Source organism: Platichthys flesus, chromosome 14 (assembly GCF_949316205.1).
Source record: "Platichthys flesus chromosome 14, fPlaFle2.1, whole genome shotgun sequence".
Classification (NCBI taxonomy): domain Eukaryota; kingdom Metazoa; phylum Chordata; class Actinopteri; order Pleuronectiformes; family Pleuronectidae; genus Platichthys; species Platichthys flesus.
In genome coordinates, this window is record NC_084958.1 from 2,115,133 (window position 1) to 2,170,336 (window position 55,204).

Below are 55,204 nucleotides of genomic sequence, written 5' to 3' on the forward strand. Positions count from 1 at the left end.
AAACCAATCACATCAGCTATGATCAATCGAATATATAACATCTTTGAAATCTTTGTTCCACATTTGTAATGTCTTAGAAGCCAGAGATAAACAATGTTAACTGATGTCTGATTGCCTAGGTTTGTTAGTGAAGATTCTTATGAAATATGTTGACTTCACCTGTTTCTCTGCTGTTGGGCACCACAATCTGCGATTTAATTCAGAATGTTTTTTACAGAATTTAGAGTTTTCTGCTAACACATATGTCCACTGCTTCCTGTTGGATCTTAGGAAGGTTCTAACTAGAGCTTCAAAATGCAAAAAGAAGAAATGGCCTGCTCACAACTTTTGGGCTCTTGTTCCCATTTCTTCTTTTTGCATTTTGAAACTCTACTTAGAACCTTCCTAAGATTCAACAGTGAAAAATGCAAATTCATGCAATTTTTTAACTGGTCTTAAGATTTTGATCAGGAGTGTATATATATATATATATATATATGTGTGTGTAATAGTCAAAGAAATGACAGGTTTATAACTAATGCCTAATGAAGTCAGCAATTGTGATCAAATGTACCAACTGAATTTCAATATTGAATAGATCATCTCAGGGGATGACATAATATCAGCATTCTGTCCCTGGCCGGTGCTCCAGGCCTGCTGTGCTGCTCTCTGTCTGCCTGACAACTGCACTGCAGTGCCAGGTTACGTAACTGCCTGTGTGTTCATGTGTCGAGCTTAGATGCAGCGCAACACAAATTATGTTATTTGATGTTCTTTGTGAGCATCATGGCAGCATTTTCCAATCAGATTATATCATTGATCTCTGTAAATATGTCAGATAACACCAAGGCCCGTACCGCTGCCGTCCAGCAGAGTGCACTGTCAAGATTGTAGGGAAAACAGTTTATGAACTTATAATTGAGTCCGTTAACAACTCACCTGTTTTGAATATATGCTTATGAGAATTATTTACTTTACAAAAATAAAATCTATTAGACTGGGGTTGATGGTTTGAGTCCATAGGGAAATGTTTCTCTGTGACCACCAGAGATTTGCCTTTGAGCAGTGCAGCAGGTTGCAGGTTCAGGACAGTGTGTACCTACATGGGCTGCTGGTCACAAGCACTCAACACGGGGTTGAAACTTAAGGCGCTTCTCTCTTCCGCTGCTTCTGGTCCCCCTTTACTCGGGTTATTACGGTAGCAGGCCCCGTTCTGCTGCACGTATCCGCCCCCCTGCTCCGCCACTGCTGATAGCACAGACTGTGCAGGTTCGTCAGTGATCTGTTCTTCTGCTGTGACGGGCCTGACGCACAACTGACAGGTGAACCACACTGACATTACACTGTGTTTGCACTGTGGTGTGTTACGGTCGAGCTGTGGCTGCAGCCCGTGAGCTGTGGGGCGAAGTGACGAGCTGCGTTAGCTCCGGGACTGAAGTTTAGCCGAGTGTTGCAGCCTTCATGTTTTTCACGTTGTGTTCAATAATCCACGTTCACGTCCTGATGTGGTAAAGACTGTCGCGTGTTGAGAACCATTTCAAAACGGGTCGCTCATGTCTCTTTAATGCGGCATGGCTCCGAGGTGAACGTACCTAATGTACCACAGGAAACCATTGATAATAACGTTAGACCCAGTAAAAGCATGGAGATCAGAAGGAGCCACGGTGCTTGACTTTCCTCTGTGCATTTCCAACTTCACGTCACCGCCCACCTCTTGTGTGAGAACCGAGTGTTATCGTGCAGTTCTGAGACCGAAATGAGATGCTAATGTTAAATTGTAAGTGTGCCGAATGATAAAGTAGTCCCCAACAGTTAGATCTGCAGCCAGTCAGTGTTCTGTAGAGAACCCGGTTCTGCTAGTGAGCAAGAATACTTTAAAAAGTCACTCTATTGAATGGGAACCGCTTTTCCGGTTCACTGCATCGCCACTGCAGTCCTCCACCGTCACCTCCATTAAACCCCGCTGTACACTGTGTGTCAGTCGGTGTGGACACTAAGTGCCAGGCAGGGTGAGCATTGGAGGGAGGGGTTTTATAAATAGTGTGACATTAAGGGCCGGATGCCTGACCTTGTCCTGGTCGGACCGAAGCACTGCGCAGACTCATAGAGGGTCAGGGGCTCAGGGGCTCATGGGCTCCCTTCTCTGGATGATCCCACTCCTGTTGCTGTAGGACTGAGCCCAAAACTCCCTCTGAGATGTGAGTGCAGGTGATTGTGCTGATCCTGCTGTGCTCTAAACAAACCTCAAGTTCCCTTCAGCCTCTAGGGGTCCACTGAGCTATAAGTATATTGCTCATGCAGTTTAATTGTACATTCATGTGAGTTTAGCTGGAAATAAAGGCCACTGGTGCAGGGCCTTTTCTAAACCTGCCTGAATGTAAACGGTCTGTTTGCTTGGCCTGTGGTATATCTTGCGCAATGCAAGGTAAGAACTAGTACACACACACGTATGTTACTATAAAGTTAAAATACTGGCACAATGCTTTAAAAGTGCAGCATTCAGAAGTTTTAGAAGTATAAACAGCAGTTTCAAATAGCAAATACACAGTCTCATTATGCTAAATAGTTGCTGTCAGTGTTGTATCATATGTTTCATTTTGTAGTTAGTCAATATACCAAAAGGTATTTGGACCAACTTCCTCATGCTGTGTCACAACAGTTTGCGCAACGCACATCTGTTTAAACTGCTAAAACAACTCTGGTCAATATTTAAACTCTTTTATAAATTAAATAACAACAAAGAAACATACAATTAAATATACAGAAGAACAAATACATCACACACATAAGACACAATCATCAACAAATAGCAAACATTAGCAAATTATTAAGCATAACAATAACAAAATCATGAATCTTGAAGCATTTGAGGAACTTGACATTAAAGGAATCGACCTGTTAGGCTTTTATAAAAAAACAACCTTCTTCCTGACTAAATAATTAAATGAATTCCCCAGCTCAACTGAAACATTTGTCTGAAGCTCGACTCCTGCATCTGACCCAGTGATGTCCACAGTCTTTATGATAATCTATGTAGCCATGTGGTGATGTGCAAAAACTGCCTGGAAGATTTCAGCCTTGACTTATTTATTTGTTACGTACAGACCGAATAATGTCAACATACTGCCAATGCATCACAGTGTGGCAGTGAAGTCACAGAATGCAGACCCTCATCATGGAGAGATATAATAGTCTAGAAGCAAAAAAATAGTGATGATTTTAAAATACCTCTAGTGGATAAATCTCTTTAAAGCATTCTTTTCTCTGTACAGGAAGCCAGGGATCAGTGAACTTCGTGGAGATCTCCACAAGATGTTATCTCAGCACCTGAAGCAGATCAGAGTACTAATGCTCAACGAAAAGGAAAACTCGGAGAGGTCTCTGTTCAGACTTGAACAAGGTGAGGCTTCTTTTAAACATAGCTCAATGACTTAATCTTCGGTATTATTCAAACCAAGAGAACTCTGGTGAAATGGCTAAATGATTTACTACCAACTATTAGATGTTTTACTTCTGACACCATTTGACACCAGCTTGATGAGGATGAGGGAACACACTCTGACTCTGTGTCTGAGAGGGTGGGAAGGTTTCCTTGTTTGTTTTTTTAAAGCAGCAGAACTGTGCCTTAGTATGACTTTTTAAAATATAATAAGTCAAATTTAATTCAATTCAGTTTTATATGTACAGCACCAAATAAACATCATTTTAAATGCAACATACTGTCTGTTTGACTTTTTCTGATTCAGGGTTGTATTAAACAGACCACATACAACACCTCTCATAAGAGGGCTGATGGATACGTTTGGGGCCTAAAAGATAGAACGAGATAAATAATGCAGCTCTTTTTTCTACGTGCATGTGCAGCTCAGTTCTTTGAGTGATTGTGCTGGAAGTTTGAAATTAATAAAAACATTGCAAGTCAGCACTCTGTGAGAAAATATCAACATATGCCTTTGTGCAGTCATCAGCTTCCTGATGGTCTGCAGGACCTTTACCCAAGAAGGTCCATAAGGACTTGGTGGTAACACTACGGCAGTAGACCTCATTTTACAGAGTGGTGAAGAAGTGGGCTGCTCATTTTAAACATAGCAGAGAGAGCCAGGTAGATGACCCCTGTCCTAGAAGGCCACTGTCTGAAGGTCCAAGACACCGACAAAGACCCGTGACCACTGCACTAAATATTGGGGAGAGGACTATAAATAAATGTTCAAGGTTTTCCAAAACTGACGACTTCTACCTCAGGCCAGGAACTGATCAATAAGTCTTTCTGCACTACCTCGATTTAACTTGTGCACTGAGTGAATGCAGTCTCTTATTTCTTCACTGTATGTGTACACACTTCCACCAGTGTTTAACTTTTTTACGTCTTTTTTTAAATGTTGTGATATATTGCATCAATGCCAACATCAACAGCATGTGTGTATGCCTTTGCCACAGTCACAATGTTTTTGTCTCCTCAGGTTTTGAGCTGCAGTTCCGCCTGGGTCCCAGTCTCCAGGGTAGGAGGGTTCAGGTGTACAGCAACTATCCAAACGAAGGAGCTCGGTTTGAACGAACCAAATTCCGTGTTTTGGCATGGAACTACCCAACAGGGAGAGAGGATGACTCCGATAAATTCTGCTCTCTAGACCTCAAGACTGCTGGGTCTTATCAGTACTACTTCGGACATGGGTAAGACCGCCCTGATGAACATCGATTTCTTAGGATATCGGCAAAAACGGAAGAGTGTCATCATGTAGTTCTCCTTCCATACTGAGGAAAGTGCATGTTAGACACTAATAAACTAGGGGTTAGAAACATTGTTTAGTTTTAAGTTGACCAAACTGAGATTTTCCAATTGTTGAAAGTCTGGCTTTGATTATATATACAAATCCTGTTTTTTTTCAATTCAGATTTAATTCCATCTTTACGTTCATACTGTGCTGTTGTTTCAGGTCATTGTTATTGCAATAGAACCGTCTGTCCTTTCAGCTGTCTAAAGCTGACCTGCACCATCTACATTTTTAACCCAGGATCCTAATTTGATATGTATAAGAGGGGAGACTATTAATTTAGGGAAAGCAAGGGGAATATTTTTGACAGTTGGCTTCACTGATGACTCTGAACCCAGTTTGTGTGGTCATCAGAATCAGATTCAGGTTTATGGGCCAAGTAAGTTTTCACAAACAGGGAATTTGACTCGGTAAAGTGGCTCTCAGGTGCTTACACAGAATACACATCACAAAAACAAACATAACAAAACAAAACAATACAAACAGTCCGAACAGTGCGACGGTCTAAGAAAAGAAGTGCAGGTGTGCAGGTGTGGTTAGAAATTAACACACAGAGGCCAAAGGATCTCGTTGGATTGAATTTATAATAGGAACATTTATGGATTCATTGTGGAGCGATACTCAGTGTGGAGGCCTTTCTTAAAGCGTTTACTGTAATGTTGAAGGTTTAGTCTACTTAAACTAAAGGTTAGTGTACACAAGAACTGATTACAGTTGCTGTGTATTGATTTGCACTGTGGGCTCAGGCAGCTCATTTCTGCACAACCCTGTGGCATACTGATGTCTGAACATGGTAAAAACAATTTATTTGATTGGCCCTGATCCAGGTCCCGCTGTTTCTTTTCAGGACGCCCATGATTTCCTCTGCTACAGTCTTTCTATTTATTTGAATTATTTGTTGATGATTTTGTCTACTCTTTGACCCTGTCTTTAATGCAATTACTAGTACCTAGGAGGCACATAAAAGCTATTGTACTCACTAACTTGTACAGTTACCGACGTGACTTTGTCTCTTGCAGAGACACAGAGCAGTCAGGTGGAGGATACGTTGTGGTTGACCCCGTTCTTCGTGTTGGAGCAGATAATAAAATCCTGCCATTGGACTGCATCACCATCCAGACCTACTTGTCCAAATGTCTGGGACACTTAGATGACTGGGCAGATAGACTCAGAGTTGCCAAGGAGTCAGGTGTGTGTATTTAATTAAATTGAATTTTTTCAGAAACAGTTTGGCTCAATTAAAAAAAAGTACTTTTAACTGAACAAGAGCTTTAATTTTGGGGGAATTTATGTGTCCACTATATCGTTATTAGGGCCTGAGTACCAAAAGTTGCTTATATAATGCAATGGAAAATTGTTACTTCTGTTTCTCCACCACTAATTGTATTCTTCAGGGGCTAAACATGTTCGAAAACGAAAAAACTTTGCACATATATCTGTCATGGTGTCAGTTTACAAATTTATTTTTAAATATCAGCATCTACAACATCTAGATGCACCAACATCTGTAAGAAGGAAGTCAGGCATTTATAATGTTGTGGTTCTCTTTCACGTTTTACTGCCATTGTACATCATCTAAGTTAATCAAACAGATTGATGATAAAAAAGTGTTTTAAAAAGAGTGTTTTTCGAAGAGTGTGTGTTTTGTTTAGCCTCAAATTTTTAAGTTTCACATATTTCATAAAATTCCTGAGCCGGAAGACAATATGTACTGTTTTACATAAATTACCCCTTATCAGAATCACAGGGGGTATGGGGTGTTTCCCACCATGAACATTATATTGTGTTTTTTCCCCAGGATACACAATGATCCACCTCACTCCTCTGCAGACTCTTGGAGAGTCCAGGTCCTGTTACTCTTTAGCCGACCAGCTGTCGTTTAGCCCTGAGTTCAGCCCGGAAGGTCAGAGCTACACCTGGGAAGATGTGGGGGCGCTGGTTGAGAAGATCAGGACAGAATGGAACATGCTCTGTATTACAGATGTAGTGTATAATCATACTGGTCAGTATGTTAATGTGTAGTAATGTGTATCTTCTCTTCTCTTTCAACATGTACAGATGCACGTCCGACTATACATAAACAACCAGAAAGGACTTAAGCCTCTTTCAGACATGAACTTCAGAGGATGCAAATTTGTGTCCAGACTTTCTGAGGCTTTTTTCCTTTTACACACACACACACACGCACACAACAAAGCAGGAGATTCTCTGCTCTGACCCGCTCACAATAACACAGTAGACTCTGGAGCATTCAGATGAAGGTAGAGGTAGGAAGTAGTGTAGCACTTAGATGCCGGCATCAGCCCTTATCATCACCAAAAGCTCTACTGACATATTTTCCGGTGTGCCCTTCGTGTATTGCATAACTTTTTATATCTTGAGATAATTATATTATATTGTATTAATATTCTTTTGGTTTCTTTTGGTTTTGTGTCCCATGGCGTGTTAGACACATTATCAACATCTCCTGCTGATTCACATGCATTTCAGAGATGACAGATGTAGTGATTTACTTAAAAATGTTAAAAGATAAATATTTGTGAGATTACAGATTCACATCATTGGGATCTCATGTCTCATTCAGAAATGAGTGTCAGGTTGGGTTCAGTATGTATATGAGAATATAGTTGTAGCAATTGAGTGACAGTAACATGAAGGTGAAGTAAAAGGACAGTGCAGCGCTGTACTGTTCGTTCTTGCCTATATTAGGACTGTACGCTTGGTGTGCACCCATCTGCGCTCACCACCTCCTCCTCCCTGAAAGGTCAACCAGTAAAATGAGCCTGGTTTAAAGGTTAAAGAGAGACTGAGCGCTTTTTTTACACTTGACAACATATCAAAGTATATGTTGATCCTGTACCAGAAAAATGGCATTCTCACAGAGAGTCAAAGTAAATAACTTGTATTTAATATGATAGCCCTTACATAACTATTTAGACAAGACTTGTTCATAATATGTTTCGTGAATTAATGAAATGAAGTCCAGTCCAGGATATGATGACTTCTCTCAGTAATAAATAAAGTTCACTTCATACAATATTTAATCTCTGGCACATTGTCACCATAACTGCCAACAATTTAAAACAATCTGTCCCAGCATCTATCACACATAAACCTGTTTAACAACATGTTGAACGAAAATGATGACATTTTTGGTGATTTTAATTATTTGTTTCTCCTTCTTTGCAGCTGCTAACAGTGTGTGGATAAGAGACCATCCTGAGTGTGGGTACAACCTGGTGAACTCTCCTCACCTGCGTCCAGCCTGGGTCTTAGACAGGGCTCTCTGGCATTTAACCACCCGAGTAGCAGAGGGACGCTACAAGGCTAAAGGCCTCCCTGCTGATATTACCAATGAGAGCCATGTGAATGTGAGCACACACAGCTCAGCCACACACTGCACATGTTGTACAGTCTATGCAAACACACGAGGGGACACAATTCATGACTGGTCTAAGGGGTAGCTAAGGAGGTGGAGCTGGTTGTCACGAACCAGAAGGTCGCTGGTTTGATCCTGGGTCCTCCGCCTTCTGAAGTCCATGTGTGCAAATAGAGAAAGTGCAGCATATGTTAACACTGTATGAATGAGTGGGTGAACGAGGACTGTTAAGCAGTTTGAGTGGTCAATTACATTATAACATTACAAATTACTGTATAAATTAATTTACAGAGCTGTAAGGATAGAAATGTGACAACCAGTGGGATTTGCGTGAGTTGACAACATAATTAATCTTAACATCATGCTGTGCCACGGGGATGTAACAAAAACCCTAATAATACATTATAACCTTTGTCAAAATATAAAATAGATTTTTTTAGGCTGTTTTTACAGGTTAGATGTGAAAAATGACATTTAGATCATTTTTTTTTTGTCTGTGACTTGAAATGTGTATTCCTTCATTAGTAAATTCAGATAGTGACATGAATGAATGACATAAGTAAAGCCTGAGGGGTGTGATGCCTGTACCACATCCTTAGAGAGAAGACAAATCACTATGAGAAACCATATCAGTTCAGTTCAAATGTAATTTAATTCAGCAGCATTTTGTAGGCCTTAACAGTGGTAGTAATAAATATTTATTAAGTAAAAGTGACAATATTTGTGTTGTGTGTATCAGGCCATCCGCGGCGCGCTGTGGGAGGACGTGTATCCTCAAATCAAACTGTGGGAGTTCTTCCAGGTCAAAGTGAGCAATGCTGTGGAGCAGTTCAGAATCCATCTTCAGAACGGTATGTAGATCAGTAAGGATCAGTATGGTATTGTTTAGTATTACGACTGAAAATTGTGACTCCTTACGTAAATGGACCCTTACAGTAGGAACTTTTGTTTTAATGAAATGCCACACCTCTGGCAATATCACTACTCAGAACTCAACAAAATAATTCGGATTCTGCTATATTTATCTGTTGATAAGAAATATTCAGGGTGTTGCTCTGGCCTGACAGACAGTTGTCTGTTGTTGCCATATTACTAAAGGAACTACACATATAAATTAAGTCAACATCAGTACTTGCTGTTTAAGTTCAGTGTGTCCAGTAGCTTATTATCATGGCCAAGCTGCTGGTGTGCTGATTAATTTACTTAAAACACACTTTGTTTAAATATTCTCTGTGTGTGTTTGTGATCAGGCACCAAGCCAGGCCAAGGTAAGACTGGTGGGAAGAAGGGCCTAAAGATCATCCAGGACCCAAAGTACTGTCGTTATGGTAACACAGTGGACATGGACTCTGCTCTGGAGACATTTGTACCTCACAGGTGGGACCCTCAACCACAAGCTTTTGTTGTTAGTGTTGTTTGAGTGCTTTCATGAATTCATGTGTGCTGTGTGGAGTAACCCTTTCTTAACTACGGATGAATATTGATAAGACAAGAATGTTATACACAATGCTTTTGTCAAAAATGACCACTAAATGTAAACTAGTCATAAATTATAACATAGAAAACACTCATACTCATCTTCAGTGAGTCTTCGGATGTTTAGGATCCTTCAACATTGTAAACCCTGTTCTGGGTGTCCCAGCTCAGGCCTCTCCACAAGGGTATACGGCAGAAAGCCAGTTGGGAAAAGTGTGCAGCCAGTCTCACATGCTGTCTATAAAAGCTCCACCCAGCTCGGTCTGATTAGATACACACTTTGGTGGAACTCCTCTCTCCCTCAATACCATGCAATCTAAAGTCTCTGAGTCGAGATGGGGCTTCTATACCCATGCTGCACCCAACCTTCACTGGCAAGACTTGCTCACAGTCACAGTGCACCAGTGTAATTTCTTCAGCAGCACAGCCACTTTCAGTAAAACTGAACTGAAATATTGTCTGTGTACATTTATGTGCAGTATGTAAAAATACATATATGAAGAACTCTGTTGAATGCTTCATGTTCTCTCTCCTTCATAGCTCCTCCCCACAGCACATTGAGGAGTGCTGTGACTGGCTGAAACAGAAGCTGAATCAGCTGAATGAAGAGCAGCACCACATCATGAAGCAACATCAGGAGCAGGTGAGCTGATGTGTAACTTAGCACCAGACAGGACTGTTGCTACTAGCACCTTTGTAAATAATTGGAAGATAGAACAACATCAAAATACTACTGAGCACTATAGGAGGGTCAGACAGCAACTGTAGTGCACATGACAGCCAGCTGGAGTCAAACCTGACACCTGCTGGCTCTTAGTGCAGTCAGGGAGGAGAATCTGAGATGTTGAAATGTGTGTGCCAAAGGGTCAGTATTGATTTTTAAGGGAACCTGTACACTTAGGGCCATCGTTTTTCATCATGTTGTTCTTCTCGCTCACGCCAGGCTGCCAACTGCATTGTGGGAAATGTAGTGTACGAGCGTCTGGCCGACCACGGCCCGAAGCTGGGTCCTGTTAGCAGGAAGAACCCTCTGGTTACCAGGTAATGCATTAAAAGGTGATTTTGGAGAGGAATGGGAAAGAATAAGCTGGAGGGCTGGAAGGAAGAAAGAAAGTCTTCAAGACATTGAGAATAAAGTTTCTTCTTTATTTAAGCTGATGCAATAGAAAGATTTCTTGAAATTTCAGCTCGAGTGAAGAGCTAAAAAAGTCTATAAAAAAACTATTGAGAGTAATTCATGAAAATGTGTTCTGAGTTTTTAATAAACACGATCTTGTGTTAATGGAAAAAAAGGTTGGATATTTTTGGGATCATCATTTTACATATTTTTCTGTAACTTTTCCTCCAGAATTGTATTAGTGTTAATGCAGCCTCTTACCGAGCAGTACCTGCCGTACGTTATTCTCTGAACACCGAAAATGAGCATTTATGCAGCCAGCATGTTTTTACGGTTTTTGTGGTGTTTTTGGCAGGGAATTAGACACTGTTAATAGTGAGAGTTTGCTGAATCTTAGTAGTTTCATCTGTCTGTCGCAGGTATTTCACCTTCCCATATCAGGACATGACTTTGCAGGAGGAGCTGCAGCTGCTGGACCAGCCAGACAAGACCTGTCACTTTCTGGCTCACAATGGTTGGGTGATGTCAGATGATCCACTGCGCAACTTTGCTGAGCCAGGTGAGAATGGGAGCCTGATAATTCTTAAACCTGTAACATGAACCAATTGATACATAAGTTCATGTACAGCTGATTTTTTGCTTCTAACCTGCCATTAAGGACTTGAGACTCTCAGGTACTTAGAGCTAAATTCAGGTTATATTTTGAGCTATCTGCACTTGAAGGTACCATGTGGTTGTCCCAGTACTGACGTGCATCTTTGCTCTGAGCAGGCTCTAATGTGTATCTGCGTCGCGAGCTCGTCTGCTGGGGGGACAGTGTTAAGCTGCGATATGGCAGTGGCCCTGCGGACTGTCCATACCTGTGGGCCCACATGCAGAAATACACTGAAATCACAGCCAAATACTTCCATGGAGTCAGACTGGACAACTGCCACTCAACACCATTACATGTAGCTGAGGTACGGTCAAATATTATATTATCACATGTTTATCTTTAGCTGTTCTTTTGAGTACTTATATTTAATATCTTCTGATGTTTTCACCACGTTTGTTGAGGCCATTATATCTTTGAAAAACAGTTACTGAACCACATGGGATAATTAAGGCAGCGATTAGCAAGAATACACAAAAAACAATTGTTGAGGAATGAAGCATCACACAAGGAAGGACCCATTTGGTTTTGGCTTGTTTCCAGATCAGGGGCAGATTCAGGAAAACTGGAAAATAATTCATGCATTTTGATGAAAAATGCCATTTTATGCTCTGCTGAGGGCTATTCTAGCTGTTGATTTCCATAAACCACGAGGACCTCCTGAAAAATAAGATGCAGCTGCTGAAGGGACTTATTAACAAATACAATTTTGAGATCACAAATGGGTGATTAAATTATTGGTGATCAGATGCAGATGCTGAATCAAAAGTACTAAAGAGTGATGAACCGAGTCTACAGAAATAATTGGCTGAAGAATCAATGGATTGCATTTTTGTTTGCCTGTTGTATATCATGCAGATATTTCTCTTTGGTCAGGTGCACTATATAGGGACACCTGCCTAGTGCACAGGAATTGTATTGGCTACTGTAACCCATTAAAATTACCAAAATGCCACATTTCTTTAAAGTAGAGTCCAGTCTGAGGTTGAGCTTAGTGATATTTACAATGTCTAGATACCAAACAAAACTGATTATTACATGGTGACATTCTTATGACATACCTACAGGAAACAGTAAGCATAAGCCGCAGACTTACCCAATGCCACTGACTGACATGTTCGTGCCAAAGGTGAATTTAAACGCAGAGAGCACACAGCTGCTGTGGTGTCCATATCCTGTGTATTTATTGTACTTTTACAATAGTGGCATTTTGTAGCTTGAGTTAGGATAGAAACAGTCTGAGAAGAAATAGTAAAAATCAGGGAGTTGAAACTGTTTTTTTGTAACTTGATGCATATTGTATGTCAGCATCACCCTTTTGACAGCAGACTCTTCTTCTCTCCCTGTCTGTACTGCCCATGTATTGTCTTGTCCAGGCCATGCTAGATGCAGCCAGAGTTGTCAGACCCAATCTGTATGTGATAGCTGAACTGTTTACAGGAAGCGAGCTCATTGACAATGTGTTTGTAAACCGGCTGGGAATTAGCAGCCTTGTACGAGGTACAAAATACTCTTGCATGAACTAACTTGAAGGTTTTGTCTCTTTCTTCTCTTTTCACTGCATTCATCCCCTCTCTATTCCTCTATCTCTTCACACTCACTCCGTTCTTGGTCTGTATGACTGCACGTTTTTTTTGCTTTGAGCCCTGTCACCAATAACTGGCTGTATCCCCCTCACATTTACTCTCCTCCTCTTTCTCCCTCTTTCCAATCTATTTGTTACTTGCCTTCTCTTCCTCCCTTCCCACCCTCCCAACACTCACCCCTTTGTTTGGGTGTGTTGCCTTGCTGTGGTTGACCAGTACATGCTGGACGTGGCCAGAACCGTGTGTCCTAACCTGTATGTGGTGGCTGAACTGTTCACCGGCAGTGAGGAGCTGGATAATGTCTTCGTTACCAGGCTAGGGATCACATCACTGATACGAGGTACTGTATGTGTTCTAATTTCACACACTAAGTTCACACCTACCATGGCATCGTCTTTAGAAGACGATGCCATGGTAGGTGTTTATGTTGCTTGAGCAGTACATACACACAGGAACAGTCCAAATTACTGTTTGAAACTCTACTGGAGCCATTAACTGCATTCTCCCCCAAAACAGTGCTGTGTTGAGCCTGCCTTCCGTCTTGATATGCAGACACAACATCCATTAATGTAGATATATATAAATAAATGAATGAATGAATGTGGAAATACAAATAAATAAATACACATAGAAATGCATTCTGCGTCGGCTCTCACATGCAAAACACCTTCATCAGCTGCTTGGAATGTGGCGAGAATTACACTAACTCAGTATGTGCTGCAGCAGTGTGTTAACTGCAGTCCTTCCTGTCTCATCATGTCCTGTCCACAGAGGCCATGTCTGCTGGCGATAGCCACGAGGAGGGACGACTCGTCCATCGCTACGGAGGTGAGCCAGTAGGAGCCTTCGTTCAGCCCAGTCTCCGGCCACTCATGCCCTCCATCGCCCATGCCATGTTCCTCGATGTTACCCATGACAACGAGTGTCCCATACAGGTGGGTGTCTGTCAGGATTATTTCAGGAATAGAACAAGACCACTATGAAATGTCATAGTGGTCTTCTTTCTGTTTTGTCTTTGGCTAAAATCTTGGATAAAGAACCAGTTCTGAGGTCACTGTGTTCAGATGTAACAGATGAAACTGCAGGTATATAACTGCTGTGTTTGACTTTGTTTGACAGCTGCGCTCAGCGTTGGACTCTCTGCCCAGTTCTGCTATGGTCTCAATGGCCTGCTGTGCTACTGGCTCCACCAGAGGATATGATGAATTAGTACCACATCAGGTTACTCTAACACAAACACACACACACACTCACACACACGCACACACGCAAAAAGCCATTAAGATATTTACATGATTTTATGTTACTATCTGTTTTCACACTAAACTTTACATGTTTAGTCTAAACCTAATAATTTTCAAATCATCAACCAAAAATATTCGACAGTGAATTATTGAAATTGATGTAATGCACATCTGCCCTTCTGTTTACTCTTCTACAGGAACTAATGAAGAAAAACATAAAAATTATCAGATAATCCGGGTTTGTGTGTGTGTTTGTAGATATCTGTGGTGAAGGAGGAGCGTTTTTACCCCAAGTGGAACCCCTCGGCCTCCCCCACCTCCACTGGTGAGGTTGGATTTCAGAGCGGTATCATAGCTGGGAAAGTGGCTCTCAACAAGCTGCACCAGGAGCTGGCTGCACAGGGATTCATACAGGTGAAGAGCTCCAGTGTGCTGTATGAACACAAAGCAAAGCAAACATCAGCTCACACTTTAAATGTCATTTCACCTTCTCTTCAAGGTTTTGACTTGAGCAGCATGGCCATTAAGTTGATGTTTCCATCTCTGATGCAAAATTTTAATTGTGTTTCTATGCTACATTTCCCACTAAACAGAAATCATGTTGTGTAATATCGACACATCTTCCCCATCAGGTGTATGTAGACCAGGTTGATGCAGACATTGTTGCAGTCACTCGTCACTGTCCCAGCACGCACCAGTCTGTGGTGTCAGTGTGCAGGACAGCCTTCTGGAACCCCAAAACCCACCAGTACGACGCCAACGTCCCGCCCATGTTCATACCTGGTATGACCACAACATCAGCACACTTTTGTCTTCTTTTGTTTCTTTCTCCTAATATATCAACCACTCATCTTGTAAGATATAACTAGGTCAAGTGTTATCCAGGTTCCCAACGCTGACCAATATTTCTCTTCTCCTCTCTGTAGGGAAGATAGAGGAAGTGGTGCTGGAGGCAAGGACAGTGGAAAGGCATGCTGGGAGTTATAAGAGGGATGACTCCTACATCAATGGCATGCCAGAGTATACTGTGGAAATAAAAGAACATATACCGGTAAATATCTCCATGGTTATTTTTAGGATCGAAGCATTATTCAAATAAATGGATGTAGTCATGTTTATTAACTTATCCTTATATGTGTTTAGTTAGAGGAGAGTGAAGTGGTAAAGCAAGCTGAGGTGACATCGAAAGGTCGATCAGAGTTTGTGCAGGAAATCACCTTTCAGAAGTTGACACCTGGCAGTGTCATTGCCTTCAGGTAAAACAAACACACACACCAGACACACACACACACACACACACACACACACACACACACTATAAATTAGCGCATATTTCATCCCTGGTTTATTATGTTTAAAGTAGATGTCTGTCTCATTGAAAATTCCCTCCCTCTCATTCTAACAGGATAAGTTTGGATCCCACCGCCCAGAAGATGGTGGGGTTGCTGAGATTTTATCTGTCCCAGTTCAGCCCAAAGTACAGGAGAGGCAGCGTAGCAGATGAAAACCCACCAGAGGCATTGCAGAAACCTTTGGCACAGTGAGTACATATGTAGCTTCAAGTGTTAACCTTCAAATGTATAATTTGTGAGAAGGAATTGAGCTAATCTCTACTGGAGGCTAGTGGGTCATGGAACGAAGAATTGGGTCCAGAGAGTACCCAGAGTTTGCCTTTTCGCACATGCAGAATCTTTAACAAAAGCAACAAATCCTCCACATTATTCAGGTGAGAGGAGGAGCAGACGGGTGCAGCAAGCAGAGGCAGACTTTATATTAGGATGCCAGGCTGAGAAATTCCCCAGATACTCTGGATCCCCTCACTCTGACATTTGTATTCAGACATGCACCTCCTTAGGAGAAAATACGGAGAGTTGCAGAGCTCAGTGCATGTCTGAAAGCAGTTCAGACATGCACTGAACAAAAATTAAAACATGTGTCCTTTGGATACTGGAAAGTCTCTGATGGCAATGAAAATAAAGTGTGATATAAGTAGAAAGCAGCACCCAAAGTGGTTAAGCTGTAGGTGTGTACTGTCGATGCAATTTCTACAATCCAACCTGCCAACGAGGAAATGAGACACAAATTTCTCTTACAGTATTGTCACCTTCCTTTAATGCTTGAGCATGGTGCATACAACAAAGTTTAGTTTGTAATATGCACCCGGATAGAAAACAGTTTTTATACATTTGGCTAACCCCTCCCATTCTGGTTGGGGTTTGTTTAACAGTCAAAGGTTGAGATCTTCTGATCAAATGAATACAAACAATGTCTAGTTAAGGCAATCAGGCCAATTTCATTCTGTAGTACAGGAAACAGCATAATCAGGTTACTGTGTTTAGACTAATCAGGTTACTGTGTCTAGAGTCATCAGGCAGTAGTACAGGAAACAGCATGATCAAGGTTACATTGTTAGAGATTCAATCATGATCAATCAAAGGGGAAATAAACATGATTATATTATGGTCAACTGTTATATTTCCCTTACAGTACTTTTTATCTTAAAGTCTTGTGTATTTTTCACAGGCTGATGTCCAAGGTTACGTTAGCAGACCTGAATTTCCTGCTGTTTCGCTGTGACGCCGAAGAACAAGAAGATGGTGGAGGCTGTTACAACATCCCAGGATGGGAGACCCTCAAATATGGCGGACTACAAGGTAGATATTGGATAATATATGAAACTGCACTGACACAAACCATTTACAAACAGCATCCACAGCAGCTCAGTATTCAGCCATCTGCAAGAACTATCACTACAAATGAGCCTTGTATACTATACATTACACACCAATGCACACTATGCACACACTTACTACACACTCACACTACACATTACACAAGAGGCTCCTTATCTAGCTTTATTTCACACTGGTATTTCTTCCTGTGTGTGATAGGAGTGTAAATGCAGATGTTGTCTCTTTGCAGGTCTGATATCAGTGTTCGCCGATATCCGTCCCAAAAACGACCTGGGCCATCCTGTGTGTGCTAACCTCAGACAAGGAGACTGGCTGATAGAGTTTGTCTGTAAAAGAGTGATGAAGAGAGAGGGACCACTGGCACAAGTGAGCGTTTTAGGCTTAAAGGGCCATTTCACTCAAATGACAATTTACAGATCATTTTTGTTTTTCACTTTTGATGTAATCACCTCTGAGATTTCTGTCTCCAGCCCAACACAATGGAGGTTAATGAGATTGTCTTTGTGCTCAGCAGTAACATGCTTGTCTTGAAACAATGCTGTGGTTATTCTGCAGATGGGTCAGTGGTTGGGAGCCATGTTTCATTTCCTGAAGCACATCCCACGCTACCTCATTCCCTGTTACTTTGACGCCATCCTGGTATCAACCTATACCACAGCCCTGGATGCAACTTACAAACAGATGTCGAGGTGGGATAGATGATAACAGTTGTGTCATAGACATTTTAAAGGACTGATGTGTCATATCCTGTGACATTTTTAAAAAGTGCATATTCGTGCTGAAAAATGTTTTCCTTCGTGTCCAAATAGTTTTGTCCAGAATGGCTCCAGCTTTGTTCGACACCTTGCACTGGGATCGGTTCAGATGTGTGGAGTTGGACACCTACCCGCCCTCCCTCCTCTTTCTGTGAAAATAGAGGATGTTCCCTATCGCATCAGTCCAATCACAGGCCAGAAGGAACAGTGCTGTGTCTCACTGGCCGCAGGTAGCCAAGCACCAAACACTTATTAATCTAATTTCCAGCTTTTTTTTCAGTTGAGCCTCTGATTTACATTCTACTATTTCTTTGTTTGAAAAACGCATCAACTCTGCCACAGATAATCATGTAACCGTTGCTGATTTGTCAGGGTCCTATCACATGACCCTCCTCAGGAACAAAACAATCAACAATAGCCTCAGCTACCAGTGTAGAAAACGAAATGAATAATCAATTAAAATCATGCCTGACTCAGCTGTCTTTACTAACAGTGGTTGAGCAGTTAAATTCTGTATTGTACAATGATACTACGCCCTACATTTGAATAAAATAAGCTTTTATTTGAGCATCTGCAACAATTCTGCAACTAACAACCAAATGCTTCCTGTGGAAACGGCACTCGCATGTTCAGTGTACGTGCATGGTTACATGCTAAGTGTTTATTGCGTGTAGATAAGGACAGGGATTATTACTGATTCAGAGCTATAAAAACGCTTGTGTGGGTAGAGATAAGTTTAGTTTGAAAACGTTGTTCTCAAAAAAACAATAGTAATGGTTTGGATGTTGCCTAAGTCAGATGTGGAGGTTGTTAAAGCTAACTGTAAAACAAAGTAACTGTTAACTCAAACTAAGTAACACAACGTAATCAATTGGAAATTGAAACGTTTGATTTTTATCCAGAATATTACAGCACGTCTTCGTGACACATCATGGTGGATAATCATCTTCACGAACACAGTCTTGTAAATGTTTTCTTCTCTGTGTATGAACCTGTTAATTGATTTATGTTTGCTGACTAAAATTAACGCTGTGAGGATAACACAAAAAAAGAAAAATCCCAATGCTCAAAAAATTATTTAATATCGTGAATTTGCACTGGTAGTTATTAGTATACAGCAGGACATGAAATGACTAAAATACGACTGTTCTGGGAGAAGAGATGTGATTAGAGCAGACAATAACAACTAGTTAAAACATTGGATACTTCAGCATTCAGATCGTAGTGTGACACATTTTAACAAATTGTTTTATTGATTCTTTTAATTCCCCTCAGGTCTTCCTCATTTCTCCTCTGGGATCTTTCGTTGCTGGGGCAGAGACACTTTCATTGCTCTCAGAGGCCTGATGCTGCTCACTGGGAGACACACTGAGGCTCGGTGTGTGTCTGCATGATCTTAACTCTCTTATTGATAACACACTGAGTGACTGATCAGTGATTGTGGGGTTTTGTCAAATGGAAATTGTTTTATTCTGCTCTTATCTTAAAGGCTTGTGATCTGAATATTAGCGCTATAAATGTTTGATGATCAGTGAGATGAACAAAAACTGTGCAAAAAGAACAAAATGAACCATTTGGTTTCATTGTCTCAATAGTGACATCATCCTGGCCTTTGCGGGGACGTTGCGTCACGGTTTGATTCCCAACCTGCTGGGTGAGGGCCGCTGTGCCAGATACAATTGTCGTGATGCTGTGTGGTGGTGGCTGCAGTGTATCCAGGTAGGCACACTAATGCATACATATCGGCACACGCACACAACACACAATGTAAAAAAAAAAAAAGGGATGTCAATGTCAAAATAGTTTGTTGTTAGTGTGAAATAATTACATGATGTACCAAAAGCACAGTACACTTCAGTCAAACCCTTCCTCAAAAACCACACAACTTCCTGGATCCAGTCCTCCCTCCTCACTTGTCAGCAGCCTTCGGTATGTGAGGAAGCATATTAAGACCTAGTTCGGCCACTCAAACCTGTGTGTATAGGCATAAATGTAAAGCAAGCATGAGCTACAAAGCAGAAGACAACAGGGTTATAAGTCAAAGCCATTTTCCTCCACAACACTTCAGATACAAGACAAATGTTCATGTCAGTGTCTGTCAAGGCTGAACCCTTGACTACAGGGAAGTACATCAATTCATAGAACCTTCAACTGTCTAGAAATCCCTGTGGCAGATCCAACAAACAGTCAGTCCAGGTGCTTTAAAGCTTTTTATTATATGGTCAGTTTGTAGTCAGTGGTCCCCAAACAAACTGCTGAGAATATATGTCCTACATTTTTCATGAAATATGGTCATCACTAACATTTATATCATTTGATTTTGTTGTGGTTTTACTCATGGTAAAGTGGTGGAAGTCCTTTGTTCAAGAGCCCTTATTACAAAATTAAGTCACCGTAAATAAAGGAAAACTGTATTTTCAGTATCTTAATTAATTTGATCACTATGACATCATCGGGAAGTATGTCTTTGTACTTGGTATAATATCATGTTATAGAACTGCATGTTAATGCTGCTGCACTTTGTTCAGGACTACACTACCCACGTTCCCCAGGGACATGAAATTCTCCGTTGCCCAGTGACACGCATGTACCCTACTGATGACTGTGAACCCTGCAAACCTGGAGAGGTGGTATGTACATACACACATGCTTGTTTGGTATTTTGATGCTACCACACAATACCTTCACACACACAAAGACAAAAGTATTGTATTTACATGTTAGTGTATTGGTGTTTGTGGGTAGGAGCAGCCTCTGTATGACGTCATCCAGGAGGCTCTGCAGCGCCACCTAGAGGGAATATCTTTCAGAGAGAGAAACGCTGGCCCTATGATTGACATGCACATGAAAGATGAAGGTACTCAGTGTGTGTGTGTCTGTGCACATTTGTGTGGCAGACGCATGTTGCTTTGAATATATGACTCCCCACGAGCAGCTTTCTACACTTTTCTTCAGGGCAGTTCCATTAGCTCTGAGCTCTTATCGTCTTTCCAGGCTTCAGTGTGGTTACCAAGGTGGATCCAGCCACAGGCTTTGTCACTGGAGGAAACCGCTTCAACTGCGGCACATGGATGGATAAAATGGGAGAGAGTGAGAGAGCGAGGAACAAAGGCATGCCTGCTTCTCCGAGGTAATACACACCAGAGCCCGACTGACACTGGATCTTTGAAGCTCAAGCTGACACAGATTTTAGGGGCTGAACAAGTCTATAAATGCATCAGCTGATAGTTTCCTGTGTTAATCTATACAAGGCTCCTGGCTGGACTAATAAATATTACACCATTTCTAAATCACCCCAAGCAATATTTTATGCTCTGTGTTTATTGAAAAACAGTTTTGATATGAGTGTCGATATGATATCAACATATAATCAGACACCTATATATATCTGGGATTGGCCCAGACTGAAATATTGATCAAGCTTTAAGTACAAACCTGTCACTCATTTTATACAATACTTATCATTAACCCAGAATTTTATTTTGGAGTTACTACTGAAATGATTGATACATACTATTAGATCGTGTCAAAGGTTCATATTACCAACCTCCCTAATGTGAGGTTTTGTATTTGTTTTGTGTGTGACTTTCTCCATCCAGAGATGGAGCAGCAGTGGAGATAGTCGGTCTCAGTAAGTCAGCTGTTCGCTGGGTCGTGGAGCTCCATGCTAAAGGACTGTTCCCTTATGATGGAGCCAAAGTGCACAGGAATGGTATGAGATTCTTGGCCACCCCCCCCCCCCCCCCCCCCACACACACACACACACACAAAAACACAGAGACTTCCGAGACTGAACATTCAGTGTCCACTCTGTTCCAGGTACAGAGTCGTTTATCTCCTACTCCCAGTGGAACCAGCAACTCCTGCAGTCCTTTGAAGCAGGTTTCTGGGTGTCTGGGGAACCAGAGGACCCCAATGAGAAACACCCTGACCTGGTGCATAAAAAAGGCATCTACAAAGACAGCTACGGGGCCTCCAGCACCTGGTGTGACTATCAGCTGAGACCCAACTTCACTATCGCCATGGTGGTGGTAGGTTTTTCTGAAATACTGTCTGAATGGAAAATTAGGTTAAAACACATATTTCCTTGTACTGGTTAATTAACTATATATTTAGTCTGATGAATGAGTGGGTTGCTGAGCTGTGATTGGCTGCTTGACATTTCCTCTGTTTGTAAAGGCTCCGGAGCTGTTCCCAGTGGAGAAAGCCTGGAAGGCTCTGAAGGTGGCTGAGAACAAACTACTCGGTCCACTTGGAATGAAAACACTTGACCCTGAGTAAACTCACACGCAACACAACCACAGCTTATCCCAGCTTTACCATAGTAGAATGTGTAGTGAGACAAATCTAGTAATGGTATTGTTTTGTATCTGATCTCATTTGATAACCTGTTGTGTATTTAGTGTCATACTCATGCTGTTTGTGTTATCTCAGTGACATGGTGTACTGTGGCATCTATGACAATGCACTGGACAATGACAACTACAACCTTGCAAAAGGTTTCAACTACCACCAAGGCCCGGTGAGTGAGACCAGCCTTTGCTGCTGCAGAGAATGACTGTGGAGGACGTCCTCCAATGTCTCTGCACTGAGCCTTCAAAGTTCCACTTGTTGATTCTATTCAATTCAGTTAAATTTTGATTGTATAGCGACAAATCACAGCATACATTATCTCAAGGCACTTTAGTAAGTCATAGTAAGGTCGGGACTGTACAATATTTTAGAGATACCCAACAGTTCCCTCAACGAACAGCACTTGGCGGCTGTGAAGAGAAAAACTCCCCTTTAGCAGGAAGAGAACCTCTAGAACCAGACTCAGTGTGTCTGGCCCTCTGCCTCGACTGGTTGGGGTGAGCTGAGAAAAAATGGAGAAGAGAGAAGTGGGCGGGAGAGAGAAGAGAGAGAGAGAGGGGAACAGAGACAAGAGAGAGGCCTGCTATCTAACTGCGTCTGTGTGGGAAACAGTTTATTTCAAAAAATGTATTTTACTTCTTTAGTGTTAGAAAGCAGCACAGAGTAGAGAATTCTTAAAATTTTCCCCAAATTCTTATGAAATGGAGACGTAATAGTTTGCACTCAATCATTTAAACACACATACGTCCTACTGTACATTAAAATATTGACACTAACAAACTAACTATCCACCTCTCTTTGTGTGTGTGTGTGTGTGTGTGTGTGTACAGGAATGGCTGTGGCCAGTAGGTTACTTCCTTCGTGCTAAACTCTACTTTGCCAAGAAACTGGGAGAGGAAACTTACTCTAAAACATTGAAACTGGTGAAGAATGTGCTGTCTCGACATTACACCCACCTGGAGAAGTACGACCAGCATCAGTTCACCTCTTCCTCTTTTTGATTCTCCACTTTGTGTCATAATTACTTTGTTTTCGCAGGTCTCCATGGAAGGGTCTGCCAGAACTAACCAATGAGAACGGACAGTACTGCCAGTTCAGCTGCGAGACCCAGGCCTGGTCTCTGGCCACTGTGCTGGAGGTCCTCTATGACCTCTAAACGACCTCTGCATGGCCATCATTTCACAGCAGAGGTCACTGCAGCACAACTCTATAACCTCTGACATCACTTCCTGTGATCAGAGCGCTTTCCATGCAATCATGTACATTGGGAAAGATCCTGTGTTAATACGAAAGAATACTTGGTTTGAATCTGGTTAACTTCAACATCTTTGATCCTTGTCTGAGTTCCTGCTTTGCAACTTAACAATCAGACTGCAGCTCCAGCAAGTAGTTATCAACAGTAAATAGTTGTTAGGTGGGCGGCTCCAATGTTGCACCCAGAGCTTAGAGTCATTGTATTTTCAGTTATAATTTAAAACCGGAGGTAAACTGTTTGTTCATTTAGAAAACTCTTATTTACCAGCTTTCACAAACATGAAGCATAAACACTGGTTGTGCCAGGTTTTTAAAACAAGTAGCAACTCCAGAGCATATATGGTGCCAGGGTTATCAAGTGTTATTACTCCCATTGCTGTTCCTTACTAATATCAAGGCTTAAAACTGGGTGAGTTTCTTGTCACAGTCTTGACCTGGTAACAGAAACAGAATCTATTCCTTCTGCCCAAAACTGGTTGAAAACTCTGCATTTACTGATCTGAAGTTCTACGGTTCATCTCCTCAAAAAGGGAGAAATCCAATTCCTGGCTGGTAATAAACAACAAACTAAACTCTGAGACTGTAAGAGTGATGGTTTCTATCACTCTGACATGCGTCACACTGTAGCATCACATCTGAACCAGAGCTCGGCTCATATGTCTCTCACTTGACCCACTTCAGGATGTTTATTTGGTTTAAAAACATTCGGGAGTGGGATTGTTGAGCGCATTATCTGCCTTGATGAACTGAACTGATCTCAGCTCAGCCGTGATATGATAGTATTAAATTGTATGCATCAAAGCACTTTGACTCTACAGCCAGGAGTCTAACAAATAGAGCATCCTGTTTAATGTACCTGGGCAGGTTCTCTGTTCTATTTATAGGGAGATAAGCCGTCACCTGTCGTCATGTTCCTTCTGTGTGAACAATTGGCCTGAACCTTACGTCTCCATAAAGTTACTGATCACTAGCTACTTCACTAGGTTGATTCAATCTCTACTTCAAATCTCCTCCTCCACCTGATGCCTTTACGCTCATTTAATCAATATCACACACACACATTCTTCCAGCTGTTTCCCATTTCACCGGTGCTGTGTCTTCATCCATCGACTGTGTATTCACTTGAAAAAACTGCCCCTGTGCATGAATGTTGTGTGTAACCATGCTAATACCGACGATGTTGTCTTATAGCCGCAAATGTACTGCATGTTGAATTGTTAGTGACATAAATCACCAGCATTTCTCTAAAGAGTGGGTTTGTGTTGAGATACCAGATAATATATGCAACACAAACCATTACAGCTGTTGTGTAAGTGGTTTAAAGACCTGCTGAGAAACGTGACTGTAAGTAACTGCTCTGTCTCTAACCTGTGTGTTTTAAAATCTTGACTCGATCACAACACATCTGGTGTCCTTGAATTCTTTGAAAGCTTTAATGGACCCCTGATTTTCTACTATTTGTATTATTTTATTTTCTGGATGGATGGATATGTAAGAACAGCTGTTTCTCTGTGGGGCCTCTACCTTCACCTTTAGTTTACCTCCCTCTTCTTCCTCTTCCACTCCAACCATATCTAGTAAACAAATGAGGGGGCGTATTTCCTGTTTGTCAGATTGACATCAGGTGACTGCCTCTGCCACTGGTCAGTGTCGGAAACACACACTGCTCCTGTAGACCTGTGTGTTAATGCTGTGACTGGCTCCAGTCATTAGGCTGCTCCTGTTCTCTCTCCACACTCTCCTTTTAATTTTAATAGAGGAGGATTTCTGTTTCATAAGTCCACAGACCTTTGTACAGCAACTCCCCCAGTTTATCACTGTGTCTGAGCCTGAGCTGCCAGTTACTGGTGTTTAGAAGAGGCCTGAGTGTGTTGGGGAATCCTCCAAGGTTCTGGTCATGAGGTCTCCTTTTGAAACTTGTATGCCTTCATCCTTGGGAGCATTCTTAACTTGCTGTGAAGCTATAAAGGGCTATTTTGATTTTTTTGTTTTAACTAGCACAGTCAAAACACTACTCTTCTGAAGTCTCAAGATGCAGTATGACTTTAGGCCACCAGATGGAGACAGACCCCGGGCACCGCAGACATTAAGATTAAGATTAAGATGCATTTATTTGTCCCAAACACATGCACTGACATGCAAAGGCACACTCATGCAGGTAGGGAAATTTAACCTCTGCTTTTGACCCATCTGGTGCAGGACACACAGAGCAGTGAGCAGACATGTATGGCGCCCCGGGGAGCAGATGTTGGGGGAGTAAGGTGCCTTGCCCAGGGGCACTAGACAGGATAGGGAGAATCCTCTTGACATCCATGCAACATCAACTTCTGTTTAAAAACTGAAAAGATCTGCACACTTCCTCCCATCGATATCGAAGACTTATATTATATTATGCAATATTATATGATATTGCTTCTCCCAGAGAGTTTCTTTCAGAACCCATATCTATGATATGAAAAAGGAAGGGGGACATCAGTCACATGACTGGGAACATACAAGTACGACTGATAATTACAGCTTGCTTTGCATTTGAATAAAATATTTAAATTATTGACTGACACAATTATACATTATTTTATCTTATAGTAACACATGGTTTAATAACTCAAATCAAATAAGAAAAATACAAAATTAATTTTAAAATGTTCTGCTCATTAAAAACATAATTTGTGGGGGCTGGAAATCTCAAGAAAGGATTTTGAGTGCTCTGACGCATCTGTCTTCAAACACAGTGAATGCAGCCTCCAGGATGAAGCCTCCAGGATGAAGCCTCCATGATGAAGCCCCTGAACTTAGACACAGCTGATCTGCACCTTCAACCATTACTGATCTGCACCATTTTCACAATAGAAAATGAACTGAAACTTTTCAGCTTGACAAAGAAACCTTTTATTAGGCATGATGGGCAACCATGACTTGTTTTCACAAGAAAACTACTAGTGATAACGTGTGTGTGTGTGTGTGTCAGCAGTAGGCAGATAGACTCAACAGGTTGATGAAGAGCAGAGCTGAGGAGGAGATGACCTGAGGGGAGAGAAACAAACCAGCATCACAGCAGAGCTTTGACAGACCAGACGTCAGTGAGTCAGCCAGTCAGTCAATCAGAACTTACTCCAGCTGCAGAGTTTCCATTGCTGTCCAGTCTCAGAGAACTGCTGTTGAGTTGAACCCAGAATGTTGTGTAGTCCTGAACCAGAGTGGCACTGCAGCCATGTGGACAACAACAACATGAAACTGAGTGAGAATCAGATTATTGTTTGGAGGAGGAAACTGTATAATCAATCGTCTGTGTGTGTGTGTGGGGGGGGTGTAACATGGTCTACCTGAAGTAGATATCGCCAGAGCCACTGTTGCGAGGAGCCTCCCAGGTTAGCTGGACCTTCTTCTTCTTGGCTGCTGACGCCTGACTAACAGTTGAGTTCTGCAAACACATACACAAACACACGCACACGCACACACACACCCACACACACACACACACACACACACGCACACGCACACACGTTGTTCATGTTGATATATCTAAAAGAAAATGTTGTATTTATTATAGAATGCATATTAATTTAGTGGATTAGAGGATCCGCTAATTGGTGATTTTATCAACAAAAGCAAACAGTAGCAATTCTGCAGAAATAACAGAATTCTAATGACAAACAAATGACAAACAAACACACCTACGGACAATTTTAAGACTCCAATAACCTAACCTAGTAAAAATATCAATGCACGTAGCAATCATGCTAAATATCCATGCCTGAGGACCACCTCAAGATGTTGTCATGTTCAATCAGTCAAGAACCAGCGTGATGTCACTCTCACACATACCTTCATGTTTTGACAGGTGAGTGCCGTAAACAGGGTGGTGTCAATGTTGGTGAACTTTCCTACAGGCCACAGCAGAGCTTGAAGCAGAAGAATCAAAAGCTCACTCTGCACTTGTGCAGGGATACAAACCTGAATCCTTAGAAACTTTCATAAGGCAAAAATAATAAATCTTAATTTTAAGGCAAAGAAACACATATACATATCCACACATATGGTTCGTAATCTTGCCTAACTGACAGGGCAAAGAAACATGTTTTGTTTATTTTCACTTCTGTACCATTTCCCTGTCTGCTCCTGGCCTGTAACAGGAAACCCTGGAACTCAGTGGAGCTGCTCTTCATCACCTCCACTGTCACTGCAAGGACAGAAGTATGGAGGTGAGAGTGGGGAAGGGTTCTTTGAAACATGAGCCAGGCCAACTGCAGACGCTGCAGGGAGAAACCCCGCATAGCATACAAAAGGGCCTTACGGATCAAATGATATGTTAGTGGAAAGAAAAGGGCGGAGACGGGAGAAAAGGGAAATTTGGAATTTCTTTGCATCTGAGGCCATTTAATATTATAAGTGCAAGTACTCCAAAAAAGAAGATAAACTCAGAGAAATGTGTTAATGACGTCTTATACGGAAGGAGAAAGCCAAGATGGGAGAAGCAGGAGGGTGAAGAGGAGTAAAGAAGAGTGAAGAGAGGAGACCGTTTATAGAGAAAAAGATGAGGAAAGAGTGGAGATGGACACAACACAGCAAATACATTGCATGGACCATAATTATAATTTTTAAGTGTCGAACCTTTTTTCCCTTATTTGTTAGAAATAACTAATTGAACTGAACTATTATAAGGTGATTGATTTGATTACTCTGCCATCGAGCATGGTTTACTGCTGGGAGTGAGTGCTGCTGATGATCACTTACCAAAGCAGTAATATATCCTCTGAGCAGCCGACTCGATGCTCACAGACCAGTGAGTGACCAGAGCTGTTCAGCATGCTGACTTATTATATATAATATATTTGAACCATATATTCCCTATTTCTGATATCCTTTGTGATAGATATACAGTGGAGCACCTGACATATAAAGGAACTGATGAGTAGGAATAATGCAGCATTCAAACCTGTAATGACTCCACCAGGCGTGTAGGTGGCGCTAGATGTGGACAGAGTGAATGGAGGGTCACTGGTGGAAGGGCTGAATGGAGGGTGTACTGGCATCATGTTGCCACAGGAAAATGCCACAGAGCCATTGGGGAAACACACACATCTTTCCACGCAGCACACACACATGAGTATGAATAGACACACAGAGGCTGTAGGAGGCATCTGCAACAGACAGGAGACGACGAAGTCAGGTGTTAGTTTCACAGGTTGCCAACTCCCTGAAAAATAAATAAGGGACACCTCATTGGCAGGGCCGGCCAACCCGATTGCCTTCACCCTTCCTGGCGTGGTGAATTCTTTTAGCCGCTTTTTTAGTTAGTGAAACGGTATTCTAACTATTTGACCATGAATTGAATTAGATGCATATTTTTGAGTGACATGAACACGTGGAAAACAAATTATTATCCAGCAATATACTTTAATAATAAACAAAATTAACTGAATAAAATAAGAATCTTTCTTAAACAGATCTTGCTTAACTTAAAACTGTATACATTAATATAAAACAATAGATAGAAAGCTGAACATCCATCCTGAAATAGTGCATATTTTTAGTGCAATAACAAAAGTGCAAACAGAATGTCTGTAGGAAAATTGTAAACATATTTGTGCCTCAAAGGCCATGACAGTAGGCTACAGGTGTAATAATACAGGAAGAAAAAAAATCATGAACTCAACAGCTCAATACCACATTATGTGGAGATAGCCTACTTTTTCCACTTGTATTTCTTTCTAAAGCAGTGTCGGCGTCTGTGTCACTGTCACCCATACTGCTTTGTTGTCTTCTACTATCTTGTCCTTATATTTATTTCTCTTCCACTTTCTCTTTCATATAAAGCAGTGTTAATTTTGGCAGCTAAAATTAGTTTTAGTCACATTTAGTCATTTTTATCCTTCTTAGTTTTAATCTAGCTTGCAGTACTTAGGTTGTTCATTAGATATCCCACCTAGCATAGGTCTATAGCAGGGGTCGGCAACCTTTACTATCAAAAGAGCCATTTTGCCCCCTCTTCCCCCAAATAAAATTTGTCTGGAGCCGCAAAACATATTTGATAACAAAGCTAATAAAGTTTTATATACGCTTCAAAGTTATACTATACTAAACTATAGTTCGTTGCATTTAGGAAATTATAGAATGACAATAAAGAAAACTGTCGACATTTTATTGCTTTTTTTACCAGTTCAAACAAAGGAAAACGCTTATGAAGAGGAGAAGAAAATACACAGGCAAGAATCGGCCTACTTTGAAATAAATTAAACACCGAACCATATAGGGCTATTTGAGTCCTCCCCATATTTGAAATGTATGAAATAAGAAGTACCCTATTTTGAAATAAATAAAAACAACATACATGTAATCGTATATATTTTTGTAGGGGAATGTGAAAACAAAAAGTGAGAGCAGGTCAGACTGGAGGCAAACACAGATACTGAAGCTCGGTAGAAACCAACTGCAGCTTCTGCTCTAATCAAGAAGCTGCGGCGCTGATCTCTGAGCAGCTGAGATCAGTGAAACTCTGTGTTTAGAACTTAAAATAAGCTTTCTTCTACAGAAGCGTATTACATTCACTTCCCCAAAAAATCATTCTGTTTTTCTGGCATAATTATCTCGGAAATTCCGAGACAAATGCCCCAAAAAACTAAAATTTAAAGTGAATGCAATACACTTCCGTATTATTCTGTATCTAGACCCACATACATTAATCGATTTTGTCCTCTATTATTAAATGTTAGAATGTCAAATTTAATCAAAAGGCTGTTATGGGGGGTGGAACTTCTACCTCTAGGTCCAACCCTCCTCCTTTGATGTGCCGCTGGATGATGTGCGCCGAAGGATGAAGTGCGCAGCAGGATGATGTGCGCTGCACGATGATGTGGGCAGCAGGACGATGTGCGCCGCAAGATGATGTGCGCAGCAGGATGATGTGCGCCACACGATGATGTGCGCCGCAGGATGATGTGTGCCCCTGGACGATGTTTGCCGCAGGACGAAGTGCCCCCCCCTGCAACGAGTGATGATGTGCACCGCAGGATGATGTGCGCCCCACAATGAAGTGCGCCCCACGATGATGTGCGCTGCCAGATGATGTGCGCTGCACAATGATGTGGGTGATGATGATTTGCGCCCCACGATGAGGTGTGCCACACGATGAGGTGTGCCACACGATGAGGTGAACCACAGGATAAAGTACACCGCAGGATGATTTGCACCTCAGAACGATGTGCCCCCCTTCCCCTGCCCTGCACGATGATGTGCACCGCTGCACGTGGGGCACACATCATCAAACCATGATGATGTGTGCCCAACGATGATGTGCGCTGCCGGATGATGTGGGTGATGAAGATTTGCGCTGCACGATGAGGTGCGCCACACGATGAGGTGAACCTCAGGATGAAGTGCCCCGCAGGATGATGTGCACCGCCGGATGATGTGCGCTGCATGATGATTTGCGCCTCACGATGATGTGCGCCACAGGATGATGTGTGCCCCACAATGAAGTGCGCCCCACGATGATGTGCGCTGCTGGATGATGTGGGTGATAATGATTTGCGCTGCACGATGAGGTGCGCCACACGATGAGGTGAACCTCAGGATGAAGTGCACCGCAGGATGATGTGCGCCGCATGAAGATGTGCGCTGCATGATGATTTGCGCAGCACGATGATGTGCCCCGCAGGACGATGTGCGCCACAGGATGAGGTGCACCTAAGGATGAGGTGCACCTAAGGATGAAGTGCGCTGCAGGATGATGTGCGCACAGGATGATGTGCACCACACGATGAGGTGTGCTGCTGGATTATGTGAGCTGCACGATGATGTGGGTGATTATGATTTATGCCGCATGATGAGGTGCGCCACAAGATGAGGTGAACATCAGGATGATGTGTTCCACACAATGAGGTGTGCTGCTGGACAACATGCACTGCAGGACGATGTGCGCCCCACAATGAAGTGCGCCCCATGATGACGTGCGCTGCCAGATAATGTGGGTGATGATGATTTGCGCTGCACGATGAGGTGCGCCACACGATGAGGTGACCTCAGGATGATGTGTGCCACACGATGATGTGCGCCGCAGGATGATGTGCGGTGATGATGCACGATGATGTGTGCAGGATGATGTGCAGTGATGATGTGCCCGCAGGATGATTTGCCGCATGATGATGTGCGCCGCAGGATGATTTGCGCAGCATGATGATGTGAGCCGCAGGATGATGTGCACGGCAAGAAGAGGTGAGGTCGCAGGATGAAATGCGCTGCAGGATGTTGTGCGATGATGATGTGCCCCACAGGATGATGTCATCATGTGGCGCACATCATCCTGAGCACTGCAAGATGATTGCGCTGCACGGTGTTTTGCGCCGCAGGACGATGTGCGCCACACATGAGGTGCACCTCAGGATGAAGTGCACTGTTAAGTGGGGCGGCATTGCTAGCTCTACGTCCAACCCTCCTCCTTTATCAGGGCTTGGGACCAGCAAAATTAGCAAAAAGAGACACTCTGGCAGAGCAAGTTTTTTAAATTTTTTTCAGGGTCCTGAAAGGGTTCACTTTCACCACGTTCCACACTAGAGGTCTGGAAAAGAAATAATGTAATCACTTCTCAAGAATTGAATAACTCTTGGAAATGCACATTCAGAGGTTCATAGTCATTCAGCCCCATCTGGGTTTTATTGAGCAGGCGATGGTTTTGTTCCAAGAGAGTCGATAAGATCAATTGCTGCACAGCTCCTGCTCTGGTTCTGAAAGCTCATTAAACTCTGCGTCAGTCTGCACTGGAAGTGATTAGAGGGTCACTCTGTTTTTATTCTATATTTGCATTCGTCCAGTTCCATTGTGTTGATCATCACTAGGAGTCAGACCCCTGACCTGAAAAGCACTATAGACTGAACAATTTTACACCTCAAACCAGTGACCTGTAGTACATTTAATAATAGAAATGTTTACTTTTGCATGAAATAAACAGTTACTCACTGATGAGGTTTTAATAGTTGTCACACAACAATGGGGCTCTGCGGCACAGAGGAAAAACTGATGGATTTTAGTCATTTCAGGAGGAAAAAAAGAGAGTTTTAACTCATGAGAAAAAAAACAAAGTTAACTTAAGCTATGCTAAAGCTAGTTCTGACCATGTTCAGCTACTTTATGAAAAAATCTAACAAACACTTCATCTCAGTAGGTTAAAAATTATGACTGCACGAACATTGGACAATGTGACATATAAATATGATTCAATAACATGGCCTTTTTCCCCTCTGACTGAGGATCAAGGACAGATGTTGTTGCCTTGTAGAGATTGTTAAGCCCTGTGTTGTGATCTGTGAAAGTGGGCGATACAAACAAAGTTTGATTGATTGATTGACTACCTCTGAAATGTGAAAAAATTGTCTACACGTCTAACTGCATTTTTCTGTCACCTAGTTGAACCATTTTAAATTCTAATACTTTAACGTAACGAAAAATCTCATCTAAATGCTCGATCAAACCAGGTTAACTGACTCAAACACATAAGGCATACAGAGAGAGTCCATACACTTTTCAATAACTACATTTTATTAACTCCGGTTGACTTAGAGCTTCCTTGTATTCATATTTAATATCCCACAATTCAAATTCACATAAATCAAAAATATTGCTTTTGATACATTTTTTTGTAATTTTGATACAGTTTGTTAATACGACTCAAACAACACGCGTGGGATAAGCAGGCTACCATTTCCAATCAGGTGAAAATAAACGCAACATGAGTAAAAACAATGACAGGAGTTGTAGATGTGTCGATGTATTTTGACTGATGATCCTGAATGTTAACTTTACTCCAGTTTTGATTTAACCAACATAAATGAAGTGTGGAAATTAAACCCTGTATCCTACATAGAGTGTCTCTCAGCTGTCCTCACTCAACATCAGTTGTGATGTGATGTTGACATGCTCACCTTCTTTCTGGAGCTGCTGCTCTTCTTCTGCACACAGACACTAAGGTTTGTAAGGAATCCTTCACAGCCGCGATGAAAACACTTGAACTGTTTCTGAATATGAAAATGAAATGAAATCAGCTGTAGCTCCTCTTCCTGGCTGTCTGTAATCCAAAGTGGCTTTTGTCGAGACCAGTGCACACGATTAATTGGCGTGCGCTCATGGGTGGGATTTAGTTTCACCCGGGAGTGATCCACTGGGATCCCATCTCTTGTAACCATGACAATGATAGCTGTGCAAGATAAGGGGGACAGGGACAGGGGTGGTGAGTGCTCTAAACAAAACACTGGTCAATTATGACGCTTTCCCGTACACAGCACAGGGAGCAGGTCATGTTTCTGATAATAGCTTCTTTAGTACTTATTCATTCAAACAGCACCTACACACACACCTCTTCTGTTCGGTTCTCACCTTGAATTACCAGGTTTAAGCTGGTAACCATTGAGCTGTAAGATTTATCTCTTTCCTTTGTTATTCAATAGTCTGCCTCCAGATTCTTTACACCACAACCTGAAGCTTTCTTATTTCAGGAGGTAGTGGGCTCTATACATGCACATAAACATGTATACGTAGACGCCGCATTATTAGTTGGGTAATAGGTCTTAATCGTCACTATATTAGACCTGGCACAACTGTCCTCTAAACAAATACCAGTAAACAGTGAGCAGTGTAAATGACAAAAAGCTCCATAACGTTTACATTTTAATCAATTGGAGGCTGTATGATCTACCGTCACCAGTTACTCAGAATCCTGATGGTTAGGATATAATACCATTTAAGAGAAGTGGGAATCACAGAAATGGGCGAGTGGCCAAAGTCTGTGTTCAGTCCAGTGTTATTCCACCAGGAGGAGCAGCAGTCACAGGCCAGACACAGATGCTTGTCCAAAAACAGCTGCTCTTTTATTATTTATGTGTAATACAGTAAACAAAAACAACAGCAGCTCTGTGGGCAGTGTAACAATAGGTAAACAACACTCTGGGACTGAGTGACACTGACAGTCATGTTCACACAGTGTTTTGGATAGATGAGTTTGGCCCCAGCATTCTGCAGCACCACGTTCCTGTTCCTCCACTGTTTCTGCTCTGCTTGTGCAGTAACTCAACAGTAATGCAGTTCCATTTAGTTTCAACTCGAGCTGTCACATGTGAAACGTTGACATGAAAGTACTCAGGTTCTTAAGAACTCATGTACCTGCAGATGATGCTTTTCACAGCACTTTCATTGACTCAATTGCTTCAAGGATTGGATAGTAATACTGTTTCTAACTGTCCAAAGTATGCTCCTTAAGAATGACACACTACAACGGCTTGAAAAAATGCTTAAATAACAGCTGAAGAGTTGTTTGAAGATTTGTTTCATTCCCGACAGATAGGTTTGTTATATACAGTATGCCAGTGGTTTCTAACTACCCCCAGGCTTTGTGCTAAGCAAGGCTCAAAACACAATGAACATATATCAACTTAGGACCGACAGGGATGAAGCTGATGATGATGATTCTGATCGCAGTCTGGATTGGACCATAAACAATTTCTTATAAACAAATTGCTTCAAAAGTTCAACTTTTTACGTAAAACACTAAGCGGTTGGTTTAGACTAAAGCTAGACTGGTGCTTGCTGGTATAAAGGACACATCCTCATGATTGTCTCTGAATGACAACAGAGTCAGTGAGTTTTGTTGGTGTAGTGTAGTGTCAGCATCTAAAGGAGTGTGTTTATCGTAGATTTTTTGAGATTATGCATTGAATGAATGAATGGGATTTCTTCTGTCAGCTAATGTTGCAGTGAGTTGAATTAATGATAACTGTCTTAATGTGCAGTTAACTCAAAGTTTGTTTGGAGCGCCTGCTGGATGAGGATAAAGCTCCAGCTTGTTTTGTAGTCAAAATGGACAGTGGAAGAAAAATAGCATATTTACAAATCATCAATGCACCAGCAGTAAAGCCAAACCCAACAGTCTGTATGAGGCTGTTTATGTAAAGCAGGACAGGACTAAACACTGAGAACCCCAGTCACAATGTTTCCCTGGTCTTGTCTGTCCTGGCCAGATGCCACACTAACAACAAAGCTGCATTAGGTCTTTCATTAACTTTGGATCCACCATTTCTTCATGGAACATAGCACCTTAAAGAAAGGATTGAGGTAATGATAGATTATAGACATTTACTAAACAGAACTTTAGGGGGCATACTTGGAGTGACACACAGAACAAGAGTTCGTAAGGGATCTTATCCCTTAAAATAGTGAGATACAAAATAAAGTACTGGAAACACTGGAGGAAGGTTATTTTTAAAAGGCTGATTTGCCTGTGCTGTTGTAGAGGTGAGTAAACAGATGAGCAGACATCCCAGGGTGTCTAAAGCTAGTCTATCTTCACATTGTCTGGGTAGGAGGTGGTCAGGGCCTCTGTCTGAGGAGCTTGTCTGTTGTCTGTAAATTTTCAGTTGTAAAATATTGCTACAGTGCTTTGTCTTCAAAACTACTTGTACTGTAGAAGTGTTTGCACTACGAGTCATTATGATTGCATTATTCTTAGTAGTGATGATGCTTCCTCAAACAAAGGATTCACTTCTAGGAGACTGAGAGAAGATGAGTTAAAGAATAACATTGACAAGTAAAAGGCAGTGACCACGGATTGACCTTTGACATCAGTGGTAGGCTAACATTAATATGGTAAATGTTGATGTCCTAAGGCCATACATTGCTAGCAGCAGGCTTTTGTGTAGCACCAAAAATTATGTGGTGTGACCAGTGGTTGGTGTTGAGGGGTCAAGGAGGGAGGTTACAGTTGACACCTCAGGGTCTTGGTGCCTTACAGGACTGGCAACAGGCCTTTCTGTAGTACCAATGGGAGCACAGTTTCACTTTGAGGACGAGGGCACAGTTGGCTGTTGGCTTATCTTGGCAGGAGTCGTCTACCGCTACTGATGCTACTGGAGCCGCTGCTGGGTGAAAACAGGAAAGACGTAAAAATGAAGGCATGACAAAGACTACATACTCCACTTAATTCGTTAGGACACTGCAAAACAGTCACAGTGATGCATCTGGGAGTTGATTTATGTGCGAGCTGAAAGTGTGCTGACATGTTGCATCAGCTCCAGTGAAAGCACACACTGTGTTTGTTTTGTACCTGGGGCGTCTGTCGGACAGCTCTGGATCTCACAGCTCTGTCTGGCTTCTGGCTTGAGGGCTGAGTCACAGCTGTGGCCCCTGGTTACCAGCTCCTCCCCCTGGTAACACTTGACTTCTCGAACCTGGACACCACTCCCACAGGTCTTACTGCACTGAGGGGCCGTGAGGGAGCAGGACATTTGTTAATGATAATATGACCTAATGACCTACAGACACAGTTCTTATACAGAATGATATACAAAATGAGACATACTCTCATTTATGGAGATGCTGTAATTATATACAAACTAACAGCCCTGCGTTAACATAACTGTGGTAGTGTACTGGATCAGTAGGTTTGCATAAACTCAGACTGGGAGTTACCTGGGACCAGGATGTGGTGAACCATTTGGTACAGGGTCTCTGGAAGCAGGAGGAGCTGGTATCTGGTTTGTTATTTTGGTCACAGCTACTGTCTGGAAACTCTTTGAACACACCACCTTCCAGCCCAGCACACACCACCTGACGCTGTCGCACCCCCCGGCCACAGGTGGCGTTACACTGACACGGCCACGTACATGAAACAAACACACATATAAACATATCGTTAGGACCGATTCTGATTTTCACTGATTTTAAACAGACACACAAAACATGCTCGGCCAAAGATCTCTCAAAGGTGAAGGACACTTCAACGTTTACCTGCTGCCATTCTTGTTCCACCCAGTGTGGGGCGCAGTTTCTGTCCCCACAGGGATAGATGGCCAGTGGACGTAGTGATTGGTCACACTGCTCCTCTGACATCACTAACCCACCTGACGAACGACACGTCACAGCACGCACCATCCGTCCCTCTCCACACACACCTGAGCACTGACACATATACACACACATTTAAATCAAATGTAAAACTGATGTTATCATTTTCATTAGGTAAATATGAAATGAAAAGTGTTATTGCCTGGTCTGGTGTGTGTTCATTGTGTATGTACACCATGCTGATGCCGTGTGCGTGTGCATGTGACCACGTGTTTGTGTGTGTATGTCGTTAAACTCACAGGTCCCCAGTCGGAAACTGTCCACCTTCTGTCACAGGGCGGGCCCTCACACTCCTGATTTTCTATTGGCTGAGAGGACTTGTTACATAGTCTCATCTCCATGGAGCATCGAACCTCCCGGGTCCGAACACCACGCGAGCCACAACGTGCCGAGCACTAAACATAAGCACATACAAGTATTAAACTCCAAATAATACTTAATCCTTTTTTAAGGTCCTTTAATTCTTGATATATAACTACGCATTTATTGAGCCAATCATAGCATGAAAATGAACATTAAAATAAACCAAACCTTTCTCCCTCAATTTTAAGTGTGTGAAACCGACACCAAAACACACTGAAAATTGAGTTCAGTGTGTTTTGGAGTCGGTTTCACACACTTAAAATTGAGGGAGAAAGGTTTGGTTTATTTGAGCTTATTGACGTATATCATGACTGGAAACTGCAAATCCTTGGGGGACACATTTTTATTTTTCAAATATTGGTGACATGGAGGAGGGGTTTGTTTTTCTCAGTGGCACAGGAGGCAGTGCTGTAGGGAAACTAGGCTGTAGGGAGGAGAAACTCGTCCCAGGAGAAGTATCTGACAAATCTGCTTCCGTACACACAGCATATGTTGAGGGATTGCACATCCCTGTTGTGATGCACGAACAGGAAAGTCTCCCAAGACATTAGGGCAGTTCTTCTTTTCTCTTCAGTTCTGCAGGGTTATCAATTATTATTAATAATGATTTAATTATTATGTGACTCAGCTTGTACTTGAGCACCGAAGCCTTTAGACCAGGGGTGTCCAAACTACAGCCCGCGGGCCATCTGCGGCCCGCCATCCATTTTAAATTGGCCCGCCTCCAAAAAAAAAAAGGGTACCCTTGAATGGACTTAATATAAGTCGCTTACAATGTAATGTAATGTAATGGACTATGGCCCACTGTATTGTACTTCTCAGTTTAGACGCTAGGTGGCACCCAACTCACCCCTGACGTGCCAGCTGTCCCTCAGAACGCATAAGATTGTATCTTATCGTATCTTATCTTATTTAATATCAAGTGCAGATTCACAGGCAAACTGTCAGTGCTAAGATGCTTGAGAAGACCTCCAGATACATTCACTCTCTGGACTCTGACTTGACTTAGTTTCTTCTTTGAGAACTCAGACTTGGACTCAAGGTCGAGAATCCACCTCAGCAATGATAGAATGCCTGCAGGCAGTTCTTGGACATTGTTTCTGTCAAGATGTATCCAAAATAGAATATTGTCGACAAATAACCTTGTTCAATGATGTCACAACAGCAGGATAATTGCTCATGCTTTCTGTATTACCTGTGACCAGTCAGACACCTCCCACTGTGGTCCACAGCTCTGGCCGAGGCAGACCTTTCTGTTTGCAGGTTTGTGCAGGTCATGTGCCAGACACAGTGAATCATAGACGGAGGAGTCAAGACCTGGCGACAGCATCTTCCAGCAGCGCACAGTGCGGTACTGAACTCCCTCACCACAGGTTCGAGAGCACTCGCTCCAACCACTGGTCTCCCACCTGAAGAGAAAGAGGTGAGAAGGTGTTGCTTGAAAGGTCTCATAAAGTTTCAAAGATATTAAGTCATAGTCACATTATGGAATGACTCTCCTTCTTGTTTGAATCTATGGGGCCCTTTTTAAGCCGTTATGTGTAGTATTTAATTTTTGTTATGGCATAGGTTCTTGTTTGAAGAAAAACAAGACAACGGCAGTGAAATTTAGTCTTCAGAATGTTCAGCCCATTCAGCCTTGTGTTACTTCCGTTGCAGTGTTGAGAACTGTCGAGCATTCCTGTTGTTCTAGTGTCTCTTTTTTACTCACTTTTTAAAGCATAAAAATCCTTAGTAATTTTACAGGAAAATTAAAAAAAATATTTAAGTGAAAATAGTTCATACTAAACGGCTAATCTTAATCAACTCACTTGCCGGCTATGGATCCTTTTAAAATATAAACAAATGGAGAGGATACAAATCTCAGCTCTAATCATTAATCTGTATTTGATTGGTTTTATTAGTTTTCTCTTAATACTCTCTTGAGTTGGGTACATCAGTGTTATGTTTGATTCAAACATGCCCAATTTAGGGCTGTCAGGATATCCCGATATCAAAAAATCTGTTTCAAATTCACTAATAACATTATCATTATGAAAATGATTAACTAAATTTTTTTCATTTGCTGAAAATTAACTATCATCATAGCCATAGCCTACATCATGCATTTTTAACTGTGACTGTATTCAGGCTGTCTGAAATGTATTTTCTTTTCTTTTGACAGACAGTCAACACTTATTTAGCATTGGTAAAAGAGGCACCGCTACTCTCGGTTATCAGAATCAAAACGGTAAAGGCAGCACCTTGGAGGACATTCCTTCCCGGTGCAGAACTCATGGGTGGGCTCTGGCCTAGTCAGAGAGTCACAGTAACTGTCGTCCACTTCAGTTCCATCATAACGAACACACAGGGCATAACTAGTGGTGATACCTGGTCATACACACAGAAGCACAGTGTTAACAGTGTAAACATTGTGCAGATAGAGATCAACAACATACTGTCTATATGCAGTATAATGCAGAACACCAGACCATTATCATAATGCTATTAGTAATCAAAGAATAAACAGACAGGCTCTGTTAAAATTGTCACTATGGTTACTCATTAGATAGATGTGCATATTGTCATGTGGCATTTTGTTAGTTTGAGCTTACCTGTTGTACAGGTTGAGCTGCACGGAGCATAAGCAGAAACCTTCCAACGATACATGTCTGCCAGACTAATATCTGGTTCAAGACCCACATCAAAGTCATTGCTAGAGAGATAGATAGAGACACACAGGTACAGTTTGAAACCTGGTTTTTACCATTTCATTATGTTTGAATTAAAAAAAAAACACTCATCTAACAGCTGTTTTGCTTACAGAGGAGAAGGGAAGGTATGTTAAATAAGTCACTCATTTATAACGTCCCTAATTTATTTCTGATCAGAGATCAGATATGGGTAGTTGGAGATTGTGTTTACATGCACAGCAAACAACCAGATTACTTTGAATCTGTGTGTTCTTGCAGCAGGTCAGTAATCAGGCTTCTCCATTGTCCTATAACTTATTTTACTGTGACGCTCAGTCATTTATGTTTATGGATTTCTGTCTCTTTGTGTTTTCTGTTTCCTGTTTTATTTTGTAGCCTAGCTTTCCCTGTGTCTTGTTCCAGCTTCTCAGTGTGTCACTTCTTGTCTTTGATTGTCATCTCCAGTCCTCATGTGTTTCACCTGTGTGTAATTGCCCCTCCCTTCCTTCTATGTATTTAAGCCTCTGTTTCCCTTTGTCTGGTGTCGGTTCGTTAGTTGTTCCTCCACACGTCGTGAGATATGGTTTGTCTGTTCCTGCTGTCTCGTCCAGCTTCTCCAGCTTCCTCGTTCTCCGTGCGCATTGTCGCCAAAACTTACCTGTTAGTGTTAATGTATTGTTTTTGTCTTGTTTAAAGCCCTTTTTATATTAAATACCTTTTTGTTAACAACCTCCGCATTCTGGGTCCATCTCCTCCCTCCACAAACCGTAACATTTACCTGAAGTAATAATAGAAGCTGCTTTGTCAGTTCTGACTTTGGTTTTGCTCTGAGTGACTGTCAATGTTCAGCATTATAACGACTTTGAGAGGCTACATTGGCGCACTTTCCGTTGCTGTTAGAAGTCTTCAGCTTACTGGGAAAAAAACAACTGTAGCCTGGTCCCTTGAGTGTATGTTAAATCAGTTTACAAATAATAAGCACAGAGTAAATGAACTCTGATCAGAATAGTGGGTGGGAAATACAATAAGCACTATAGATTCAAGCTGCTGAACATTATGTGGCATTAATGAGACATAAACAGATGTTCTCTCATACCTCTCTGTGTTGGCTGCCTGGACTGCAGACACCTGCTGCAGCTGCACCAAGATGGCAGTGTGTGAGTCTGAGTGTGAGACGAGTTCTGTTTCTGTGTGCATAACCGAATGTGTGTCTGAGTGTTTTTCCAGCTGTGTGTCGGTGTGTGTTTCTGAGGCTGCGGGAGACAATGTATCCGCTTGTGTTTCTGCTGGTGAATGAGGCTCAGGGAGGGTATGTGTGACAGAGTATTTGTTTGACTGTGTGAGGGTGTGTGTGTTTGAGTGGGTCTGGTTGTATTGTAGCTCCTCCAGCAGCAGATACGGGGCTTCTTCAGGCAGAGCTGCTGAATGAACACTACCTGTGGATGAACATAAAAACAGATTAATTAATTACTACCAGTGACAGATTATTCGGAAATTAAGATTATTCTATTACTATATTAGTGATATTTGTAAACTGTAGTCTTTATAAAGTAACAAACTGTAATACTATAGATAGAAAATCTGTTGTCTAGAAAAAAACGTTTCCTACCTGGAAAAGAGAGCACCAGTGTGTTTTCGTCCACAGTGGACGGCTCATCAATTGAATTGGAGGAACTCCCTAAATGAGCAGACAGATTAAGACAGACAAGTCAAATAGATCGATACAGTTGACAGATAGATTGACAGGTATGCCTGCAACACTAAGAGAATGAACGGAAGGAATGACCGATCATTTTACTGATATGAAGGAATCTATAGGTTATAGAGGATAGAGACAGAGTGCATGGTTGTGAAATTACAGAAACCCAACATTGGGCCGCAAAAACGTTTTTTTTACTTCATTGAAAAACATTTATTTCATTATGAAAACTAATTAATGTTGTCTGAAGCCCTGTCTAAGGGGAGCTTCTATGCAAGTATTTGTCATTCATTTAATTGATAAACTGATTGGCCAGATTATTGTCAGACTCACGGTAACCCGATGGCGCAGGAGGTCCCTGCTCTTCCACATCATTGTGGGTGAACACATGACTGGTGACATCGGCTGGTCTGTAGACCAACATGGCCGCTGGCGGTGGAGGGCTGGGCGTCCTGATTTCCCACACAACTTCCTCCTCCTCCTCCTCTTCTTCTTCTGACAGCTGAATATCTGACTGGTCATCAGCTCCCAGCTGGGCGTTGTAGGGATGGCGAGATGTCACAAACGCCCCGCTGTGGTTCTTAATATGATGCCCACCTACATACCCACTTACCTCATTATAGGTGAAGTTAAGGTGGGAGTGGCCAGGGCTTGTAGTGACACCCTCTGCAGCAGTGATGTCATAAGACTCGAGGGGGATGGTGTACTCGTAGGTGATGTGGGGGAGCTTCCCATTCAAGTTGTAGTACTGCACACACAATAATTCAATCTTGTTTTATAAGCACAAATGTGAAACATTCACTGCAAAATGTGTGCGTGTGTGTGCGTGCATGCATGCACTACCATAACATTGAGGCCCTGCAGTGTTGGTCCCTGTGCAATGATGTACTCCAGCCCATCAGAGAACACATTGCTTGGACGTCTGTATTTGAACACTGATCCTGCCACACGGAAGTTTTGTGGGTTGTCGAACACTGTGTTTCCATTAAAGAAGAAATGTCCATGTTCGTCCGACAGGGCTGGATATGACGGGAGACATAATCAATCAATCATATTCTATCAAATTTTATTTGTATATTTTTTCCTCTTATAAAATAGAGAAGTAATTTTCAAGATAGTGGCACCTGCCACAGAGGTACTTTTTTGTTTGAAATTATCTAAATCTGGTGATTTCATACTCAGTATATTGACCTTAAAGAAGTTGTAGGTTCTCACCCAGGATGTTCTCAGTCTTGTGTCTCTCTATGATCTGAATGTCAGTGGCTCCAGCGGGGATGTTGGTGATGAACACATAGCCTGATGGAAGAGAAGCCTACTTTAAACCACAGGAAATACTGTCTGATGTTAACTTTTATCAGTAAAAAGTGATACCAAAGTGTGTAAAAATAAATCGAAGGAAACACACTAACCTAGCTAAAATGTAAATATCAGCTTCTCCAGCATCTTCCGGAGCTTTTCAAAAATCTTACCTCACTACAAACATAAAAACACATACTTTCCAACTTAAATCTAATTAAATGTAGCCATACGATTTAATACCGTGTGCTGAGTTATGAGACTTATTTTTGGTCCTAGTACTGTGATGAAAAATGTAAAGTTGGGTTTTAAGATGGTGCGAGCCTTGACAAGACTTCAGAGTCTACAGACCTGCTCGTGGCTGAGAGGCCGTAATGAGCTAAATTGCTAATGTCAGCATGCTAAAATGCTTACCTTGCAGGACTATGTTTACCATCTAAGTTTAGCATGCTAACAAGCTAACAAGGCAGACGGGAATGCCATTCGTTTTGCAGGTATCTGGTCATAAACCAGTGTACACCTGATGATGGTGCTAGATAAATGTCTGTCAATTTTTTTCCAAATCTATCAAGGAAATTTAATTAATTTAACCAATGAATTAATGAAAAAATAAACATGTATAGATACCTCAAGACAGGAAATCGAGTGAAAAACTATGAATAATTATGAATGTTACCAGTTTAACCAATTTCTCTCTCATCAATTGACTATGATGAAAATGGAGCATAGCTCTGTACTTGTGGCTATTTCTGTCTGCATGTGTGTTTGTGTGTGTGTGTTACCTAACTGTGTGAGTGCCGTCCTGTATGATCCAGAGATGCGCTGGCATGACGCCCCGTTGCCTCCACACACTCCACATCTATCCACTGCCTTACTGCTGTACAGCTCCCCATCACATCCTACAGGCTGCAGGAGAAGAGAAGTTAAAACATGCAAGAGAGTAAGGTTATTCAGAGGCTTCACCGGTTGAGAAAGTCAATCTAATAGAAGAAACATTTGTTTTAAATGAGAGTATAAACTTAGTATATTTAGCATGTTACTGAATACACTTAATAAAGTAGGGTTAAGGTAAAAAAAAAACAAAAAAAGATCCTTGGTTGGATTACCTGACATATTCCCTCTATACAGACGCCATGGTATTTAGTATCCCGGCAGAATGTACCATCGTGGGCAGGAACTAGGAGCTGTCGCTCACCACTGATGGTTGTACACTGCAGGTCACATGGCTTATTGGAGATGCTGATGTAATCAGCTACACAGGAAATTACATATTGTAAAATATGTTTACTTTATTGCTGTTACAATATAGAATTACTGAGTAACAAAATCTATAACATTTAGTTAGTTACATGTGGTTATCATTTGGGATCACCCAAGTGCAAAGTTGCACCTATGATTAAAGAGAGCAGACTGAAAAACGCACAACTGCAAAAGTTGGTAAGACTTAAATAAACCATGTCAGCAGTGAAAGACAATTATTTACATTACATTCACAATCAAACATTTTGGAATAATTTACTTTCATTAATGAAGCACAGGATTCATGCACATTTTACTGTTTATTTTAAGTTTAGTGAGGTAAGAAAGTATGAAGAGAGGCCATACAAAGGCCAGTGAGTACAGACAGACAGAGTAACGGAACACACTATACCTGGGTAAAGAGGTACCCAGTGGTAGTATCTTCTTCCAAAGGCTTTGGAGTTAAATTGGGAACACTGGTGCTGTTTGAAGCTAACACTGGGGCTGGGACAGGGCTGAAAGCGCAACACAGCAACACAGCAACACAGCAACACACACACACACACACACACACACACACACACACACACACACACACACACACACACACACACACACACACACACACACACACACACACACACACACACACACACACACACACACACACACACACACACACACACACACACACACACACACACACACACACACACACATATACACATATACACATATACACATATACACATACACACATTAAAAACATTTTACAGGAAAATTATATTTCATTGAGTCAACCTTTGAATATAAATGAATGTTGCATCATACCTGGTTTGGACAGAGCTGGTACTGTTTAGGAGAGCCAACACAGTATGAGCTGTTGTTCTGTGTGGTTGACAGTCTGTGGTAGAGATGAGATACAATATTATTAATCAACTGTATTATATAGAAAATAGACAATTTAAGCGGTAAATAAAATAGAGAATATTTACAGCACAAAACCCGTGAACTACATAATCTGGCAACCATTTACAACATACCAACAGAACACACCAACCTAAATCTCTGGTAATCAAAGGCACTTTTAAGTACTAGATGTTTAACTTGAATAAGCTATTTCTGAAGAAGTTGTTATGTGATAGATGGGATCTGGAAAAGCAGAAACTGTGCTGCTTGCTGCTGGGAAGCATTTTACTGACCTCATACATTAACCCAAAATAACTATCCTAAAAACACGGCCAAATTGGGAAAATCTGCTGAAATATTCTCCAAGTAACGTAGCAATCTGTTTATATATCTATCTATATATATATATATATATATGACAATGTTTTTTGGCAGGGAAGACAGGTAGAACATTCTCAGAAGAACTGTCTTTGTTTTGGAAATTATGACACATTGTCAGTTTTTCCTTTTAATAGAGTTTCTGAAATTAACGATAAGTGAGTGGAATAGGAAGAAATATTTTGGGGTTTAGGGGTAATATATATATATATATAAATTTTTTTATTTGACACAAGCTTGTTGGCCATAACGTTTTTCACGTTAGGCAGGAGCTGACAGTTATTGTTTTATCCCTCCTCTCTGCTTAAAACCTACAACACTTTGAAACAGAGCTCCTTTTCTTGTGTGTTTGTGAACAAGTAAGTCAAGCAAAGTGATGTGCATGCAAAGCTTTACCAAGCTGGAAATGAAAACGCCATAAGCACTGTTTTAGTGCCACGTCAGGTCACTGTTAGTCTGAGATTGTTGATGGTTTCACTGAAATATCTAACAGCAGGGCAGCAAGCTAATGGACACAGCAGTGACAGAATGGACTAGTTGCTAAGCATTGACCACACAGTTCAATGTGTGAGATGAAGGCTCACTGATCGGTTCCATGAGTGTGAAAATAATGTGAATCATATGCTTTGGCCTTCAAAGTCACAAGACCTCAAAGTAATTGAAAACCTACAGGAGAATTTGTATAAACAAAACATCATGTCTCACAGACTAGTTGGCCCTCAAGCTGTTGAGTGTCCTCACAGCTTGAGGTACAAAGCTTTAGTTTATCCAGGTAGAGGAGGTCTTGATACTCGGGCACTGTTGCCTGGATGGTAAGGGGATAAGAGGCCGATGGCTGGGGTCGTTGGCGTGTTCTAACTGCTGAAGGTCTAGTGGGTGCCGCACGGATTTGTCAATCTTTGTCAAGGAGCTAAACTAAAAACAACTCTGTTGGGTTTTCCTGCATCGCCAGTCTATCTCTATGGACTGGATATATGAATGACGGATTTGTTAGTTAGTGGCTATAAATTACAAACCCGAGGGCTGAGCCTCTTGGCTAAATTGCCGTGGCTCAGTGGGATGCAGAATAAACAGTGATTCACTAGTGCTCATAATGAAAAGTTAGCTTGTTTCTGTAATGAGTAAGAAAACCTTACTTATACTAAGAACACTTCTCAGACACTTGGCACAAATTTACAAAGCACATTTTAAATGCTTACTGTCCGATGGTGAATTATGCCCATTACAAACCTCCATCATATACACACCAACTGCCAGATTAAGCACCATCAGTTGTTCCAGTCCTACACAATTTTTATTGTGGTAAACATTTACAACTTCATTTAGCAGCAATTTTTCCCCAGTGAGGAAGGAATTCCACTTCCACTTATTATAAAGGCAGCTGTAATGGTACAAGGCTGAGGTGACCTAAATCAATTGTTGCACAATTGCATCATCAATATTACAGTTAAAACCTAAAAACCTTTAAATATTGATGCCAGATTAATTTTTTCTGATTTCCTTCAATGATTTCACTTTGCCCATATAGTCCACCGCTCATCTATAAAGAGTTTAACAACTTCCAGCACCTATTTTTTTTAATTACAAGATTATTTTTTCCTCGTCTAGCCTTTATAAAAAATCACCAACATGCACCAAATGCTCCAGTTCACTCACACAAAAACGCTGTGCCACAGTATAAAATGTCTACTATTGCTTCTGGGTTTAGTTTCCTCTGTGAATGTGTGACTAAAGCTACTTTCAGACACCGTGGGATCGTCCACATTTTCTCCAGAGAAGTGTATGTGTGAACACAAATGTCAGAGTGGGAGCCTCCGTAGTTTATCAGGCTGGCCTTCAAGTGTAAAGTCTGCAGAAAGTCTACAGAATCCGATGTGAGAACACAGCAGGGGATCTTTGCTCGATTTACCACAAGGGACCGGGGGGGGGGGGGGGGGGCAGTGACAATTCTAACACACGACAGATGCAACGAAAGAAAATAAGCAGTGCAATAAACGTAGAGGAAACTGATGAAGATGTCAAGAGTCTGTGGTGATAAGGGCCACAGCGAAATGTATACGTAACATCCTGCCTCTGCTGCTCCACCCCACGTCTGAGTCCTGCGGAGAATTTGTTGCTGTTGTGAACGCGTCTGAGCAGAGCACCCCCTGCTGCGCTGTGCATGTGTGAACGGCAGACTGTGGAAAAGGTCTGGAGCCAATTCTTTCTGGTTTTCCGCAGGACATGTCTAAAAATTATCTTATACTTACAGGTCCATACATCTATGTCTTAAGAGGGAACCTGAAACTGAGCTGATTCTGAGGAACAGGAACAACTTGGATTTTTAAAACAGTAAGGGAGTAGAGATCTCTTTATTGGCTTGAAACCAGCTGTTGGAAATGCATCTCAAGGGTCTCAGTACTTCAGAAGTTTACAATATTTCGCAACAAGTAGCATGTGTCTGCACCAGTTGTACCAAGACGAGTGCTGCAGTTTATGTTCAATATGATTTAAATTCTGCATGAGTGTGTTGTGGACCTAAAGACCTCCAACATGAAGTAAATCCATCTGTCTTTCATTACCGTGTTAACCCCCCACCCCAACACACACACACACACACCTCCTCTGTATCTGTCGCTGCATCTTTCTTCAGCCCATCCTCCTACACTGTTTAGAAGGTAAAGTGGGAGAGACAGCAGGACGAGGTGAGCGGGAGGTCACTATGTGAAAGTGTCACATCTAATTGGTAGAGGGTGATGAGGGGAGGACAGGAGACGAAGAGGGTAGAGAAGAAAAAAGCAGAAAGAGAGGAGAAACGTGGAGGAGGTGAATTAACTGAGAAGGAATGAAAATGAAGGGAAGAGTATGTGAAAAAATCTGGAAAAAAGGCAAAAAAGGGCAACAATAAATAGAAAGAGGTGTAAAAGGGGTTGACGTGAGAGGAGAGTATGCGAAGGAAAGGAACAAAGCCAGGGGAAAGAAAGGGGAAGAAGGGGGAGACTGAGGGCCAACAGTGAGGGCAGAGTGGTGTTAATCTTGGTTGACAGGAACTTCCGCAAGTCTGACAGGGGAGGGTCAAAGGTCATGAGATGGCTACAAACACACATTCTGTCAACACTACCTATCTTCCCTCTGTATATGGCCACGTCTCTGCTCACTCTTCCACAGTTTGTAGTGTACATTGTATCTTATATATATATATATATATATATACAGTATTTATAAATATATATATGTCCTTATGGCTTTCTCAAATATTCAAACTAGTTATATCTTTCTTTCCTTCCAAAGACTCTAAAGCCTTATTTCCTGCCCGTGCAAACCCAGCAGTTGCAGAAATTACTAATGTGTGCCGATATAAACGCTACCTCTGTATTAGACAGTGTCTCTCCTGACTCCTCACTCCTCCTCCACAGCTCCTGGAACAAGAAGACCAACTGGACCATTCCCCCCACCATTGAAACACCTCCTCCTAGGAGAAAAAAATACACACAAAAAAAACAACCTGAGTGATAGGGAGGGATATAATTCCAAATATTAACCAGCCTTCATCACTGGGACAAGAGGGCACTGATAAAAACCTGTGACGATGAGTGGGCTTACTGAAAACAATAGGAACAAACAGCGTACGAAGCCGTTGGTCCCAGTTACAATGGCCTTAACTACCGGAGTCATAAATACATTTACAGTGAGACACGAATAACATGGACCTCCTAGAAGTGAGATGATGAAACAGATGAGATGGACTGTGTGTGTAGTAACTGTGTACCTTGTTGCTTGACTGTTTGCTGATCAAACCTCCATGGCTGTGTGATTGTAGATGGATGTGATGCTGCTCCACCCTCCCTTCACTTCTGTCCTGGCAGACACACACCACATACACACACACACATATACATGAACTTGGAACATGTGCACCAGTGTATAGGAGTATCGGAGTTTATTGAATCTCAAATATATTGTTGAATTCACAGGTGAAAGTAGCCTCTTTTGAAAATATAAAAGTTCTAACTGCCCACCACTACACTGGAATGTCTCTGCAATAACCTCGAGTTGGGATTGGCTAATCAATTTGATCTCAGTGATGTGATCTCAGTGATTACAAGTTCTTCTAAACCTGTACACTAGAACTGTTTTTGTCTTACTGTTTAAAGTGGAGTTTGAGTTTTGGGTTTCACCAAAAACACTTCTATTCATTGTCAACATTCATAAAAAATTAACTAATAACAAAATAGCACAGGTGCACTGTTTGCCAGTATGTTAACTACCAAGGAGGTAGCAAATTAGTTAAACCCTTGGTCAGAACACATTTCACTACAGCTGTAGTTGTTTTTAAGAAGATGTTGGCTGTCAGTTGTAAAACTGCATTTTTGATGGGTAAAGATCTTTTTGACTCTTAAGTTAGAATAATAACTTAAAATAAACCCCCCCTCCACACTGCCCACCATCCGCTCTGATAACAGGGTTTGATTACATGCAGAGAGATAGCCTACTTCCAGTTTTTCCGTTTGTTTCAGAATTTCCGGTTTACTGATGTCATTTTTTATTACTAATTTCCTATTGAATATTTGGTGCAATTACTCATTTAAAGGGACTAAAACTGATAACAGACTGAATTAAATAATATGTTCCGAGGAACCAGTATGATGTTTTCTGTTTCAATATTCATTAAGCACCTCAACACTCAACATGACAACGTTTCTCTTTTTTGGGATAGCTACAACATCATCACTGGAAACATTAATGAAACTGCAAATCAGCAAAAGTGTTTCAGGTAAGAATACTAAGGGGGGGGTCATTGAAACATATGTGTGCATCCAGAGGTAAATATAAAGCAACAGACTGTAGTGTTCAACACCATTTGTACATGGAATAAGTGCAAATGAAATGAAATCAAATTTGAAATTGACATAGCAAAGCCCTCTGCTGTTCTGGAAGTAGACTGATTTATCATGGGTCACACAGATATAATAAGCTTCAACCTCCATGTCAGGTAGGTTTTTTTTCAATTCCACAACTGACAAACACACATACACATCAAGACTCAAAATGCAACTACTGTGTTGTCCCAACAGCGTCCTAAACAAGCCTACACATGCTCTTTACCCTGACAGATCACCCTCTGGCTGATTCAGCGCAGAAACACACAAATAGTTCCTTACGATCAAAGCTAAAAGGTTTTCCCGAGGGTGACAGCGGGTCAGATGTCACATTATTCACTGAAGAATAGATAGAATACTGTGGACAAAAGCCTTCTTACACTCTTTCTAAAGTCAAATTAGCATGAGGAGACATAAAAAAAAAAAAAAAAGGTTGTATCCAGATCTATCATGATACAATTTTAACCTGGTTACATTTGCGATAGTATTAATGTGTCTCCAGTGTCTCCGATTGAAAACTGATTGCTCTGTCCATCTCACATCACATCCTCTCCTTGTTTTTGTACTAAAAGAACAAAAACCAAAGAAGATTAAAGAAAGAGACTAGAATTTGGAAGCCCATCATGGGTTATTGTGATTTCTTGCTTTTTGATTGGTCTCATCTTCACTCCATCCTCAGGTGTCTTGAACAACCTAAGGACTGAAAGCTGCTTCCTGCATTATTTACTGGCTAATGGTTTCTGGCTGGTTTGGAACAGCATTACATGCTTCCACCTATTTGTTTTCTAAGGATTGACAATGCATTTGTAATATCACTGTGGTCATTTGCTTCCCTGACCACCACCAGAGGTGTCCGCTCTGATTACAATCCGTCCTCAATGAGTCCTGGATGCATTTACATCTGTGCTTGCAGGGGGTTTACAATCTGATCTATTTCATGTCAGGAGTTAATGTGGTATTAGGTATAGGATGAGTAAAATGTTGGTACACACTTCATAGTGTATAAGGGTTGGGTTAGGGTTTGTAGAGTTAGTATTTGTCCACAGTCCACTATGGTCTTGTCATATTATAGAAACATACATTAGTGATAGAAATGTATACTGCTTAGCAACTGATCTTGAAATCTAAGTAAAAATGACCATTTATAACATTGTCTATGGATCAACTAGTACCACTTTTGCAAAGTTCAAACACAAAATTTCAGTTTCAGTCCAGCAGAAGGTTTTTACACGGGTGGTGTGGAGTACAGATCAGTCGAAAAGTGAAAAGACTGGAAAAGGTGGTTAGCATGTGAACTTTAGGAAAGACAAATAAATAAACTTGTACCATTTCTGATAAATTGGTGAATAAACAAAAGACCTTTTAAGGTGTCTAATCAAAATATTTATGTGGAAAGTTTAAGTAAAAAATCATTCCTGTTGAATGAAGCTATTTCTCTCTCCACATCTAGCAGTCTCTCCAATAACGACTGCTAGTTAAAACAAAGTGATATACCACAATGAATGCAATCCCTCAATAGAAGCATTACTTCACTATCGCTATGGCACATTATGTGTGGGTGTGTTATAATGAGCAAAGACTGCTGTAGCATTGTTGGGAGATGATGTCTTGCCAAAAAAGTGTATTAGATGTCATGCCAGTTGCTGTGTGCACTACACAACTTTTACCCATTTTACTGCTGGCAATACTTTTATGTGTTGTCAATTTCCTCCAAAAAAGGTTTGCTTCACAATCAAAAACCCAGGCCTCTTTTCAGTTCACTATGCTGTTTACCTTCTTTTTCTGTTTCGTTGGCAAGAAGGAATGGACTCAATTAAAAAAGTATATGCTAACCAGACAAACATGGAGCATTTTATCAACCATCTCTGCTGCAAGACTGTTCAGATAAGTCATGAGCAAAATCAAGCCATTTTTTATCATTTAAAGGAAGAACTGTGAGAACTGCTGTCTGCAAACAATTGTTTGCTCAGTCTTTGGCAATGCATCTGTTTAGAGTTTCAACCCTGAAAGCCCAAGTCACCCTGATGGGTTGGATGCTGGCTCTCACCATTCTGTCCCCTTTACACAGTCAGAGTTTCAGCCCTCTGGTCAGGCAGGCCGACGCTCGTTCTGTTTGTCACTCAGCTAACTCTTCATCATGTCCACAATGAGTCAAACAGAAATGAGGTGACTTTCCAATTGTAAGGCCTGTTTCCTATTCAGCAAATCTAGGATGCTGGGGTCAACACTTTGAACCATTGTTATCTATTTGAAAGACTAACTAACTAAGCACATTACTTGGCCAAATGAAGAATGACTATTTTACATTCCATACAACAGAAAGCTGTGTAGTTTTAATTACAGCCTTCAGGGATAAGCAAGGATAACATCAACATAACTGCAAAGGAAAGAATGTGGACCAAAACCATCAATGAAAAATAAACTCCCAGAGTGTTATTACTCAACAAGCATCTCTATAAGTTGCTGTTATTATTCTCAGATGTAATTTAATCACCGTATTGGCTGAATATCCAGGTTAAGAGAGAACCTCGTAAGTAAAGTTAAGACTTAACACTGTGGACTAAATAATTTATTCCTCCTACGTTAGAAAAATAGCTTGAAAAGGAGTCATTTGGTCGAGACAAACACGGAGCCGAACATGCTATGAAAACTTAATGGTCTCAAATGAGCAAATTATTCACATGGTTTACAGTTGCAACCCCTGCTTCTTTACATCCAATATAGACAGTGGTCCAACTTGACAAAGCAGCTTTTATTAAGCTTTAGTTGAATGGGCTGGGGTGGGGGGGGGGCAGTATGACAGTCCAAACATCTTACCCCACTCTGAAAGTATTTTAATGCTTAAGATAAACCACACACAGCAGGTCACGTTCATATGATGTGGTTTGATTTGATTTACTCACTCTGAGAGGGGAGACCTCACTCCTCTGTTAAACTGGTTTGGAGAGGAGGGTACAACAAACTCCATTTACAGCTTCCATCACTTATGTCATTTCACTGCTGCCTTGTTTATCGTCTGATGTACACACATGTTAGACCGCCCCTTCCACAGGTCATTACAGTTCAACACACACACACACACACACACACACACACACACACACACACACACACACACACACACACACACACACACACACACACACACACGCACAGAGAGAGAGAGAGAGAGAGAGAGAGAGAGAGAGAGAGAGAGAGAGAGAGAGAGAGAGAGAGAGAGAGAGAGAGAGAGAGAGAGAGGTTTGCTGAAGGCAACAATGATATTCCTGCATTTGGTAAAGTTCAGTCAACCTTCACACACACACTTACTCTTTGGTTTAATGTTTTGTTTCGAAGCACGAACACCTCTAGGCTCTAAGTTTAAATCACACATCAGGGCTGCTGTGTTCATTCTCTCTCTGCCGAATTGGAATAAAATGGCTCTCAGAGGTCAAACCAGAGAGTGTCTTGTACGACAAGCAAGGCAGCATCCGAGTGACAGACTTGAGAAGTAAGTGTTCTCCATTGGGGCAAACTACCGAGTCCCCTCATGCCTTCAACGCGTTGTGCAAACGGATCATCTCCGCGAGCTATTTACCTTAACGGGCCAGTTGTTCGCCAGCAGGAGAAGCGGGAGCTGCAGCAGCAGAAAGGAGCAGACCGGGAGAGCTAACCCTCCGTTACCGAACATGGTTCATTCATGTCATGGACCGACCGCTCTCCCCTCCCCTCGGCCCCGATCCCCTCCGCTCCCCTCTGCCCGCTTGGCCCCTCCCACTCCGACCCCCTTCTGATGTAGCCACGCCTTCTTCTGGCGTCGCTCGCGCGCACACGCACGCGCTCAAAACACCCCCACTTTGGATTTGCCAGGTGCTCCTCACTGGAATTTTCACTTCCTGCCCTCTTGTCCAATCAGTGTTGGATTTCTCTCGTGTTGTGTATTCTAATCCAGTGATTCTATGGATGTTGGTGTTTGAAAGTCAAAGTTTTCTCTCAATTATTTATTATAAATAATAATAAAAGTCCAAATGTATTAGCTGTCATCAGATTCTTCTCATTTTTGCACTGTGGGCTCCTGGTCTGCCAAGATGCATTTGATCCAAACATTTGATCCTTTATCTGTTAAAGCCTCCCCTTTCTCCATCTGGCATTTGGGAAATTTCTGTCACTGTGAGAGAACCAATCCATCCTGTCAACATGTTGAGTCCACAATGTGTACAATAAGACGACCTGCTTCCCTCTGAGGAACCGTTACATTGGTTGATTTATTAGTTTAGAGGCCCGGATGCTTTCACACAACCAATGTGAGGATCTGTAAATCACCAACTCAATCAAAAACGGAGGACCTATACGATCAATGTCAGACAAGCAACACTGAGCTCTGATGTCTTCTAGTGGTGTCAGTGTTCAACTACATCGCAGTAGAGGTTGACAAATTAAATAGGTGGCTGGATAGATAGCTGGTTGGGTGGATGGATGGACGGATGGATGGATGGATTCATGGATTCATGGATTGGTGGATGGAAGGAAAGATGGATGGATTTGCTTTTTTGGAGGGGGGGGGATATTAAACAGATGTACAATGAGAGGGAAAAGACTGCAAGCATGATAAATAAATGAATAAAGTGTTTCCCTCTTCTCTCATCCATTGTCTCTGATTCAT

At 41.7% G+C, this 55,204-nt stretch overlaps 3 protein-coding genes across 4 annotated transcripts; 1 reads left to right on the forward strand and 2 right to left on the reverse strand.

Annotated features, from left to right (window-relative positions):
• Window positions 1-1,165: 1,165 nt before the first annotated feature.
• On the forward strand, window positions 1,166-24,662 carry agla (amylo-alpha-1, 6-glucosidase, 4-alpha-glucanotransferase a). Of its 2 annotated transcripts, none has more exons than XM_062403600.1 (35): window positions 1,166-1,301; window positions 3,252-3,379; window positions 4,440-4,650; window positions 5,771-5,940; window positions 6,550-6,753; window positions 7,941-8,122; window positions 8,870-8,981; window positions 9,381-9,507; window positions 10,147-10,249; window positions 10,550-10,647; window positions 11,143-11,282; window positions 11,495-11,682; window positions 12,752-12,875; window positions 13,733-13,896; window positions 14,081-14,182; window positions 14,464-14,619; window positions 14,838-14,988; window positions 15,132-15,256; window positions 15,349-15,461; window positions 15,611-15,745; window positions 16,729-16,859; window positions 17,128-17,264; window positions 17,454-17,587; window positions 17,708-17,883; window positions 18,929-19,031; window positions 19,249-19,372; window positions 20,182-20,283; window positions 20,399-20,510; window positions 20,648-20,783; window positions 21,253-21,365; window positions 21,473-21,684; window positions 21,833-21,930; window positions 22,088-22,175; window positions 22,837-22,970; window positions 23,045-24,662. In XM_062403600.1, the coding sequence occupies exons 2-35, from the start codon at window positions 3,292-3,294 to the stop codon at window positions 23,160-23,162; spliced, it is 4,611 nt and encodes a 1,536-aa protein (XP_062259584.1). In that variant the 5' UTR covers window positions 1,166-1,301; window positions 3,252-3,291; the 3' UTR covers window positions 23,163-24,662. The 2 variants fall into 2 exon arrangements, with proteins under 2 accessions (XP_062259584.1, XP_062259583.1); XM_062403599.1 differs by lacking the exon at window positions 12,752-12,875 and adding an exon at window positions 13,178-13,301.
• A 1,497-nt stretch (window positions 24,663-26,159) lies between these two features.
• LOC133967842 (putative ferric-chelate reductase 1) lies at window positions 26,160-33,309 on the reverse strand. Its single transcript, XM_062403504.1, has 7 exons — window positions 33,178-33,309; window positions 28,197-28,401; window positions 27,363-27,440; window positions 27,086-27,162; window positions 26,584-26,681; window positions 26,373-26,463; window positions 26,160-26,284 (listed from the first exon to the last, which is right to left on the reverse strand). Exons 2-7 carry the CDS (start codon window positions 28,399-28,401, stop codon window positions 26,225-26,227), a joined length of 609 nt encoding a protein of 202 aa, XP_062259488.1. The 5' UTR covers window positions 33,178-33,309; the 3' UTR covers window positions 26,160-26,224.
• Window positions 33,310-34,100: 791 nt separating this feature from the next.
• Window positions 34,101-54,232, reverse strand: si:ch211-267e7.3 (ADAMTS-like protein 2). Its single transcript, XM_062403499.1, has 19 exons — window positions 54,140-54,232; window positions 49,051-49,154; window positions 45,248-45,320; window positions 44,829-44,931; window positions 44,284-44,429; window positions 43,960-44,083; window positions 43,097-43,177; window positions 42,725-42,900; window positions 42,215-42,629; window positions 41,792-41,860; window positions 41,279-41,618; window positions 40,105-40,205; window positions 39,754-39,880; window positions 38,706-38,919; window positions 37,387-37,542; window positions 37,031-37,201; window positions 36,713-36,889; window positions 36,348-36,501; window positions 34,101-36,162 (listed from the first exon to the last, which is right to left on the reverse strand). The coding sequence occupies exons 1-19, from the start codon at window positions 54,230-54,232 to the stop codon at window positions 36,014-36,016; spliced, it is 2,973 nt and encodes a 990-aa protein (XP_062259483.1). The 3' UTR covers window positions 34,101-36,013.
• Window positions 54,233-55,204: the final 972 nt, after the last annotated feature.

Coding starts and splice junctions, on each gene's coding strand:
- agla (XM_062403600.1), top strand. CDS start 3,292: ATGTTATCTCAGCACCTGAAGCAGATCAGAGTACTAATGCTCAACGAA. Junction 6,754..7,940: donor TGTAGTGTATAATCATACTG/GTCAGTATGTTA, acceptor CCTTCTTTGCAG/CTGCTAACAGTGTGTGGATA. Junction 20,284..20,398: donor CCTGCAAACCTGGAGAGGTG/GTATGTACATAC, acceptor GTTTGTGGGTAG/GAGCAGCCTCTGTATGACGT.
- LOC133967842 (XM_062403504.1), bottom strand. CDS start 28,401: ATGCCTCCTACAGCCTCTGTGTGTCTATTCATACTCATGTGTGTGTGC. Junction 27,441..28,196: donor GCCTGGTGGAGTCATTACAG/GTTTGAATGCTG, acceptor CTGTCCTTGCAG/TGACAGTGGAGGTGATGAAG. Junction 27,163..27,362: donor CAGGAGCAGACAGGGAAATG/GTACAGAAGTGA, acceptor TTCTGCTTCAAG/CTCTGCTGTGGCCTGTAGGA.
- si:ch211-267e7.3 (XM_062403499.1), bottom strand. CDS start 54,232: ATGTTCGGTAACGGAGGGTTAGCTCTCCCGGTCTGCTCCTTTCTGCTG. Junction 37,543..38,705: donor AGGTGTCTGACTGGTCACAG/GTAATACAGAAA, acceptor GCTTATGTTTAG/TGCTCGGCACGTTGTGGCTC. Junction 37,202..37,386: donor CAGTTTCCGACTGGGGACCT/GTGAGTTTAACG, acceptor TATATGTGTCAG/TGCTCAGGTGTGTGTGGAGA.